Below are 72,089 nucleotides of genomic sequence, written 5' to 3'. Positions count from 1 at the left end.
TTAAGGTAAATATTTATCAATTCGATATTCCAACAATCCATCATTCTGTTTAGTAGTTAGTTAATTAAAAAGAAATTCCACACCCAGTCTGCAATCTGCACCCAAGCTCAAATTAACATACAAATTAGCTGAGAATGTTGGCTAAGACATTAAGACGTCTCAGATCAAATATCCTTGCAGACCTTCATTAATCAAGAAGGGTTGCGTCTTTATCAGTCTTCTTATCAGTCACCCTCGTCCCAGCCACTCCATTATATCTGTCCAGAATTTGTCTTGTGCGATTTCTCTTGGTTCAATCTAATGTATAAGTGTTTTAATGTTTATTAATTTTATGTTTGATGCTTATGTTAGTTAAATTACTTTGAAACAATGCAATTATTACTTTTCACTAAAAGAACCACGTTTATTTCAGAAGTTTCTTATCAGGTTTTTGTAGGAGGCTTATTATGAACTATTTTTGGTATTTGCTCAATTTAACCCATTTTTTATAAGGACTGTGGGTTTTCGTTGGATGTGGAGGATTCTTTTGAACTTTATCCCCTGCTATATATTTTGTTATAAAAATTATCCTATATATATGAGCAAATAAAAAATATCGTCCTGTAAATATTTTAGCTAGTAATGAAAAACTAAGATTACATTACCTGGATCAAAAATTAAAAATTATCAGAGGTAAATTATCATCCAGTTGTGTGTAATCCTAAAAAGTTATCCCATAATGTTATGAATTTATAAAAACTTTGGAGATATCATCCTCGATATTGTCTTATTTATAAACCTTCTTAGCTTACAATTAGTTTTGTAAACGAAATACCACGGAAAGGAAAAGAAACTCTGAAGGTTCTGACTTACTTAAGATTGCAAGTAGACTTTCTCATCCTATTGGAAATACTTTATATAGATTTTTGGTTTGTTTTTGTTTTTGACCAGTCACCTTTGAGTGTTCAAATGTGGACTAAATATCGCTCTAAGAATTTTAGGGCGAATGTTACAGTGTACACTTTTGGTTGTTCCACAATACAGCTATAGTTTACAATAATATAATTTACTCCATTCCAAATGGATTTCAGTTGGAGAAATAACAATACACACTTTGCATTCAGCTGTGTTTACTCCATAGTTCTGTGGAGGTGAAGCCACTACTAGTCGGGGGGCAAACTGTATTCCGTGGGATTTTTTGTGAAGGGAATGTGTGACTATGTGGAATCTCTTTATTATATGTCACATAATGGTGTAGTACCGGGTGTTTACCCTCAAATTACGGGGTTTGGTTTTTATGACGTCGTAAATCCAAGATGGCCGCCATGTGTGACATCTATTCATTAAAGTAATAATAACTCTTTTCAGAGTAAAATAATCAAATTTTAATTTACACCATTGAATTCAGCTCAGAAAATCAAACAATTTGGTGTTTTGAATCATTGCTCTATGACCATTGGTTACCGAGATATTGAAGGCAGAAAACACAGAACATTGTCCCCATGTTATCCTTATGGGGAAAAAATAAAATTGTATATCTAGCTTATTACTCAGCATATCTTAATAATAATTGGTATGTGGCTTCATTTAGTAGAGATCTACTTGATTATGGCCAAAAATCCCCCATTTTTACATTTCCGTGGCAGCAAACCTGCATACTAACTTCCAATGTTATTCTTATGGACAATCTTTTGCATGCTTGTTCATGAACATACTTTGAGAAATGATGATGTGTGGCTCCATTTTAATTATTTATTGAAGCATTTGTAATTCCTTGAGTATACAGGTCTGCTGCTACGGGTAGGTCTGCTATAAACAAATTACAGGTATTAGAAAATAAAACAAATTATACTATAGTTGTGAGGCATATGTAGTTTTGTAGCATTTTGAATTAAGCAATTGTATGATTGTTGACGATTGATAGGTAATGACATGTAGAACCATGTACTACCGAGTATTTTGTCTGAATGTGTGGCCAAGCTGGTGTTTTCGGCCGCCATCTTGGATCCGCCATATTGGATGTTAATAACTTTTTATACAATGCTAGTGTTGTGACACATCATTATGAACTAAATTTTCACGCTGATTTCAATGCTGAAATATGTTTTTAAATATATTTTTTTCGTTTTGAAGATATATTTAAATAAAAACTCTCCCCCATACATTTCTTACGGACGTTTCATACTTTGAACATTTTTAAGATTATTTTTCTTATATCTCCAGTTCCTATTAACGCTTGCAGTTCGTTCTAGTCTTAAAATATTCAGTGATGTAAGAGCTTTCATTTGAGCTATTGATCTTTAAATTCGGTTGAGTTAGAGCGTTAGAGTCGAGCTACGAACCCTAACACAATATTAAATTTAACTTATTACAAATCTGTTTATTTTATTTTATTTATTTATTTGTTAACGGTTGCACCATTTTTACATGAATAATACAATAATCTTACATACGGAAGAAGCAGAAAAAAATTACAGGCCAGTACAAAAGTAGTGAAAAAAAAACTGGAAAACAAGACTTCAATACAAGACATAAAAAGATAAATAACAACTATAAATAACAAACTATAAATAACAAACTATGAATAACAAACTTTAATTAACAACTATAAATAACAAACTATCTGAACAAGTTGACAAAACGAGATATTCGAAAAACAAAACCAGTGTAAGAACAATAACAATGATGCAATGCAGTAGCCGTGTGAAACTTCAGTAAAGAGGCAGAACAAACGAAAAACAGATAAAACTTTCAGAAAAATAACAATATGATAAACTCTGTACAAGAACAAGATATAACAATGCAATAACAACAGGATAGACTATATTAACAAAAACAAATAACAATGCAATAATTAGAAAGTTTGGAAATATGCAAAGATTAATGCAGGAGTTCAGCAAAAAAAGAAAAAAAGTTCTGTTGTTATTAAAAGATGTATATCTCGGGTTATTAGTACGTCACTAAGTTCTTCCTGGTCTCAAATTACTTGGTTAGTGTTTGATTTTACATTTTATTAATCACTAAATGAAATCTGACTAAGTTATTTTAAAATGAGTCATGAACCATCATTTAACATTAAATTATTTTTATGTCCAAAACTTTCTTTGGTTAAAGACATACAGGGCTGGTCATCAGTGTTACAATTTTTAGACGTGGAACCTTTTAGTCTTATATGCCTCATCACACATCATTTACTTTGTACTTACACCAAACAAATGCTGTAACCCTGATGACCAGCCCTGTATGTCTGTAATTGCTTTAACCAAAGAAAAATTTCTAAATAAAAATAATTATTAATGTTAAATAAAGGCCAATGACTTATTTTCAATTAGTCAGATTTCATTTAGTGATTAATAACATTTTAAACCAGACATTTACTGAGTAATTTAAGACTAGAATGAACCTTTTGCCGTATTAACAAACCGAGATATAAATCTTTTAATAAAACTGATTTGGAAAAAGTTGAATTTAATATTGTGTTGTGGTTCATAGCTCAACTCTAACTCGTCCGATTTTAATGATCGATAGCTTAAATAAAAGCCCTTACATCACTGAATACTTTAAGACTATAACGAATTGCAAGCGATAATAAGAACTGGATATATGAGAAAAATAATCAAAGTACGAAACGTCCGTAAAAAATGTATGGGGGGGGGGGGAGTTTTCATTTCAATATATCTTCGAAACAAAAGACGATATTTACAAACGGTTTTCGGAATCGAAATTAGCGTAAACATCTATAGTTTATAATGATGAGTCACAACACCAGCATTACATTTAAAAAATTATATTAATATCCAATATGGTGGATCCAAGACGGCGGGCCAAAAACACCAGCTTGGCCACACTTTCAGACTAAACACCCGGTAGTACACGATTCTATAAGTCACTACCTATCTATCACCACCAATCATACAATCACACGAAATTACATATGACCCAGAACTATAGTCTATTATATTTTATTTTATACCAATAATTTGTGATATTTTTTATAGCTACAATACCCCCATAGCAGCTGACCTGTATACTCAACGAATTGCAAATGCTTCAATAAATAATTAAAATGGAGCCACACATCATCATTTCTCAAAGTATGTTCATGAACAAGCATGCAAAAAATTGTCCATAAGAATAACATTGGAAGTTAGTATGCAGGTTTGCTGCCACGGAAATGTAAAAATGGGGGATTTTTGACCATAATCAAGTAGATCTCTACTAAATGAAGCCACATACCAATTATTATTAAGATATGCTGAGTAATAAGCTAGATATACAATTTTATTTTTTCCCCATAAGGATAACATGGGGACAATGTTCTGTGTTTTCTGCCTTCAATATCTCGGTAACCAATGGTCATAGAGCAATGATTCAAAACACCAAATTGTTTGATTTTCTGAGCTGAATTTAATGGTGTAAATTAAAGTTCGATTATTTTACTCTGAAAAGAGTTATTATTACTTTAATGAATAGATGTCACACATGGCGGCCATCTTGGATTTACGACGTCATAAAAACCAAACCCCGCAATTTGAGGGTAAACACCCGGTACTACGCCATTATGTGACATATAATAAAGAGATTCCACATAGTCACACATTCCCTTCACAAAAAATCCCACGGAAGCTGGATATGTGCAGTTTGCTCCTGGACTATACTTGTGGCAATAAGCTTTCGAAGTAAAATATAAGTTTTTTTCGAGTACTCATGACTTTATGTCACAAAAAATTGCCACCAACTAAAAATTAATGCATCCTGCTTTGGAGAGCTCAGATCATAGTGTTCTTCAAACAAATCATTTAAATAATATAAATTATCAAAATATCAAACCCAAATGAAACCCTTGGGTCGAATACATTAACATATAAATGATTTAAGAGTTTTCGTTAGCACAAACATTAGCATTAACCCTTCACTCGAGTCGAATGTCTTTGTCATCACCATTAATCAGAGAAGGGTTGCTACCCTTATCAGTCATCGCTCACCCTCTGTCACCAAACCTACAAACTCCATTCAATTATATGAGACACCCAATTCATTTGTCTCTTTCTGGAATCAGTTCATATCATAAGATAAACTGAGACTGTAGGGAATGCCTTCTGTTACAAGTAATTTTCTTGAGTGTGTGTTGGAATGTTAGTTAGTTGGTTTATTAGGTTTTATATTTACAATATTTCGAAGAACATGTTCCCGTAAACAGTATGAACCGGAGATACTAGAACTAAACTAAACTGTGGAAAATACTCTTTACAAGACTAACGTTAGTGTATAAGAAACAATACTTAGAAACTGTATACAATGTTTCGTTCCTAATCACTGACAAACGTGTAAAAAAGTAAACAACGTATTAAGAAAACAAGTAAACAACCGTTGAAAAATTACCTTATTACTCAACCAAAATAATAGCGATACACTTAGGTAAAAAATGCATGTGCTTAATAGAAAGTATCTGGGCCATATATTGAAATTACACACATTTTGGAATATGCCAAAACAGTATACAATCAAGATTTTCTTTTTAAAAAACGTATTGTATTATTTCCCCAGAAAATTATTTTAGAAGTATTTTTATCATAAGACATACCAATTTGATATCACACTGATTTCGGTTTATTGGATTGTTCACTCTAGATAAGTGACCATCATTGTTCGATGTTACAAATAAAATTTTCCTAATCGTTGACGATGAGAAATCACTGTAATAACTAAATAAATACCCCACAAACCACGACTGACGAAAAAGGTCAACACAACCAAAGTAGGTTTTCAGCCTCCTTAAACATCACGACATCGCTGCGTTCTAAAATCTGAAAGAAGTGCCTTCAATCATTGAAATCCTCATAAATGGTTCCGACAAAATATTACCGACAAAGTCTCACCTTACCCAGACTGGCCGTAGAACGATCGGCACTCATTTTTAGCCGTTTTGGAATCGCACGACTGGCACAACCATTAGAGGGGATTAAGAAAGGTCAATCTGTAAGGTTCGGAAAGGCACGATTGGCACAACAGACCGGTAAAAAAGTAAAGCCAGGTAGCCAGAATGCGGGAGAATGGAAATTTATTTTGTCCTCACAAATTCCCCACTGTGGTGCTTATTGGAGTAAGCTAGGTTAATTGCACGACAAATCTGCAGCTACGGTCACTGCACTAGCTGGATTCAAACAAAACTACACTAACCTAACAACCTAACCTAACCTAACTTAACCTAACCTAACTTAACCTAACCTAACCTAACCTAACTTAACCAAACCTAACTTAACCTTTGAAAATACGCGATATTATCGGCAAATGATTGTGGTAGTAAGCTGACGGGGAATTTTAAACTTCCCGTTTTCCCTCGTTCGATGGCATCTGGTCGAGTGGTTTTGCCAATCGTGGCTTTTCCAAGCAGGCGAGTTGACCCTACTTATTCCGCCCAAATGATTGTGCCAATACTGTCATGGACAGAAGATCCAAAAATGTGTGCCAATCGTCCCGTTCCCCCCAGGGCCCATCTCAATCATCCCACTTAAAATGCACAAGTGTGCGTCACTGCCTAAAAGAATTGAATGCAATCCTAATAATATGTATATCACTTAAAACGTTATACACCAATCATCAATATTAACATTATGTAAATGTAACAAGTTTACAACTTCTTCCCGCACAAATTTAACCTAATGAGCTATAACAAATAAATTCACATTCTAGACTCAAATTGTGAGCGAACTTAGTACTAAAATTCCTCTCAGGAAATCCACTTAAAAACAAAATAAAACAAAGGAAAACAAGAGGGTCTAATGCAGCGATCCGTTGATTAATGGACTCAGCAGAGACATTTGATCCGTTGATCTTGACGCACAGTTGATGTCCCTGTAGTAAATCTTGGTTCATTTGTATGTAAATGTGCTCAAGACGGGGTGCTTCTTATCTGCTGCCACAGTTACCATGTTATTCTGGAAATCTGGGATGTTTAAGATGGATTAATGTAGTGAGATTTGTAAGTTTTATTCGGTTTGGATTTGTTTTCGGAAAATCGCTGGAGGAATTGTGGTGTTTTGCATGTTAGGTTGTAATGTATTAGTTTAGGGTTCAATATGACGTAGGTAAAATCATTTTAAGATTGTAGAATTATGCCAGTCTAATGAATACGGTTAAGTAATCAAAACTTTCAATTAAGGGTAAAATCTAAAAAAAAAACAACATATAAAACTATAGATATAGTATGGTTTATTAGGGCAGTTTAGTTCTCTAATATAACAAACCACCACATTGCTAGAGGTATCTATATTTTTTCCTTGACATATACACCTACAGGTAAAAGTAGACTCCGAACCAACAATTGAAGACACGCTGTAATTATATAAACGTTAGCTGGATTTGTACCCCCATATTTAGGGTTCTCACAGTCTAACCACTTATATAAATTCTCTTCTAAGACATTAGAGGAATAGCTTTGGACTACGATCACCTCCAATACGAAACAAAGATATTGTATTAATTGTTTGAGCTAATACGCTCAAATAATATCAAATAATTTAATATTTGACAAAACGGAAAACCATAATTTACCAGAATACATTTTTTAATAAATTATTGTAAACTAATTACTGACATACCCTTGACCCTGAGTGCGGTACATCGAGACTCAAGGTCCCAGGTATAAATCCCACCAATCACCAATGAACTTTATCTAAGTGATAATGCCGCAATTTTCTAGTACTAGTCTGAAGTAATATAGAAAACAATTCCGGGCTAGAAGAATTTGAAGAAAAAAAGACATACCTATCCAAAAAGGTATAGATAACCGAACATTATCAAACCACCAAAGCTCACCAGATCATTTTCAACAATGGACAAACCACCATCGTCTATTAGCCTTGCCATCAATTACGTTTGATACCACAATCGCTACGTCACTAGGGTAAGTTACTCCAGTCATTCAGCAGGTGTTCCACCCTTAGTCAGGTGGTTAGGTGGAGTAGGTGATCCCTTACGTAATTATCCATTATTAATTTGGTTAGCCGTGACTTTCGATTTGGGAGCTAAAAACTATAAGGGTAATGATAGCCCCCTCTTGTCTGCGTTTGGTCGCCCATGTGTAACCCTTGATTCATAATTAAGCCGTGCATTATAATTGGCCACCCCTTCTATTGTTGGTGACCAGGGCGTGAATACTTACAGGAGATTAATGTTACGGTTTCGTTGCAAGTGGTGAGTGTATTAAAAAATGACCTTTGAACTGGTTTATTAATTGTATCTGTAAATATGATCACAATATAGCTTAGTGCTCATTTTATGAACCACGATTTCGTAGTTTATGATTAACTAGCTGTTACCGACGGGCTTCACCCCGTTTGACATCATAAGTATTAATAAAACTATTGATTGGTAAAGTTAACCTGAAATAAACAAAATACAGTAAAAGAAACAAATAATCACACCTGATTTTAATAAGGTAATAAATTGAAAGAATAACAAACAAATAAGTACAACTGAGGTATTTTTAATATTAGGTATATGAAAAGTTCCCTTTAGAAAATAATTACGACTTAAAGGGGCAATTTATGAAATAATGGAAGTTTTGCGCAAGGTTTCTCGTCATGACGAACATTTTAAGTATATGGTTTGTGGGGGTGTGACTTTTAGTTTTCCCAAAAGTTCATGGGTACTTTTGGCTTTATATATAGATTAGTTAAAATATAAGGTTACTAAATGTATATAGTATATAGGTGGTAGCCATAAGCTTTATGTTTTATTTGAGAAAAAACGCTTAATTTCTCAACATAATTGCAAAAAATGCAATCTTCGAAGGTAATACACAGTACTCCGAGAATCATCATGTAACCTGCGTTGATACAAGTTAATACTTAAACTGTGATTTATAAGTTTACAGTCTAAAAATATTTACTATGGCTCTATAAATAATTAAATTAGAGGGCAAACATTTATTTTCTTCTTTATATATTCACTTATTCCAAAATTATAACAATAAATAATGAAATAATGAAAATTTCAAAATATGACCACAACTAGCAGAGTACCCGTCCTTCGTATGGGGTTTTATTCGTGGTTTTAGGTATTCGTATTTATATTCGTGGGGTTATAAAATTCTTATTGTATTAATACTCGTGCTTTACGTTAGCAATGGGAGAGGAAACGGTTTGAGAAAATTTGTGTTCATTTGAATTTTAATTTGGTTTATTATGAAAGATCCTTTTTCGGTACACCTGAAACAAATCAAAATAAGTCAGCATTAAAGAACGGGATAAATATTTTACAAAATCTGTTTGAACACCAGAAAAAGTACCGGAACATGGTAGTAAAAGATTTAATTTGATTTATTTTACTCCGGTTATGATTTTTTGCGGGTGTGTTCATTTGCATTCTTGAGTTGTTATCTTATATGGCAAGTTAGAAAGTTTTGATAATGACAAAAGATTCAAAATAGTTCACACGTTATGTATATTATATTTTTTAGATTACCTAACGTACACACACCAGTTAAGGTTTAGCAAAAGATCCAACTTTCATTTAATATTTACCAACTTCACCACACAATGTCTTAAAACCTGAAGATTGCTTTCACATAAAACACAATCCCCAAAAGAGGCGTAAAACGAAGAAACTTCTCTTTTATCAGTTGAGCCGACAATGCACCGCAATAATTAATCTTTTCCGCAAATACGTCGTCAGCGAAGATCAAAGAGATAAGAGATATTGGAAGTTTTGATCCTCAACACCTTTGTCCCGTGAGAACTGGGATTACTTTCATTTTTATTATCTCGCGTCGTGAAGAACGCCTCCATGTTTGTTGTGAGGGTCTTAACGATTCGAAAGAAATTATTAAGCTTAGGGTTCGGGGGTTTGGGGGTTGGAGATAAAAATTGGAAGAGCCTTAGCAAGAGTACTTACTTGGGTGGAGATTATAATTCTTTTTATAGTAAAACCCGTAGTATTAGTAGTAACAGTAAAACAGTAAAAGTAAAATTACCTATGAGTGATTAAAGGTTTAGTGAACCTGGCAATGCATTGTAAACTATTTTTTAAAATCACATAAGTTATTACAGACTTTTAAAAGGTGGCGCACTATTTTAGCTCATGAACTATGTTCTGTTTCAATACAAAACTGTTTACAGTATCTATGTCAACTATTTTGTCACCGAATTGATTAGAAATAGAAATATATAATGTTTTAGTATACGACTGAGTTTTATTAGGCCACGTATTTAGCTCATTTTTGATATAGTTGTTGTAGGATAGCTAACCATGTAATTTTATATATAAAATCCCTATTCCTTAAAAATTGCTGTTGTACCACATTCACAACCCCATTCTGAATAATAGTGCAAACTTATGATTTCCAAAGCACTTCCATATACCTCTACAACGCCAGTTGCATTCCAAATGTTATTTTGAATCCAAAATAGTTACTACATTGTTTAATCTACACAAAAGTATAATTTTAATTACATTATTTTGATTTCACTAAATTGACGTTGTCGTAGTTGTTATTACAATGGAAGAATTGTTGTCCCAATGTTGAGATCAAATACTAGTGAATATAATAAATTGTTTAGGTAATAATACGATAGATCACAAACATCTACATAATCACAACAATTTGTAATTGTATTTGATTTTTCAAAGATTGTATACTCGTAAAACTGCAGGTAATTAAATATTTAAGTAATGTAATTTTATTACATAACATTGTCTCTTCAGCCATAGTAGAAACGGTTGGCCTCTATTTGAAATTCAATTTGTTGCTAAGTGGCCTACGTTTAAACCACAAAACCACTGTGGTTTCGACTGCGGTTCTAAGTTTTTATATGCAGTTAGAACTAAACCACTGAATAATCCTCAGTGCTACGATAACTAGTAAATTCATCATCAGGTCCAGTTAACGTAGATTTTTGTAATATGGAAGAGTATGTTAGAGTTACTCTAATTAAGTTGTAATTCCAGCTATGTTTGCTACGAATAATTAGATTTTGCAGTTTACAAACTATTTTGAATTTTAAAATGATCTCAATAATATTAAATACGAAAAAATCTGTATTTAATCTGTATTATCTGCATATGAAGAAATCTAAAATTATAATTTATCAACGTATGACAAAGATTACAGACCACTAGGTCCAGGCGCTAAACGGGTTGAATATGCACTGAAAGTCTGACAAAATTTGACTTTTGATTATTGTTAGGGACATCTAGTAGATGAAAAAATCGATGATGTCGCATTTCTAGGGTGGTCACAACTCGGGGGGGAGGGGGGGAAGTTGCGCGGGTCATCGGTTTACGTTCCCGCGTCTAACTCTCAAACGGTTAATGATATAAAGGTGGTTTAAGCGTCTATCAACGCCTAAATATATTGTCCTTCAAAAAGATTATTACAACCTTTCTTCTATCTCTTATACTTTAGGCCTCAATCGACTTTTATTGCAAAAATTTAAATTTAAAATTACTTTAAAATCAAATATTGGAAATATTGTACGTGTTTAAGACATGTTACAGAAGATTTATGGTTAGAAAAACTAACAAATAGTACAAAAACACAAATTTTAAGCAAATCTGTGCAGAAACAACACAGCTACGTTTAATTACGTAAGAGTAAACGTGGAAAATTCGTGGTAGTATCGAGGCGCGCATGGATGGTACGTAGCCCACAGTCAATATAAGTTTGATGTTGTAAGTAACTATGGGAAAGCTGAATTTTTCTATGCTGTTAGACCATGTTGAGATGAGCATTTTCCCAAAAGTCCCCACTCCTACGCCCTTGTGCTTTACCTCCCACTACCCCCCCCCCCCCCCCCCAGTCCTTTTTAGATAAATTTACAGTCTCTTAAAAATTAAGCTATAACTTTAAAACGGGTAAGGATAATAACGCAATCTTTTATTAATCATTTTGCGTTACGATATCCTACAAAAAGTGTATTTACCATGGTATCCTAAATATTCATAGTTAAAAAATATCATAAACATAAAAATTATTTTTACGGATTAATTTATAAAACTTTTCCTTGTAGATTTTTTATACGAGGTCGCACAACTAAATGTTTGATATAAAATTTGGGGTGAATAGTTTACTCTTTAAAATTATACATAGTTATTAACAGTTTGTTTGCATATAGTGGTTATGGATAGTACAGTATATTGATTTTACAGGACTCTGGCTTTTTTGTGCACCGCAACATTGAAAAAAATACGTATACAGGATGATTGATATAAGTGTGCCAGCCGTTTTATTCGACAACTATAAGAGATATAAAAAAAAGTTAAATGGAAAGTGTCTTGGATTTTTTATTTAAAAATTTGTAGTCAAGTTGAAAAACTTATTTTAGCGCCATTTTTCCAATATGGCCACCAACTTTGATTTTTCTTACAAGACAAATTTTATTCTTGTGATTTTTTTCATAAACCTAACCGTTTCAATGATAATAATGGTGAAAGTTTTGAAATTTCGGCATGAAAAAGAGTTCGAGTTTCGAAGAGCCACCATCTGCATTAGCCACCTTTTAATTAGCCACCATCTAAATTAGCCACTTTTTAATTAGACACCATCTAAATCAGCCACTTTTAAATTTGTCACCTTTTAATTAGCCACCATCTGAATAAGCCACTTTTTAATTAGCCACCATCTAAATTAGCCACTTTTGAATTAGTAACCTTTTAATTAGCCACCATCTGAATTAGTCACTTTTAAATTAGTCACCATCTAAATTAGCCACTTTTTAATTAGTCACCTTTTATTTAGCCGCCATCTGAATTAGTCAGTTTTAAATTAGTCACCATCTGAATTAGCCACCTTTTAATTAGCCACCATCTAAATTAGCCACTTTTGAATTAGTCACCCTTTAATTAGCCACCATCTAAATTAGCCACTTTTGAATTAGTCACCTTTTAATTAGCCACCATCTGAATTAGTCACTTTTAAATTAGTCACCATCTGAATTAGCCACCATCTGAATTAGCCACCTTTCAATTAGCCACCTTTTAATTAGCCACCATCTAAATTAGCCACTTTTTTATTTGTGACCTTTTAATTAGCCACCGTCTGATTTAGCCACCTTTTAATTAGTCACCTTTAAATTAGCCACCATCTGAATTAGCCACTTTTTAATTAGTCACCTTTAAATTAGCCACCGTCTGAATTAGTCACTTTTTAATTAGCCACCACCTAAATTAGCCACTTTTTAATTAGCCACCATTTAATTAGCCACTTTTTAATTAGACACCTTTAAATTAGCCACCATCTGAATTAGCCACTTTTTAATTAGTCACCTTTTAATTAGCCACCGTCTGAATTAGCCACTTTTTAATTAGTCACCTTTAAATTAGCCACCATCTGAATTAGCCACCTTTTAATTAGCCACTTTTTAATTAGCCACCATCAAAATTATCCACTTTTTAATTAGTCAACCTTTAATTCAGATGGTGGCTAATTAAAAGGCGACTAATTAAAAAGTGGCTAATTTAGATGGTGGCTAATTAAAAAAGTGGCTAATTCAGATTGTGGTTATGTTTATAGTGGCTTATTCAGATATTGGCTAATTAAAAGATGACTAATTAAAAAGTGGCTATTTTAGATAGTTGCTAATTAAAAGGTGACTAATTAAAAAGTGGCTAATTAAGATGCTGACTTATTTAAAAGTGGCTAATTCAGATGGTGGCTAATTAAAAGATGACTAATTAAAAAGTCGCTAATTTAGATAGTTGCTAATTAAAAGGTGACTAATTAAAAAGTGGCTAATTAAGATGCTGACTTTTTTAAAAGTGGCTAATTCAGATGGTGGCTAATTAAAAGATGACTAATTAAAAAGTGGCTAATTTAGATAGTTGCTAATTAAAAGATGACTAATTAAAAAGTGGCTAATTTAGATGGTGGTTAATTAAAAAGTGACTAATTCAGATGGTGGCTAATTTGAAGGTGATTTATTAGGTAAGTAACTATGGGAAAGCTGAATTTTTCTATGCTGTTAGACCATGTTGAGATGAGCATTTTCCCAAAAGTCCCCACTCCTACGCCCTTGTGCTTTACCTCCCTCTACCCCCCCCCCCCCCAGTCCTTTTTAGATAAATTTACAGTCTCTTAAAAATTAAGCTATAACTTTAAAACGGGTAAGGATAATAACGCAATATTTTATTAATCATTTTGCTTTACGATATCCTACAAAAAGTGTATTTACCATGGTATCCTAAATATTCATAGTTAAAAAATATCATAAACATAAAAATTATTTTTACGGATTAATTTATGAAACTTTTCCTTGTAGATTTTTTATACGAGGTCGCACAACTAAATGTTTGATATAAAATTTGGGGTGAATAGTTTACTCTTTAAAATTATACATAGTTATTAACAGTTTGTTTGCATATAGTGGTTATGGATAGTACAGTATATTGATTTCACAGGACTCTGGCTTTTTTGTGCACCGCAACATTGAAAAAAATACGTATACAGGATGATTGATATAAGTGTGCAAGCCGTTTTATTCGACAACTATAAGAGATATAAAAAAAAGTTAAATGGAAAGTGTCTTGGATTTTTTATTTAAAAATTTGTAGTCAAGTTGAAAAACTTATTTTAGCGCCATTTTTCCAATATGGCCACCAACTTTGATTTTTCTTACAAGACAAATTTTATTCTTGTGATTTTTTTCATAAACCTAACCGTTTCAATGATAATAATGGTTAAAGTTTTAAAATTTCGGCATGAAAAAGAGTTCGAAGAGCCACCATCTGAATTCTGAATTAGCCACCTTTTAATTAGCCACCATCTAAATTAGCCACTTTTTAATTAGCCACCATCTAAAATAACCACTTTTGAATTAGTCACCTTTTAATTAGCCACCATCTGAATTAGTCACTTTTAAATTAGTCACCATCTAAATTAGCCCCTTTTTAATTAGTCACCTTTTATTTAGCCGCCATCTGAATTAGTCACTTTTAAATTAGTCACCATCTGAATTAGCCACCATCTGAATTAGCCACCTTTCAATTAGCCACCTTTTAATTAGCCACCATCTAAATTAGCCACTTTTTTATTTGTGACCTTTTAATTAGCCACCGTCTGAATTAGCCACCTTTTAATTAGTCACCTTTAAATTAGCCACCATCTGAATTAGCAACTTTTTAATTAGCCACCATCTAAATTAGCCACTTTTTAATTAGACACCTTTAAATTAGCCACCATCTGAATTAGCCACTTTTTAATTAGTCACCTTTTAATTAGCCACCGTCTGAATTAGCCACTTTTTAATTAGTCACCTTTAAATTAGCCACCATCTGAATTAGCCACCTTTTAATTAGCCACCTTTTAATAAGCACTCATCTAAATTAGCCACTTTTTTATTAGTGACCTTTTAATTAGCCACCGTCTGAATTAGCCACCTTTTAATTAGTCACCTTTAAATTAGCCATTATCTGAATTAGCCACTTTTTAATTAGTCACCTTTTAATTAGCCACCGTCTGAATTAGCCTCTTTTTAATTAGTCACCTTTAAATTAGCCACCATCTAAATTAGCCACCTTTTAATTAGCCACCATCTAAATTAGCCACTTTTTAATTAGCAACCATCAAAATTAGCCACTTTTTAATTGGTCACGTTTTAATTAGCCACCGTCTGAATTAGCCACCACCTTAATTAGCCACTTTTTAATTAGCAACCATCTAAATTAGCCACTTTTTAATTAGTCACCTTTAAATTAGCCACCATCTGAATTAGCCACTTTTTAATTAGCCACCATCAAAATTATCCACTTTTTAATTAGTCAACCTTTAATTCAGATGGTGGCTAATTGAAAGGCGACTAATTAAAAAGTGGCTAATTTAGATGGTGGCTAATTAAAAAGTGGCTAATTCAGATGGTGGCTAATTTAATAGTGGCTTATTCAGATAGTGGCTAATTAAAAGATGACTAATTAAAAAGTGGCTATTTTAGATAGTTGCTAATTAAAAGTTGACTAATTAAAAAGTGGCTAATTAAGATGCTGACTTATTTAAAAGTGGCTAATTCAGATTGTGGCTAATTAAAAGATGACTAATTAAAAAGTCGCTAATTTAGATAGTTGCTAATTAAAAGGTGACTAATTAAAAAGTGGCTAATTAAGATGCTGACTTTTTTAAAAGTGGCTAATTCAGATGGTGGCTAATTAAAAGATGACTAATTAAAAAGTGGCTAATTTAGATAGTTGCTAATTAAAAGATGACTAATTAAAAAGTGGCTAATTTAGATAGTTGCTAATTAAAAGATGACTAATTAAAAAGTGGCTAATTTAGATGGTGGTTAATTAAAAAGTGACTAATTCAGATGGTGGCTAATTTGAAGGTGATTTATTAGGTAAGTAACTATGGGAAAGCTGAATTTTTCTATGCTGTTAGACCATGTTGAGATGAGCATTTTCCCAAAAGTCCCCACTCCTACGCCCTTGTGCTTTACCTCCCTCTACCCCCCCCCCCCCAGTCCTTTTTAGATAAATTTACAGTCTCTTAAAAATTAAGCTATAACTTTAAAACGGGTAAGGATAATAACGCAATATTTTATTAATCATTTTGCTTTACGATATCCTACAAAAAGTGTATTTACCATGGTATCCTAAATATTCATAGTTAAAAAATATCATAAACATAAAAATTATTTTTACGGATTAATTTATGAAACTTTTCCTTGTAGATTATTTATACGAGGTCGCACAACTAAATGTTTGATATAAAATTTGGGGTGAATAGTTTACTCTTTAAAATTATACATAGTTATTAACAGTTTGTTTGCATATAGTGGTTATGGATAGTACAGTATATTGATTTCACAGGACTCAGGCTTTTTTGTGCACCGCAACATTGAAAAAAATACGTATACAGGATGATTGATATAAGTGTGCCAGCCGTTTTATTCGACAACTATAAGAGATATAAAAAAAAGTTAAATGGAAAGTGTCTTGGATTTTTTATTTAAAAATTTGTAGTCAAGTTGAAAAACTTATTTTAGCGCCATTTTTCCAATATGGCCACCAACTTTGATTTTTCTTACAAGACAAATTTTATTCTTGTGATTTTTTTAATAAACCTAACCGTTTCAATGATAATAATGGTTAAAGTTTTAAAATTTCGGCATGAAAAAGAGTTCGAAGAGCCACCATCTGAATTAGCCACCTTTTAATTAGCCACCATCTAAATTAGCCACTTTTTAATTAGACACCATCTAAATTAGCCAATTTTTAATTAGACACCATCTAAATTAGCCACTTTTTAATTTGTCACCTTTTAATTAGCCACCATCTGAATAAGCCACTTTTTAATTAGCCAGCATCTAAATTAGCCACTTTTGAATTAGTAACGTTTTAATTAGCCACCATCTGAATTAGTCACTTTTAAATTAGTCACCATCTAAATTAGCCACTTTTTAATTAGTCACCTTTTATTTAGCCGCTATCTGAATTAGTCACTTTTAAATTAGTCACCATCTGAATTAGCCACCTTTTAATTAGCCACCATCTAAATTAGCCACTTTTGAATTAGTCACCCTTTAATTAGCCACCATATAAAATAACCACTTTTGAATTAGTCACCTTTTAATTAGCCACCATCTGAATTAGTCACTTTTAAATTAGTCACCATCTAAAATAGCCCCTTTTTAATTAGTCACCTTTTATTTAGCCGCCATCTTAATTAGTCACTTTTAAATTAGTCACCATCTGAATTAGCCACCATCTGAATTAGCCGCCTTTCAATTAGCCACCTTTTAATTAGCCACCATCTAAATTAGCCACTTTTTATTTGTGACCTTTTAATTAGCCACCGTCTGAATTAGCCACCTTTTAATTAGTCACCTTTAAATTAGCCACCATCTGAATTAGCAACTTTTTAATAAGTCACCACCTAAATTAGCCACTTTTTAATTAGCCACCATCTTAATTAGCCACTTTTTAATTAGACACCTTTAAATTAGCCACCATCTGAATTAGCCACTTTTTAATTAGTCACCTTTTAATTAGCCACCGTCTGAATTAGCCACTTTTTAATTAGTCACCTTTAAATTAGCCACCATCTGAATTAGCCACCTTTTAATTAGCCACCTTTTAATAAGCACTCATCTAAATTAGCCACTTTTTTATTAGTGACCTTTTAATTAGCCACCGTCTGAATTAGCCACCTTTTAATTAGTCACCTTTAAATTAGCCACCATCTGAATTAGCCACTTTTTAATTAGTCACCTTTTAATTAGCCACCGTCTGAATTAGCCACTTTTTAATTAGCAACCATCAAAATTAGCCACTTTTTAATTAGTCACCTTTTAATTAGCCACCGTCTGAATTAGCCACCACCTTAATTAGCCACTTTTTAATTAGCAACCATCTAAATTAGCCACTTTTTAATTAGTCACCTTTAAATTAGCCACCATCTGAATTAGCCACTTTTTAATTAGCCGCCATCAAAATTATCCACTTTTTAATTAGTCAACCTTTAATTCAGATGGTGGCTAATTAAAAGGCGACTAATTAAAAAAGTGGCTAATTTAGATGGTGGCTAATTAAAAAGTGGCTAATTCAGATGGTGGCTAATTTAATAGTGGCTTATTCAGATAGTGGCTAATTAAAAGATGACTAATTAAAAAGTGGCTATTTTAGATAGTTGCTAATTAAAAGTTGACTAATTAAAAAGTGGCTAATTAAGATGCTGACTTATTTAAAAGTGGCTAATTCAGATGGTGGCTAATTAAAAGATGACTAATTAAAAAGTCGCTAATTTAGATAGTTGCTAATTAAAAGGTGACTAATTAAAAAGTGGCTAATTAAGATGCTGACTTTTTTAAAAGTGGCTAATTCAGATGGTGGCTAATTAAAAGATGACTAATTAAAAAGTGGCTAATTTAGATAGTTGCTAATTAAAAGATGACTAATTAAAAAGTGGCTAATTTAGATGGTGGTTAATTAAAAAGTGACTAAATTCAGATGGTGGCTAATTTGAAGGTGATTTATTAGGTAAGTAACTATGGGAAAGCTGAATTTTTCTATGCTGTTAGACCATGTTGAGATGAGCATTTTCCCAAAAGTCCCCACTCCTACGCCCTTGTGCTTTACCTCCCTCTACCCCCCCCCCCCAGTCCTTTTTAGATAAATTTACAGTCTCTTAAAAATTAAGCTATAACTTTAAAACGGGTAAGGATAATAACGCAATATTTTATTAATCATTTTGCGTTACGATATCCTACAAAAAGTGTATTTACCATGGTATCCTAAATATTCATAGTTAAAAAATATCATAAACATAAAAATTATTTTTACGGATTAATTTATAAAACTTTTCCTTGTAGATTTTTTATACGAGGTCGCACAACTAAATGTTTGATATAAAATTTGGGGTGAATAGTTTACTCTTTAAAATTATACATAGTTATTAACAGTTTGTTTGCATATAGTGGTTATGGATAGTACAGTATATTGATTTTACAGGACTCTGGCTTTTTTGTGCACCGCAACATTGAAAAAAATACGTATACAGGATGATTGATATAAGTGTGCCAGCCGTTTTATTCGACAACTATAAGAGATATAAAAAAAAAATTAAATGGAAAGTGTCTTGGATTTTTTATTTAAAAATTTGTAGTCAAGTTGAAAAACTTATTTTAGCGCCATTTTTCCAATATGGCCACCAACTTTGATTTTTCTTACAAGACAAATGTTATTCTTGTGATTTTTTTCATAAACCTAACCGTTTCAATGATAATAATGGTTAAAGTTTTGAAATTTCGGCATGAAAAAGAGTTCGAGTTTCGAAGAGCCACCATCTGCATTAGCCACCTTTTAATTAGCCACCATCTAAATTAGCATCTGAATAAGCCACTTTCTAATTAGCCAGCATCTAAATTAGCCACTTTTGAATTAGTAACCTTTTAATTAGCCGCCATCTGAATTAGTTACTTTTAAATTAGTCACCATCTGAATTAGCCACCTTTTAATTAGCCACCATCTAAATTAGCCACTTTTGAATTAGTCACCTTTTAATTAGCCACCATCTGAATTAGTCACTTTTAAATTAGTCACCATCTAAATTAGCCCCTTTTTAATTAGTCACCTTTTATTTAGCCGCCATCTGAATTAGTCACTTTTAAATAGTCACCATCTGAATTAGCCCCCATCTGAATTAGCCACCTTTCAATTAGCCACCTTTTAATTAGCCACCATCTAAATTAGCCACTTTTTTATTTGTGACCTTTTAATTAGCCACCGTCTGAATTAGCCACCTTTTAATTAGTCACCTTTAAATTAGCCACCATCTGAATTAGCCACTTTTTAATTAGCCACTTTTTATTTAGTCACCTTTAAATTAGCCACCGTCTGAATTAGTCACTTTTTAATTATCCACCACCTAAATTAGCCACTTTTTAATTAGCCACCATCTTAATTAGCCACTTTTTAATTAGACACCTTTAAATTAGCCACCATCTGAATTAGCCACTTTTTAATTAGTCACCTTTTAATTAGCCACCGTCTGAATTAGCCACTTTTTAATTATTCACCTTTAAATTAGCCACCATCTTAATTAGCAACCTTTTAATTAGCCACCGTCTGAATTAGCCACCTTTTAATTAGTCACCTTTAAATTAGCCACCATCTGAATTAGCCACTTTTTAATTAGCCACCATCTGAATTAGCCACTTTTTAATTAGCCACCATCTGAATTAGCCACCTTTAAATTAGTCACCATCTGAATTAGCCACTTTTTAATTAGCCACCATCTGAATTAGCCACTTTTTAATTAGCCACCATCTGAATTAGCCACTTTTTAATTAGCCACCATCTGAATTAGCCACCTTTTAATTAGTCACCTTTAAATTAGCCACCATCTGAATTAGCCACTTTTAAATTAGCCACCATCTGAATTAGCCACTTTTTAATTAGCCACCATCTGAATTAGCCACCTTTTAATTAGTCACCATCAAAATTATCCACTTTTTAATTAGTCAACCTTTAATTCAGATGGTGGCTAATTAAAAAGTGGCAAATTCAGATGGTGGCTATTTTAATAGTGGCTTATTCAGATAGTGGCTTATTAAAAGATGACTAATTAAAAAGTGGCTATTTTAGATAGTTGCTAATTAAAAGGTGACTAATTAAAAAGTGGCTAATTAAGATGCTGACTTATTTAAAAGTGGCTAATTCAGATGGTGGCTAATTAAAAGATGACTTATTAAACAGTCGCTAATTTAGATAGTTGCTAATTAAAAGGTGACTAATTAAAAAGTTGCTAATTAAGATGCTGACTTATTTAAAAGTGGTCAATTCAGATGGTGGCTAATAAAAGATGACTAATTAAAAAGTCGCTAATTTAGATAGTTGCTAATTAAAAGGTGACTAATTAAAAAGTGGCTAATTAAGATGCTGACTTTTTTAAAAGTGGCTAATTCAGATGGTGGCTAATTAAAAGATGACTAATTAAAAAGTGGCTAATTTAGATAGTTGCTAATTAAAAGATGACTAATTAAAAAGTGGCTAATTTAGATGGTGGTTAATTAAAAAGTGACTAATTCAGATGGTGGCTAATTTGAAGGTGATTTATTAGGTAAGTAACTATGGGAAAGCTGAATTTTTCTATGCTGTTAGACCATGTTGAGATGAGCATTTTCCCAAAAGTCCCCACTCCTACGCCCTTGTGCTTTACCTCCCTCTACCCCCCCTCCCCAGTCCTTTTTAGATAAATTTACAGTCTCTTAAAAATTAAGCTATAACTTTAAAACGGGTAAGGATAATAAGGCAATATTTTATTAATCATTTTGCTTTACGATATCCTACAAGAAGTGTATTTACCATGGTATCCTAAATATTCATAGTTAAAAAATATCATAAACATAAAAATTATTTTTACGGATTAATTTATGAAACTTTTCCTTGTAGATTTTTTATACGAGGTCGCACAACTAAATGTTTGATATAAAATTTGGGGTGAATAGTTTACTCTTTAAAATTATACGTAGTTATTAACAGTTTGTTTGCATGTAGTGGTTATGGATAGTACAGTATATTGATTTCACAGGACTCTGGCTTTTTTGTGCACCGCAACATTGAAAAAAATACGTATACAGGATGATTGATATAAGTGTGCCAGCCGTTTTATTCGACAACTATAAGAGATATAAAAAAAAGTTAAATGGAAAGTGTCTTGGATTTTTTATTTAAAAATTTGTAGTCAAGTTGAAAAACTTATTTTAGCGCCATTTTTCCAATATGGCCACCAACTTTGATTTTTCTTACAAGACAAATTTTATTCTTGTGATTTTTTTCATAAACCTAACCGTTTCAATGATAATAATGGTTAAAGTTTTGAAATTTCGGCATGAAAAAGAGTACGAAGAGCCACCATCTGAATTAGCCACCTTTTAATTAGCCACCATCTAAATTAGCCACTTTTTAATTAGACACCATCTAAATTAGCCACTTTTTAATTTGTCACCTTTTAATTAGCCACCATCTGAATAAGCCACTTTTTAATTAGCCACCATCTAAATCAGCCACTTTTGAATTAGTAACCTTTTAATTAGCCACCATCTGAATTAGTCACTTTTAAATTAGTCACCATCTAAATTAGCCACTTTTTAATTAGTCACCTTTTATTTAGCCGCCATCTGAATTAGTCACTTTTAAATTAGTCACCATCTGAATTAGCCACCTTTTAATTAGCCACCATCTAAATTAGCCACGTTTTCATTAGTCACCTTTTAATTAACCACCATCTGAATTAGCCATTTTTTAATTAGTCACCGTTTAATTAACCACCATCTGAATTAGCCACTTTTTAATTATTCACCTTTTAATTAACCACCATCTGAATTAGCCACTTTTTAATTAGCTACCATCTAAATTAGCCACCATCTGAATTAGCCACCTTTCAATTAGCCACCTTTTAATAAGCCACCATCTTAATTAGCCATTTTTTTATTTGTGACCTTTTAATTAGCCACCGTCTGAATTAGCCACATTTTAATTAGTCACCTTTAAATTAGCCACCATCTGAATTAGCCACTTTTTAATTAGCCACCATCTAAATTAGCCACTTTTTAATTAGTCACCTTTAAATTAGCCACCGTCTGAATTAGCCACTTTTTAATTAGTCACCTTAAAATTAGCCACCGTCTGAATTAGCCACCTTTTAATTAGTCACCTTTAAGTTAGCCACCATCTGAATTAGCCACTTTTTAATGAGCCACCATCTGAATTAGCCACTTTTTAATAAGTCACCTTTTAATTAGCCAACGTCTGAATTAGCCACTTTTTAATTAGTCACCTTTAAATTATCCACCATCTGAATTAGCCACCTTTTAATTAGCCACCATCTAAATTAGCCACTTTTTAATTAGTCACCTTTTAATTAGCCACCGTCTGAATTAGCCACTTTTTAATTAGCCACCATCTGAATTAGCCACTTTTTAATTAGCTACCATCTAAATTAGCCACCATCTGAATTAGCCACCTTTCAATTAGCTAATTTAATTAATTAGTGGCTAATTCAGATGGTGACTAATTCAAAAGTGGCTAGTTTAGATGGTGACTAATTAAAAAGTGGCTAATTTAGATGGTTGCTAATTAAAAAGTGGCTAATTTAGATGGTGGCTAATTCAGATGGTGGCTTTTCGAAACTCGAACTCTTTTTCATGTCGAAATTTCAAATTAATTAATTAGCCACCATCTAAATTAGCCACTTTTTAATTAGCAACCATCAAAATTAGCCACTTTTTAATTAGTCACCTTTAAGTTAGCCACCATCTGAATTAGCCACTTTTTAATTAGTCACCTTTTAATTAGCCTACGACTGAATTAGCCACCAACTAAATTAGCCACTTTTTAATTAGCCACCATCTAAATTAGCCACTTTTTAATTAGTCACCTTTAAATTAGCCACCATCTGAATTAGCCATTTTTTAATTAGCCACCATCAAAATTAGCCACTTTTTAAATAGTAATCTTTTAATTAGCCACCATCTAAATTAGCCACTTTTTAATTAGTCAACTTTTAATTCAGATGGTGGCTAATTAAAAGGCGACTAATTAAAAAGTGGCTAATTTAGATGGTGGCTAATTAAAAAGTGGCTAATTTAGATGGTGGCTAATTAAAAGGTGACTAATTAAAAAGTGGCTAATTTAGATGGTGGATAATTAAAAGGTGGCTAATTCAGAGGGTGACTAATTGAGATGGCGGCTAATTAAAAGGTGACTTATTCAAAAGTGGCTAATTTAGATGGTGACTAATTAAAAAGTGGCTAATTTAGATGGTTGCTAATTAAAAAGTGGCTAATTTAGATGTTGACTAATTAAAAGTGACTAATTCAGATGGTGGCTAATTAAAAGGTGACTAATTCAAAAGTGGCTAATTTAGATGGTGACTAATTAAAAAGTGGCTAATTTAGATGGTTGCTAATAAAAAAGTGGCTAATTTAGATGGTGGCTAATTCAGATGGTGGCTCTTTGAAACTCGAACTCTTTTTCATGCCGAAATTTCAAAACTTTAACCATTATTATCATTGAAACGATTAGGTTTATGAAAAAAATCACAAGAATAAAATTTGTCTTGTAAGAAAAATCAAAGTTGGTGGCCATATTGGAAAAATGGCGCTAAAATAAGTTTTTCAACTTGACTACAAATTTTTAAATAAAAAATCCAAGACACTTTCCATTTAACTTTTTTTTATATCTCTTATAGTTGTCGAATAAAACGGCTGGCACACTTATATCAATCACCCTGTATACGTATTTTTTTTTCAATGTTGCGGTGCACAAAAAAGCCAGAGTCCTGTAAAATCAATATACTGTACTATCCATAACCACTATTTGCAAACAAACTGTTAATAACTATGTATAATTTTAAAGAGTAAACTATTCACCCCAAATTTTATATCAAACATTTAGTTGTGCGACCTCGTATAAAAAATCTACAAGGAAAAGTTTCATAAATCAATCCGTAAAAATAATTTCTATGTTTATGATATTTTTTACTATGAATATTTAGGATACCATGGTAAGGAGTAAAGATTAGCTGTTGTAAAAAGTTGTAAATTTTTATTGTGGCAATCGTATCAATCGAAATTATTTATTGATTGATTTATTATGTAAGGTCCCTATTGATAAGGGCCAATTTTTGTTGATCGCTCGACATATCGATGGTATAATAACACAATCGTAGACCTAATAGACGAAATAATCGAATCGCTTACTAAACAACAACTTATTTGCATTAGCAGAATTTAAAACAAGCTGGAAGTCGTTTTGAGAGGTTATCTTTAAAAAATGTATTCCCTTTTCTAGCTTTGTTTTTATTAATTAATGATGCAATATGACCTTTTAACCCTCGCTCCCTATGTGGTGAACTATATTTTTTGTTATGAAATATACTATTTTTACTTAGGCTGAGTTCTTGCCAATCTTTTTATGTTTAAGATACTTTAACCCCTGAGGACGAGCAGATTTCAGGTCCCACTGTGTCGTTAACACCTTTTTACCAATCGTAATAGAAAAATGCTGTTATCATCCTGTGGTGTTATTAATTAACCATAATACATATACACACTATTATTAAGATATTTACGTATTACGATTTTTTGTTGTAAAATGGGGTGGAATAAGGCAGAAGCTAAGGGATCAGGTCTCCACTAAAAATCGTAATATTTCAGTTATTTCTTATTCTATCTTTTTGAACTTGGTATCGTTTGATAGGGAATTAAAAATACTAAATGAAAGTGTTCTAGACGTTTTTTCATAAAGTCAGCCGTTTTTGAGTAATTTAAGCTTAAAAAAATTAAACGGCCGCCATTTTAAATTAAATTAAACTTAAAATTTTTAAGTTGAATCAAGATGATTTTTTTTCTAACATGGGTCTCTTTTACCTTATCATACTTACCAAGCTGTATAAAGATTTGTTTAAAAAGTCTAAAGATAAAAACGTTTATGTAAAAAATCCCAAATGGTCGATATCTGGTTAACGAATCGATTTTGGAAAAAATGTTATACGTAATTTTAATTTCACCAAAGAAATTACTTGGTAAAATATGTCCCAACCTTTTTTGAACACCCTGTATAAATAGGGGTCTGTATCCATTGCCTATGGGTGCTGCTGGTGTAGTGTATACTGTAGATTGCAAGACTTCTCCCTTGAAGGCTTAGATTCAATTTATCTCAGTCAACATTAGATTTCAGCGATACATACCTTTACCTGGTGGTTCCAAACCCACCTTAATCTGTAACTCCAATAATCCAGAAAAAATATCTCTCAGGAGGGAGAAATGTCTCTGTATTGAAGATCTCCCTCGAAACCATAAAATCATCCTTGACTTTATAATTAATTTATCAAACTACGAAACATACAATAGCGATACGATACGACTATTCGATTATTCGATTACTCGATAATTACCAGCACATTAATCACCAGAGGCATTTCCATATTGACGTCGTTCCCTAACCCTTCCCATCCATCACTGAGCCGGTGGCTGACCTCCCCTGGGACCCTGGGTGGATCATCCGATGACGCGGGTGTACATGGGGATGACAGGGTAAGCGGCGTGAGAAGTCGACGGTCTTAGATTACCGTGGTGAGTGAAATGTGATTAATTGTTGACGACTTTTTAGCATTATGGATGGTGTTAAAGGGAGTTTGTTGGTAAGTGATATGTGGTTGTTTAGTGGAAATCTGCGTTGTTTTTGTTTGTTTGTATTTTTATGGCAATGAAAAGTTTAATTGTGGATCCATGTTTTAATGTATTTTACGTACAATTATTTTGTATAATTGTGGTAAAATTGAAGCGTAGAATACCAAGTGAATCCAAATATTTTAACTCCATGTTTTTATTATCCACAAACGAGTGTAAGGCGTGACTTTATCTGTAAAATATCACCATCTTGTAAAGCTTTCATCAGGCTAGGCCTAGTACAAGTTGCGGAAATGCATTGGTGATTCAAGGTATTTGAACCAGCTGATATTGGTGGTTTATTAGCCTATATTTGAAGCAAAATAGAGGAGTTTGGTTCGCCTGTAAAACGTTAACAGTTTCCCGCCGCCGTACAGAGCTGCTTGGCGGGTAGCGTTGGATAGTCGACAGGCACAGCTACCAGAATTTTTACTCATGGAAGAAAGTGAAATAACTGTCATTGTGTAAAGATAAAGTGCACATCAAACTATTAAAAGTTAATGCGAGAGTTCATTATAATTGAACATATTCCAAATTATATTTTAGAATAGTTTTCATTGATATATGGGTTCTTTTCAAAGAATAATTAATACGAATTTTTACTGTTAAAATTTGTTACTTTAGTCGTAGTTTGTTTGTGACTTACTTTTAATTATTTAATTTACTTAACTGTACTTGTATAAATTGTCCATTATTATGTAGAATACAAACCATCGATGTAATAATAATAGAGATCGATGATACAAACCCATGAGATTTAAAATTACCTATAAGGTAGATTTGTTTATGATAGTTTGCTTCTCTTTTTACTAGTCTAAATTGTTATCTCAAGAACAGCAACGGTTTTTTTATTCATGATTTTTCTGGAACAGAGTAAGCAATCTTTCACAGATTGATGGTAGGTAAAATAAACATAATATATGTTCACTATTATTTATTCAATTAAGCTATACAACAATAAAAGATTCATAATTTATCTTAGAGGATGTCTATGAGTCATATATTTTTTGTCACAAAGTGTGGACCAACTGCTCTATCCAAGGCATTGCCAAATAGCCAAAACCCTTTGGTATCGCCTGGATTCAAAAAAGCTTGCAAAATCGAAGCATCATCCTCTTTAGACCAGCTATAAAACTAACCTATCTAATTTAACCCGCAACTAAATAAATAAACGTCATTTTTTGTAAACATGTAAAAATTGTAATAACATTGGGCTGAATTTGTTTTTGTATGTTGTTGAAATTTAAATTCAGACTTGAGCCAAGAGTTCTATCAGTCCTCAAAAAGCCTAACTTGAGGCCATCTCAAAGGAAATATTAAAAACATCACCATATTAGTGTGGCAATTTATTAGCATATGCATGACAACTCAATTCCCAAAATTGCGAATTTAAATTGGAATATTCGTCAAAAGGAGAGGCGCCGGTGGGACTAGGATCATTTACTGTTTTCATTTACATAATCGTTTGGTTAATAACCTCGTACATTGTACACGAGGTAAAACTGATCATTTAGGTCACACGCTTTGTCTTTGGTTGACATTGAGATAACGTAGTAACGTAGCTTTTGTAACGTTATTGTAAGATAGTTTACAAGATTGTTGCAATTGATCAATAGTTTACAGCTTGTTCGAATATATTCTCTTAATGTTAGCGTCTTGGACCAAAGTATGCTGGTTCGAAACCAGTCGTCTCTACTATTTTATAACTGGAGTCGCCATTGGACCCCATGCAACTTATACCTACAGTATATCACTGTCTTTATATCATCATGTAGATGAATTAGTCATATTAGGCACATATTGCTATATTGTGACAGGCATTTGAGTTAGAGAAAACGAGCATTTAAAATTAAAATAGAACATCAACGAAAAAATCCGTTACCTAATGTGTATGCACCTTAAAATTGCCTTCGATCATTCCAAAGTATTATAGATCTTAGGACGTGTGTTAATCATGTTAATCCCTATGGATCTTCATTTCCTATTTTTAATGTTTATAATTGTGACATTAATGGTCATTTTTCTAATGGAGATACTAATATTTACATTCTATTGTGGCTGTCCCTCTTTCACTATTTGATATAATCTGGAAAGGCCCTGACGATTAGCTTTACTGGATACCAGACCTGTGGCGTCTGGAATTAGGTTACTGATTTCCAATCGCTTCAACTGATTACTGACACATGTTTCTATATTTGAGATGTATTAGGTAATGAGATGTTAAGGGCATGGTCAAATCAGATTCCTAGAATAGCCATTTAGGATATTTACGGTAAATGTCTAGCAATGGTTGTTTGTCTATTATTTTTTGTTGTTGTGTTTTTTTGCCATTTGGATTGAAGTTTTTTTTAGGGAGACGTCAAGTCTCTGGCTTTGTAATTAGTATCCATAAATGGAACATGGGTTGATAATCTTATTTGGGATCAAATCAAGAATATACCGAATTGAAGGCGATTACTATTTCTATTTGGCTACCTAGAAAACACTGCCCAAACTGTATGGAGAGAAAACACATGTAGCCAACGGCTGATAATTTAATTATCTATCACTATCTTTTAAACAGAACATTACTTCTCAACATACAACAGAGATGTGTTTTCTATCCTGGATGTCCTTGTGATGGACAAAATTGATCTTAATCATACTGAATCTTTGGGAAACAATATTGTCATGTTCATCATACCAATACTAATATTACATACAAATGTAAATGTAAGTTGATGATAAATTTATAACCTTCACGGAACGGATTTCTGGACTGGATAAAATTTCAAATACTAATATGTTTAACATATTAGATTTAATGTTAAGTTAAATATAACTCTTTGACTGTAGATGCAGTCAGTGATATCATTAGGCCTACACTTTTATTGCATATTTTATATATTTTTAATGGGAATGTACATTTTACTTAGTTTGACTAGATTCACCTCTTAAGACTACATAGGTAAACACATAAATAGACAGTTATGAAATAAATCAGCATTTATTTTTACACATATTGAAATAATGCAAAATGTCATCATTCATAATCGTTGTAATAATAATAACTTTTACTACATACAAAAGTGAAAAACTGTACAAAATTGAAAGACCTGTGGTAGCAAAGATAGCAAGCACTTGGGGCTTAACTGATGATATCTATAGTAGAAAAAACAAGCGACAACTGTCAAATGATCAAAATGTTGAGGTTATGTTTCACAAAACCAAGGCCACCATTTTGTACAATCAAAATCTTCCAGAACAAAACATAACCTCAAAATGATTACATATATTGTGTAGCAAATAAATTACAATAAAATAAATGTACAAAATTCAAATTTTCTGAGCCGAATTCTCATCACAATTCTTATAGGCCTTCAAATATGATTGTGCAAACGATATAAAAATACATGAACACGCTTAAAATCCTATCCTCTAGTCTACGAACACTACTGACTAGGGGTAGGTTGAGATCATACTTATGTCACCAGATAACATCACAGTAACGCTTTGACGGAGTCGTCCCATTGGCGGGACGACCGAACCACAATACAGCTCAATATACACAACAAGCGCTATATACACTGCTATACATATACAATCAACGGTCATCACCAGTACGCTTGCCTTGGACCCTTTACAAAAATAATCGTAACAAAATCTGTTAGAAATCAACACCAAAAAATCATTTTTGTATATAAAAATCGCTAAAATATGTCATGTCTTTATAAATTGTAACATTTAAAAATGGCAACAACGTGTATATTGAAAGACGACGGGAATTGAACTGTAAGACACGTACACTGGTGCTTTTGAAACTACAATTGGACAATGGAATACAAAACTATCGAAACACATCGCAAACAATGATATATGAACACGATAAAATATTCTTACAAAATTATCAACTTTCATATTGCATCTTAGCGTAAACTAACCTAGATTAAACTACAGGTTCGAACTGAACCTTTTGAAAGACAAGAATCCACATTGGGCAGCTTTTTAAGCTAACAATATTTATATAATTACAATTACATAACCATCTCGATGTAAACACTCAATGCTATGTACAGCCCAGTGGACTATCAGCCTTTAGGCCGTGTCCACTCTACTTCCAGAGATCATGTGAAAACTATCAGAGTAACCCTTGGGCCTCTACAAAACAAAAATAAAGAAAGAAAGAAACTAATTACAACTATACATATGAACAAAACTTTACATTACTACCCCTAGTCTGTGAGATCAGAGTTTGATTTAATGGTTTGGCCATCTTTGGAACAATTATTACATACTAGGACAGACGAGATTGTCTCAACGACTAAGTGTTCTAGTGAACTACTGTTTGGAACTTGGAGCTTGGTTGGTTGGTTGAGGAGTTATCGCGCCCGCACCAGCATCCGCCAGCCTACAAGTAGGATCACCGTGGTCAGCAGGGAGTGACGGAAGTGGGAAGGAACCAGGAGCGAGAACAACCCTGAAGTCTTCACTTCCAGCTGTAGATCCTGCCTCTCCTGCTTGGGATACTGAAACAGATACAGAAACTGTCAGACACATCAGACTGGAACACAAAAAAGAAAGAAACTGTCAATAGGACTAATATAATTTTGGAAATAATTAGAGAAAAGAACTGTCAATTTTTTTTTAATTATCAGTTATTTGAGTTATATGATTGTTTGCGATAAAATTTCATTCTGGATATACTCAGAGAAAGGTTTTAGGGGAACAGCCTGTCAATGTTTTCATTCCGGAAACACCTGATAAAAAATGTAACAATCAGTTTTAAAAACCGTCTCTTTAAAAACACTTCATGTATAGATTACTTGTATAACTACAGCCTAATGAGATCATAAGGGATATTTATTCTTTAAGGGCGTATGAATTACCAGAGTGTTGAATAACCAGAGTATTGTAAAACTCCGGTTACGAAATCATGTATCATTCTAAACTATAGAACTTGCTTCTTAGTTTCGGTAAAAATCTACTTCCATACAACACATTTTGAAAACAACACAACACATCATGTCTTAAAAGAATTACTATTCGTTTCTAAATTGAGACTCTATGCAAACCCTGTGATAAAAACCCAACAAGTGGTTTCTTTCACCAAACAGTTAAAGAAGTTATAAAAGTGGAAAACGCAAAAACTCAGCAAACAATCAACAAACAGAAAAACAAACTTGTTTTCTTTCCTAGCTCGTGGATACTGAATGGACTCGTAGGCAAAAAGGCGGATTGAACATTTAGTATGTAATTGTCCGTTTTACGAGATGAAACCAGAGGTTGTAAAACCCGACTTGCCATCTGGCGAGGCGTAGTTGTAGCCATTGTCCTAGCTCTTAGACCAATTGAAGGCAATGAGCCGAGCAAGAAAGCAAGTGGAGCTAACCAAATAGAAAGATAAGCTCTCGCGAATTGCCACGAGGTCGATCTCGAGTACCCAGAGTCAATTAGAGAAGACACTCGTGGCAGATAGGGTAAAACACGCATATGTTGTGACAACTTGACAACTTCCTTAAATACCCGTATCCTACTACATCCACGCAATTGGCTCCCCCAAGAATGCGCTCGAATCAGCACTTCCAGATTGGATTCGACAAAAGACGATGATGACACCAGCGGCTAAACGGAACAAAAAGGTAAAATAAAAGGGGCCAAATTGGGCGAGGGTGCGGGTGAAGGGATAAGAAAAGAAAGACAAAAGAATGGAGGGACTGTCAAACGTGACAGTTACGATTAAAACGAGAGCCGTTGTGAAAGGCCCACGGTGCCGGAACAAATTGGGAGCCCTTGGCCTGATTGGGTAGCTTTTAATGTGATTGCCCAGGGTGCAAACCACCCCGACATATGTGTTGACCCGCCAACTAAAACGTCTCGTGTCACCGATTGCATTAACTAATGCTCGTTTCGCAGTAAATACATCCACCCTCTCGCAAGTTGGTTCTCCGTTTTTTGCGGAAATTAGTTTTGAAGCCGTTTAGGGTGGGATTGCTCTATTGTATTCCTATAGGTTTGCAACGGAACGAATTTTAAATAGATTGTGATAGGTGATTTGTATTGTGTTTGTTGATTATGCAAGGCTGAAAACACTGTAATGCGTTGTTGTAGACAAATTACATGGTTAAAAGAATTAATAGTTTTTTTTTTTCAAATAGTGGATTCGCTGTTATGCATATTTCTGTAAACGGGACGAATCGGGAATACAACGTACAAACTACATATTTACGCTGATGAAGATTTATACTGTGCATTAGGATGAAAGCGCACAACACAACTCGGTTTTGTAAAAAAATTACTCCTACAAAAATTAAACTGCTTTATAGTTCTAATCGTCGCAAAAAAATACCAGGGCTAAGCATGAAAATGTAAAAATCCTATGGTTTTGGCAAGAGCAGTATTTTTCATCTAGAAACTACGTTCTTCAAGTAGTATTCCAAACTCACCTCTTCTTTCCTCAAAGACGCCGTCTTGAACTCCTCCGCGATCCTCCTCAGTTGCTCCCCCACCATCAGCCAGTCTTCCCGCCTGGACGACGCCAACCTCGTCGACACTTGAGCTTGAGCGAGAGACGTCGTGGAGTTCTGGCTCTGGTGACTTTGTTCTTGGTTCGGACAGCATCGTCGCCTACGCCGCTGTCGTCTCCTGGAGCTCTGACAGAGACATTGGCAGTCGAGGGTGCTCGACTCGGGCAGGTTGGAGTCTAGACGGTGGCGTCTAGGAGTGACGTCACCATCATGTCGAGACCTGCTCGGCGCCGTCTCCCCCTCTCGACCTTCGTCTGCAACAACAAAATGACCATTAGCAACCGTACCTCGTACCTGACTGGGGTTTAGATCAGATGATTTAGAATTTATGTGATAGGCGTAGGATTGTGTTTGATCTTAGTCAACCCTTAATTTCTCAGTGGAACTCAAAAGAATTTCTTCTATACCATTAAGCACAGCCTAAAGCTTTGTGAAAAGATTCTGGATCGTCTTGACTCTAGAATTAGCGACGTAAATGTTACTACCAAAATTGCAATTAATCATAGAACTCACTTGGTGACAAGATAAATGGCAAGCTATGTCGGCCAGGCCTATCTAATCAGAAACAGGACATCCTATAGCTGGCGCGTGTCTGAGTTATCTATACTATAGAGAACTCCTAGCACAAAACTTTCTGTGATTATTTTTTTAAGAGACACACGGATCAAGAGTTTTATAATTTTTCTCCTTGTTATGATTATTGAGTTAACGTTGTGTAAACGCAAAGCTTTCTGAATGGATGATATTGCACTATGCTGAACCCATAAGCCTCTTAAATATATACAAAATAATAGTCGTTTTTGTAAAAAATATATTGTAGCTCAGCATAACTCTCCATCAACGTAGAGAAATCAGTTAAAATCCACCAAAACAAAGCCCTTTCAAACCCCAAGAGAACACTTCAATACCCAATTCTGTCATAGGAAAAGAAAGACCATTAAGAAAAATCTGTTTCGACCGTAAGGTGAAACGGTGGAAGAGAGCACCCCGCTGGAGTTTTTGCTCGCTAAATCGCTTCGGGGCAGTCAGATGGTTGTTTTGACGGCGAAACACCTGTTGGACCCTTGCATGCTGCAACCTGTTCGAACAGGTAGAAGATACAGGTGTGCCCCAAGGATCGATCTTGGGACCAGACCTGTTCGTTTGCGTCACAATTGCCAACCTCAGAACAGGTGCTTCGTCCCTTTCACTGGCTCTCTTTCCACCCTTAGTGATTTACGACGTCTTTTGTGCCCTACTTGCTGACGTTTGTCAGGGTTTTTACAATGGAAACGGATTAAACACTTTTTAATTGATGTCTTTGAAATTCTACATGAAGTGATTTTAGAAATCAAAAAAACTTCCAAAAGTCAATTCAGTCATCCTACATCCTTGGACGTGTAGTACAGTATTTAATCCACATCCATGGAAGCAAGATAGTGACAGAATGTAAACAAGATGGCGTGGCAATGAAGTAACCATGAGGCCGTGACGCGATTCTTGCCCAACACCGACCTTGACGGACAAGGAAGTAGTTGCATTCTGTCCACACCGCGTTAACTCTTGCACAGGCTGCAATTACTGGAGCACGACCATGAGGGAAATCTTGGAAACACCGAGATCTGATCCGCAATCATCAGGAGAAATCCGATAAAACTTATAACCGCTCGGGAAGTTCGGTGCTTCTAGCGTTTCAAGAGGCTGCAATTGCTGAAGTAGGCCTTGGGGGAATCCTGGAAAATGATTAGATTGAAATCGGTATCTTTCAGGATACCCCGATCAGGATATTTTGGTGTTTCTAGCGTTTTAAAATTCATTATCGGACCAAAATGTGTTATCATCCAATTAAAAGCCTATCTTGACTGAAAGAACTATTCTCTTGTAGGCCTACTTGTGGCTAAGCGGTAGACATAAAACATAAACAAATCTACAAATCCATATAATACATTATATTATATTCAATCACGGCGCAGTATTACCCACTGCTGTCAACTGGGCCAGAAATATTCCCGAGCTTTTCACAAAGGTTGTGAGGTTGTGGCTTGTGGAGAATATGCAGCAAACGACCAAATTCGATACTCTATAGATTCAAGAGGCTTAAACATATTTTGTTTAGACTCTACTTTTTTTGATAATCTACAGTAGTAGTCGTAGATGAAGCAATTGCAATTAATTAAAGTGGTAGCAAAACGGGAGTGCCGATGGAGACCTGTGGGGGTGCGTGCGTTTAAAGGGACTTGACCTGGTCTCCATCGGCACTCCCGTTTTGCTACCACTATAAGCCCCTAACACGTAATTTTCTACAAACAATCAAGATGTATTACACAACAATCGCCTCACTAGCTATTCCACTTTATAAACATCCTCTGCATTTCTTTTAGTACGCCACAGCTGTGGTTTTATTTACTGCGAGGTTGGTAATTGGCAATCAGCTGATGCAGTTGGCGGGAACAGTAGCCGCTGGACGCGTGGCGGAGAGGTTATGTTTTGTTTATAGCTGGACTGGCCACGCGACGGGGTCAACGCTCGCCGCGCCGCGGGCGGGACAAGTACGAACCACTCCATCGCTTACACGCATCCACGCTTTTATTTTTCTTATTCCTGAACGGTTTACTATTTTAAAGCAGTTGGAAGCTATAATTATCTCAGTTTCTGGGACCGGTTCACTGTTTACTACCGACTGTTTATAGGATTCTGTCGGACTGTTTTGTTCAGCTGATTTGCATGTTTAGTTGAGTTGAACTTCTTCACGCAGTAAACTGAAAATGTTGTTTATAAATAGTAGCCTATATAATCAAAGTAATCTTCACACGACATTTAATCCAATATAGACAACATGTATTTTATTTTGTTTATTTCGTTTGATTTTATAGGCCTAATATTAATATTGTACGTTTCTTCTTTTTGTAGAGTTTACAGTATTATATTGTATGTGGTTTAACCTTGTATTTTACTAGCATTTTTATTGGAAGTCGTACATGTTATTTTCGTAGAAACCTTGCTTGCGCATATTCAATTTATATACCACTAAAATTGTGTTTTTGCAACTTTTAAAAGATTGGCCATACAGTTATACAGTACAAGTATCGTAAGTAGATGAGTCAATCGAAAACTTCTTCAAGCATAATGTTGCCTTCGTTATATAAAAAAAACATTAAAGTATACTGTTATGTCCAATATCAAGTGGTTTAAAGTTAATTATTTGTCACGCCTAAATCGCTATAGACCTAATGTTAAAATTTTTTTTATAATTTTCTTACAAATCTTCACAATGATTTCTCCTAACACTTACTAAAATATTACAACACAGTTTTTCATCGCGGTTACATAATAAGCATATTAAATCACGGAACCGTATTTCCCGCGCAATAGGCAGCTTTGGCGGGAGATATTCCCGGGTTTTCCACGGAGGTTGCAAGGTTGTTGATCCTCCAAGGTCAGATCCCTCACCTCACCGTCATCTTCCTTTATTTCCGGTCAATTTCGTCACCTTCCCACATCCGGTTAGGACTTTACCGCGTCATTCTATCTCAATATTTTTCCCAAATACGAGACCAATTTAGTACTTTTACAGCTTATTAGAGTGAAAATCACAATTAAATATTTTACAGACACAAGAGTTTAGTAAATTTGTTGTTCTTACTTATGTGACATAAAATTGTGTAATTCCGAAAAAAAACTCTCTGGATGTGTAGATGACGTGTAATTAAATTCGAAGGTATATTTAGTTGTCTCAAAAGTGTTATTTTTATTTTTCGTCTCTTAATATTGCACATTGATAATCATTACCCATATAACCTCATATATATTATTAAAGTTTGTCTAAGACCGTGTGGTGAGAGGAATAACGCATTAGGTAGTATACGCAGCGCACAAGAAATCGCACTGTATAATATCGTGTCTTCGTTTTGGTACACAAAATGTGATTATTGTTGATATTTTAACTCAATACTTACCGATCATTTTGTCAATTCACACACACAACAACAAAAAAACACCTTAAAAACTTACATTTTTATTTCCAACCAACAAATGTTTATTTACGAAAAATAATAAAGCATTTTTGAAAAATTATAATTTAGCCCCCACTAAATTTATAACTCAAACACGCGTCAAGAACCCAGTTTCTTCTGTTCAGTAAAAAATCTAACTACCAAAAAACCCTAGCCCGGGCGTGCATCCTACATCAAGAAGGCCATAAAAATGTAAATAGGCTGAGTATTTGGAGGACAGATGGGATTTGGCCTTGGGATAAAAAACTGCCACGAGAGCAACACGCTCAGCCACATGGTGAAGATGGTAAAAAGCTGACACGAGCGGGGACAACACATGGGTCTGTACTAACAAATATCTGGATGAGTTACTGATATGACTACTTTTTACTCATACTTCAAACCATGCCTAGAGAGTCAGGGTATCAGATATCATGTGGTGATTGGCGGGGTTTGAACCCGGGACTTAAGGACCGAAGCTTCGCGATTGCCACTAGACCATCTCGGTGTTGTAACTATACTGGAAATTGAGTTGATAATTTTGTATCTAATTTTTATTGTTTACAGATATTACTTAAATATAATTGTTAAAAAATTTTGAGGGTACCGGTAATTATTTTGATAAGAGATCAAATTTTAGAATATTTTGTCGTGTTAGTTAAATTTATTGAGATTTTATTCAAAAAGATCCAGCATGAGAAATATTTAATCCTACACTCAAAAGATAAACTATAAAAACTAAACTATAAAACTATAAACTAGTAAACTATAAAATATAAACCTTAAAAGGACATTGACTAATTTATTTTAAAACAACCTGCACTTATGAAATTCAAACAAGTTTAAGACCTAGTGACGGTTTTAATTTACATTCCTAAGTTAAATTTACGTTAATTACAAAACTTTTTGTGACAAACGAACTGGCCGATACCACTTGATAAAAACAAAACTATATAGCATTAAAACAATAATTTCGTAAGTTTTATGATAAAAGGAAATCCATTGCAGGTCCATAAAAGAGGGACCGGAACTAATTTGTTGCAAAATTTTAGATCCAACTTAAAATCACCATAATTACTTGCTCATCACCTATATGTACATCTATTTATATTCTTAATCCCAGTTATTCTATCAATGAAATATCTCCAAAATTTTAATATAGGCTACCAAAAATTATTTTAAACCCGCAAACCAAGGTAAAAAAGTTGAAAAAATTCTCAATAATTGTGTGCGTATAGAAATACAACCGATAAATTTACAATAAAATATATTATAAAATTCATATCGCCAGCATATATTGTACGAATGACGAAACATGTTCTATATATTACATGAGCAATACAACCTCGAGCCCCTTTCACTGTACTGTATTTCAATTTATGGAAACAGACATTATTGCAAATCGTGTGTGTCGTAAATAAAATTTAACAACTTACTTTTTTACGAAATATTGCATTTTCATATTTTATTTATTTATTGGCACACTATAATTTTTATTCACGTAATACTATGATATGGGTGCTACCTCGATGTAAATGTAAATTGCAACATGATTTTGTAAATATTAGCCTATAAAATTATTATAATTATACATTATTATCTTAGTATAATATATAATGTTTAATAGGTACTTACAACTTAATAGGGAGCCTACTTATGGATTTAATATGTGGTACTTTTATGAAATTACGTAAGTTTTAGTTATTAAGTCCTAATTGGAGTATTTATCACTGCTGTAATACACCACGCCTAACGTCTCTCTTAAATAATATTAAATATCAATAGGCCTACTAAATTTTGAATTAATATCATGTATGATATTAGGTAAATTTTTAGTCAATATTTTGAATTTAATGATCTCGTTTGTTTATTTTACTGAATAAATGCAATCAGTGTTAATTTCAACACTTTTGGCCAACTAATCTAATCTCGGTATTTCAAATATTGGTAAAAAAACTAAACAAAATGAAAAAAAAGTCCAAAAACTGATGACTGCCTTAACGATAACAAACCATGAGTTTTTAATTAATGTAAAATTCGTTCAATAAAATATGTGATTTTAATCAAGGCATTTTAAAATTATCAATGTTACTGTCACTAACCAAAGCTCAAAAAATATTATTAATTTGTTTAGGAATTTACAAACAAAATTAAACAGACCAAGTTAAACCTAACTTTTTATAAATTATTTTTCTTTTTTCAAATTTTCAAAGACCGATATCCAATATCGTATGGTGCAACAAGTGACGTCACGGAGAGATGAAGTGATCGACAGCAAGAGTCAAGGCGAAGGACGAAGAGAAAGTTTGTTGACTTGAGATGTTAACGTACGTGAATCACGACGTGCGTCACGCTCAACGTCGCGTGAAGTGGACAGAAGGAATGCGTGTCGTGGGATACGTGTTTTTGTGTTGCCGCTCGTCGGAACCGGGGAATACTGGAAATGAAATTCCGTACAAAGGACCGACTACCTGTTGCGCAAGACGTAATTTAAGTTTTTGTTAATTGTTTTGAGATATTATTGTGGATAAGATATTTCAATCAATTTTAGGGAAATTTATTAAAAATAATATTATATTTTAGGAATAAGTTTAGTGTTGAGGGGATGGTATCTCGGATTAAGTGTTGTAATATTGTTAATTGTTTTTGGGTATGGACATTTGTTGAGAAGTTTCACTAGTTGAGGTAAATTAAGAAAACTTATCCGTAATTAAATGTTGAAGTTTAATATTAAGTGTTAAATAAAGTTTTGGTACCTATTACCTACAAATTGTACATCTTTTATGTAAAAATTTAAATATTTTTTTTAATACCAAGAGAAATTGAACACCGTATTGGTTTCCTATTCGATGAATGATAAGTAAAAATTACGTTTTTTAATTAATTTGGAACAATTGATTTGATAATCAGTTAACGTCGGATAGTTATCTCTACAATAAATTTAGTTCCAAAGTTTACATAAAAATGTTTTTTTTTAGTTATAGCCTAATTACGTTTACGTAAACAAATAATTTGTCAACTTTATAAATTAAAAAAATATATCGACAACGCTACGCACTTTTCCTAAAAAATATTATTTGTTTAAAATATACAATAATAACTAATTAAACCTTATCTCAACACACTTGACCACAAAATTTCTAAAACCTAAAAAAACAACACACTGAACCCACCTGTATTCCTCAACAATATCTGCCTCAGCACATGATACAAGTCCAGCAACAGCTGATCCAATCTCCGCTCCTCTGGTTCGTCCACGGGCAAGTTGAAAGGGATAGCCATGTCACTCGCCACAATGCACTGCGCGCACTACAACCTCTCCCGTCGACGTTCGCACCGCTTCTGATTCCGTTTGTTGCCGTCCCAGCGGCCCGCGCGCGCCAAACTGCCAGCTACTGGGGTTACGCGGTCACATGACCCGCCGCAGCCAATCGCGGCGCGCCTCCCCCCACCACCGCGCTACAACTCCGACAGGTTTTCAAAAAGATCCAATAACAATTTTATCCGGACCTGTTACACACTCGGGCGTCTTCGTGGATGTTCGGGTCACTTTCACACCTGTGGTGTTTACTGGTTTTGTCTGTAGTTTCGATGACTATGTATCTTTTTTGTTATATTTACACACAAAAATATATCAACGCTATTGATTTCTTAAGTTGGATTTGCATTATGACCATTTTGTATTCGTTTGGCATTTATACATACGTTGTAGAAAACCTGCAGTGGGCCTATGAGTACAAATGCTGTATTAACTTTTTTTTAGAACTTCAAAACAGTTATAAATGTAAAAAGATTTCTAATACTAATTCAGTGAGTTCAAATAACATTATGTCCAATACAATCTTAAGGATATCATTTTCAGCATACAATCTAATTTATTTACTTATGCATAAATACCCCCGTTGCAACAAACCTGCATAATCGATAAAAATACAAATAATTCTGCATTAATAATATTTCCGAAAAGTTTCCGAACAGTTATACATTTGTAATTTAGTCCACGTATATTCTAATATAAACACACTATGCCCAAAGAGTTCTTACTTGGGTGGATACAAAAATTAATACATAAGAGTGTAAACTAATTTGTAAAGTCGTTAACTTACACAGGTAAACTGACCTTCGAAGCAATTAAGTTGTTTTCAAAGATTTGTCACCATATCTGTATCACTACATAACAGGATATTGATTGTAATTTTTAAACTCAAAAACTTTCTTTCGACCTACTTACTATTACTTTATCAACTAAGTTCAATATATTTTCTATACAATGTGTTGTAAACAATAATCAAAATACTGTATCCATATTTTATGCACCACAAACACAATTCACGGACGACAGAAACCGTTGAACCATGAAAATCTAATATGAATTCAGAATAACCGCAAACCACAACGGTATTCTCCGAACTACTCGAAGCGTTCAACAAGTTCCGTGATTTTACTCTGGTACGCAGAACCCAATCTTATCGGTCGGAAGTTTGAGAGGTGTCTTATCAGACAAAGACTGGACACGCGCCAGGGTGTCGAAACCTTAACTGATAAGACGACCTTGCGATCCACTGAATCACCGGCTAATGATGCAGGTAATTGGGGTTCTTCTTATCAACGACCTTTGTGATAAGAAGCGGCCATCTGGCGACCCTCATTAGAGGAGCCTTGGTTGTCAATGTCTCTGAATTCGGAACATTTCGAAACATCGAGACATCCTGATAAGGCGACCTTAATTAAAGGTGGGATTTCGGAAGGTCTGAAAGGTTGAATGATGTAAGTGAAGAACATGGTACGGTATTGCAAGAATATGCTTAAAAGAATTTTGATTCATTATATGATGTAGAAAAAAAAATTAGTGGACCAATGTTGCTACCTCGAGGTATACCAAGTATTTACATTGAGATATGCAAACAATGGTCATTATTTAAACCATAATATGATTGAAGATTGTACAATTTCTGAAGAATGGATGGTGAAGAACACAATATCACAAAACTTTAAGACATAGAAGTTTATGTATGAAGTTGGAAAAAATAAGAGGAGTTATGTTGTTACCTTGAGGTGCACCAATTTCTCCGTTTAGTCTTTATATTGAGACAACACAAATTTTCATTTTTGAACTAGAAAAGAGTGAACGATGAGTGCAAAGTGGAGTGAAATACCTTCATTATTGCAAATTCGAGAACTCAACTCCAACTAAATGCCATTCATCTCATCCAATTTTGAACCCACTCAACTCAGATCACACAGATTGATTACCCTCGAATTTCATTAAATTCCAATGTTTCCACCACGGATGGACGGAAGCCACATTTTAATCGTCTAATGTGATTGCTAGGAGACTACCAATCTATTAGCCCGTTAATCAAGAGATCGCGGTGGTATTTAGCCACCGCTATTAAGTGATGAAATTATCAGAAGGGGTTGCACCCCTACGAACTTCCCCTGGCATTTCGACTCAAAATGTCACCGACGGGACGCGAAGACCAATTTGTTTTACAATACCAACTCTTTTAACACTTTTATCCGGGTTCCAAAGGCGCCCCTTTTGCTCCGTAGGGCGGAACGAGTTCTTTTTAATTAATATTTATCCCCCCGCTCTTACCCATCAACATGGGTCCGGTGGTTATTGTTTAAAAGAAATCTTTGATCTTTGGTGGAGATATTTCGAGCAATTTTAGGAACAAATTGTTGTAGGTTTTGTTTGAAAAAAATGAGGTAAAATCCTTAAGGTTATTTTAACTGTGGACGGACTTCGATTTGCGTCTCAATTCTTGAATTTCGAATGGTATTGTGAAAAAATCTACCAATGTGATTTGTTGCTATTTTAACAATAACTTGTATTATATAAACATCCTCTTGGCTATAACACTCTATATTGGCTATAACATCCAATATTTCTCTTCACCAACAATTACTCTTTTTTCATTAAAATTCAAACACAGTCGATGATAGAAGCTTCTTATGGTTGCAGTAAAGTTCTTAATTAATTCTGTATGTTATGTTTTAGTTCAATATTTTTTATGTAAACTGTTTAAAAAAAAAAATTACAATATAGGCCTACGACTACATTTAAAAAAATAGGAAATATACCTATAGGCCTGCCATTTTTTCAAACTACATCACGTTTTTGTACAGTGTCTAATAGAACACTTGTTTACTAATGGCACTTTAGCATTAATTCAACCCGTCATATAATCAAAATATAATTTAGAACATTTTGAAAAAATCTTTAACCCTACCTTCATCACTTTCTGCACCTAGATCAGCACACCTATTACCTACTCTACTTAGTACTAAATTAAAACATAACCTATTTCAAAACTTGTCCCTGGGCTCGCTGAAATCATAAACAAGACACGAGCACAACTTATAAATCAGCTGACTACAAGACAGTACAACGATCAGCTGGTAGCTAATATAAGATAGTTTAGCCTCTGGCTAGCTCGTGCTGGTATATGTTAACGCGTTACCAGTTACCGTCCAGTTACCAGCCCCGGGCGCACTGATATGGCGTTATGGGTTGATATAGCCTTGAACATTGACCCGAGCTACTTGGCAAATTTCCAGTGTCTTTGTGTTTGAGTGTCTATTACGTTATTAAATGTAATGTGTTAAAGTGAACATAGGATTTGTGATTGAATACATACTTCGCTGGTTTAAGAAGTTTATTTACGTAAGTTTTTGTGGAAACGTAGGTTAGTTTTAGTAGATTTTTTTGCAAGAGTTTTTTTCATGAGTTTTTGTATGACTTATATAGTATATGAAGCTCAGTAAGGTTGAGAGATTTCTTTTCTCCTGAGATATTATATATATTTTGTTTGTATAGGATTGAACCTGCTTACGGTGAGCTCTGAACCATGTGGTTATGGCATTATTATTTGGAAATCAAAATAAAACTATTGCTTATTATCTAGTCCTAAAAGCGACGAGTAACCAAATACACAACAAATTAAACCGTATTTTTGATATTCATAGTTTTGATTGTGATTAACACTTAAAAATAGTTTGTCGGTATTAGCGATTTCAAAATATATAATCGTACACGAAAAGGAAGAGGAAACAAGATTTTAAATTATAGTATAGTACAAAAAATCTACTAATAGTATCAAAAGTCAACAATTCTGTGCTAAATTTATTAACTTATCAATATACTCCATTCATAAATCATATAGGACCCTATCTTTAAAAAAGTGTTTCAGCTATTTAGTTGAGTTTTTAATTCATTGTAACCAAAACTTTACATTTAACAATGTATACAGTCAACTGTGTTGAATATGAAGGTAAACAAAAAAGATAACAATCAATAAAACTTCGTGATCAATTTACCCAAGAAGGCAACACAATTGGCAATCTCACATTAATGTTTGTCGTAGATTCGTGATTGAACGACAGAAGTAGTTAATTGTACAAGTTTAATGCAGTTCTGAATGCATAAAACATAATCATCATGACGTTGAGAATGAAGTCATTTTGTAGAATTAACTTCTGACCAGTCTATTATACGAAGGTAGTTGCTCGTTTGTTTACTGTGATAGCCAATTAAAACTGCGAAGTTATGTTGAGTAATAATTATTTTAGTTTACTGTAATCGTGTAGGTAAGATGGCTATAGTATTTGTGACAAGTATTATAAATAATGTTCTATTAGTAAGGTATCTATGAAACTTATAAACTTTGAACATTACAATTATTCAGGATTTTTAATTATATAGTACAGTAGTGTAAATAAATATTGTTGAAAAAATTATTAGATATTGATTTTAAAAAAGAAAAGTCTTAGAAAATGTTACCTTATTTTCTTCTTTTTCTCTTTAATACATTTAAAAACAAGTATTGTTTACGAACTGAATCAATTTTTAAGTTTGGTAATAGTTGTGACAAAAATTTATATCTAATATTTATACACTTTAAACAATTGATGAAGGTTATTTAAGTATCAATTTGTTTGATTATTCATAATATTCAAAAAATGTGATATTCAGTTCTTAGATTATTTGAGAATCAATACAAAAAAATATGTCAATAATTGGTTTTGAAAGGTTTTGGTTTATTATGAAGAATTTGTCCTCTATGAATAGTGAATAAAAATACCAATCTCTAGTTTTAAAATTAATTTAACTGCAATATAAAACAAATTAAATTAATGTCTTGACAAAACCGCCAACTATACAATAGCAGTTTATTTTATTAACTCCATACATATTATCATAACAATAAACTGAACTATTTTACGACTCTTTCTTGTTATGTTTGATAAATATAATACAATAAAAACTTGTCCAATAAACACCACCATTTCCAAAAAAACTTCTAAATGCCTGTGTTTATTCAATAAATCACCCGGGTTATTTAACAGCCTCTCTGGAGTTGACAAGAATACAAGAGTTTCTCATCAGCGATAGATTAGAATCGATAAGAGGGGAACAGAATACGGAACTGGGGCAGTGGTGGACCATCCACACACACGCACATGTACGCACATCGCTGTCAGAGTAGTAGTAGGAGGGGTAGCACCCCTCGTAGAGGCGAAGTTGTATATCTCTCCGCTAGGGGCAGCACTTGCTGGCGACAAGAGTTATGTAGATTTTCGATTGGAATTGAGGATGTTTGTACACATCCCAATCCTTTTTGGTTTTTGTTCATAAGTTCAGAGACTTAATTGTTGTGTAAGGATGTTTGTTAGCGTAAAGAAAATACGATTTTTTCGCGGAATAAGAAAACCTAATTCAAACACGAGACACAAACTGATAATTTTAGGTTATTATCTGTATAACTACAAAATAATTTTCAATGATGGATATTATAAATATGAAAATACGCTCTGTTATATCATTGGATAGGCCAAACACGAAAACGTAATTAAACCCAAATACAATGAATAGTATTTTACTGGTTGGTTTTAGTATGACTTGTTTTCAGGGAGAACACAGATTATATACAAAAAATACATTACCACTAACAATGAAAAGCCCTATTCCACGATTTTTCTCCACGCGCCACCCAAAGACATAATCACCAATCACCACATTATATCATTTTATTCTGATGTCCATCACGAATCCAACAGTTCGGTCTGTCCATATGAACAGATGTGGGTCGCGGGGTCGTATTAACCTCTTGGTGATGTCCACTAATTCACTAACCACTAACCACAGATCTTCAATTAGTTAAGAGCGCAGCTGCTCAGTGCGGCGTAGGCGCTCACACACATACATGTCTTGTTAGTCTATTACGATAATTGAAATCAATTAGTGAGTTGGGGCACGAGTCCTCTCAATTTTGGGACAGATTTGGGTCAATTTGTAAAGTTTTGGGGAATTTTTGCTGAATTGGTTTTGATCAATGAGGCTAATTCTGGGCGTTTTTAATGGTACTGTATATAAATTACTCATACTACCGTACACATTTTTTAAAGAAAGGACGACTAAATTGGTAGTAAATAGACAGGGTTACGTTTGTTCTCTTAAAAATAGGTAAAAATGCCTTTGACGTAGGAACACACATACAAAACAAAAAATAAATACTTTTACCTGTACAAATTTTGCAAACTCGAGCCAAAGCACTGATTTTTTAATATTGTTTGCTCACATTATTGACCGTCCAATTTTGTTACTTGAAAAGTTACATCCATCGATCTATTATTGCGAAATAGTGTTTGTGTAGTCGTGTTATCTTGCGTAACTACTGTAGATACCTATAAAGCATTTCGATAGGCATGAAGACAAATGTTTGCCATTCAAAGCTTTCCGAGATTCAGCCCAAGGCCTGGTGAAGGGAATACGCAGAGAAGATTCATGAGCAAAGCAGCAAAGCGATTTGTAAATTGCAAAAGATCCTAAGTTGAATAGACACTGTAGAAGGAATCGAATCTTTGACTAATGTATCCGAACGAAGATCTTCAAAGTGACAAACTTACTTTCCCATCTACAACACAAGTGATTCATTGTTTTGAAAATTACACGCAATACTATCAAATGCTAATACGCATTTAGCGTCTCAATCCGTGCACTATCTCGCAACCGAGTGGTGGGGACAGCGCAGCTACATGGTAGACAGCCTGTCGCCGGCGAGCCTGCCTTATCAGCTGTAGATAGCGTTGCAACAGCTGAGAGCTGACCTTCACGGCCCCCACAGCTGTTCGTTGCGCGTTTCACTCTACTATTATCATTATAAGGTCGTAAAGATATCGAGATTGCTGCGTTGCATTGCATTGTTGCACTGATGGAATCCTTCTATTGTAGCAGAAGTATCTTTGTTCCGGAACAGCCTTGACAGTTAGCGGATGTGATGGCAGAGGATTGCCTAGGTGCAAATGTGAAGTGACGAGGTTTAAACGCTACACACCTGTTTGTAACTGGCTACAAATTGTAACCTGTTACAGAAAGGTGGTTGTAACTGAGAAACAGGTGTGTGACGTTCTTCGTAACCTCGTCACTTAATGTTTGCACCTAGACAATCATCGACAATTTCATCACATCTGCCGAAGTTGCCACAACCACAACAGACAGTAAATAGCTGTGATAAGGTGGTGACGTTGTGATATTGTCCAACTGTGTTTTCACAGTAATTCTTGTATATCCTGGTCCTTCTTAGTACCACCTGTTTGTTATCTGAAAACCACTGTGAAAATCACTACATATCCACCAGTGCTTCGTCCAGTGATAAAATACATTTATGATCATGTTAAGTTTATGTTCTTAAAGGACCACCGCAGACTTTATAACTGAAAACAGATTTTCATGACGGTTTGGATCTAGAATCAAGTTCCCATCTTTAGGTGGTTTGGTTTGTGACCAATAGATCATTGTATCATTGCATACATTGGAGGGGCCGGGAAACAATAGCTGGGTGCTATCAAGTTTATATAGTTGGAAGCTATAAATGTTTAGAGAAGTCAGATGTTGAAAGGCGAAAAAGAACAAAATAGAAGATAACTCTTCCCTTCCAACAGACCTGCGATCACAATCACGCGGTAATAATAACATGTTATACCTATGCAAATGTTTTTTTAAGAACCTGATTTTATGAAATCATCTGATTTGGCGATGGGGAATGAATAAAATCTAAACGAGTTATTTTGCGTACTGTTGACAAACTTGACAGGTGTGGCAATGTGATAATTTCCATGCATTGGTAGAAAAACATTTTCATACTTCATCTATTAAGATGTTAACAGTACAATGTAATATTTTAAAAATCACTATTTGTCTCTACTTCTCTAAGGCTGAAGTTTCAAATCCCCCAATGCTCAAAAAATTTTACTAAGGTCAACCTTACTCATCAACCTTTACTTTTGAGTGAGAAGAAACATGTACATACACTCACATGTTGCAATTCCAACATAAAACTTATCTTTTGAAATTGAAAAAAAAACGACAAGGCAACAGCTGAACAAACAAATCTGAAACAGGTTATTGGACCCGAGATAGGAAGGTGAAGACGAAGGCGAAGACACGATGGTTGCGATGGCGAGAGGGAGAGGGAGAGAGGGGAGGAGAGAGAGAGAGGGAGGGAGAGAGAGATCAGCTGAGCGGTTGACCTTGGAGCAAGTTCAGTGGCTCTGGATCACAGCTGACGCTGCAACAATGACCGTGCTAATGATGGAGTTGCAGCACAAACTAACCTATAAATCTGTATTTATTAGCCAACCCGTTGTTGTCCAACCGTAACGCCAACTGTTCCATTCTCTCAACGGAACTGTCATAGGAAAAGACATCAAGAATGACCTTAAGGTTTTAAAGAGGATCATAAAGGTTTTGTTACTCTTGGCCTAGTTGCAAGAGGCTGGTGGTGCATCCACAAACGGTGGCATCTTGGAAAAGTTTTAGAAAATCAATCTGTACTGTATAGACAAGGGTACGTACAGTACTCTTGTAAAGAACTGAAACAATTTCAAAATTCATAGAAGGAACCAGAGCACAAAAACAAATCACATAGGCATAGAAGGAACCAGAGCACAAAAACAAATCACATAGGCATAGAAGGAACCAGAGCACAAAAACGAATCCCAAAGGCATAGAAGGAACCAGAACACAAAAACCAATCCCAAAGGCATAGAAGAAACCAGAGCACAAAAACAAATCCCAAAGGCACAGAAGGAACCAGAGCACCAAAACAAATCTCAAAGGCATAGAAGGAACCAGAGCACAAAAACAAATACCAAAGTCATAGAAGGAACCAGAGCACAAAAACAAATCCTAAAGACATAGAAGGAACCAGAGCACAAACGCAAATCCCAAGGGCATAGAAGTAGAGCGCAGAAACAAATCCCAAAGGCTTAAAGGAACCACAGCACCAAAACCTAATAAAACAATATCAGGCAAGAATTAGCATGTATGTGATTTGCACAGCCAAAACTGAAAATGTATATACGTTGAACATATTCTAGGAATCCCCTAAGATCCTTGGTGAGAATAGAGTTTTCCAACCAAGAAGTTTTATTACAGAAGTTTGTTGGGAAATGTTTGGGTAGCCGATCATAAAACTATGCTTAGTATAAACACTGATTTGGCGAGGTCTCTTTGAATTGTTTCACCAAATAAGTTAAATGTTTAAGAATGGGAGACGAGAGTTTCATGTGCAGATAGTTTTAGCTTAGTGGTTAGCTGAAGGCAAGTGAGCGCAGCGAACGAGCTCCAACCTAAAGGTGAGTGAGCGTAGCGAACGAGCTACAACCTAAAGGTGAGTGAGCGTAGCGAACGAACTTCAATCAGGACGTGATTGAGCCATGCCAACGAGATTATCTTGAAAATTAAGAAGTTAAACGGGGCAAAGCCCGCGGGTTACAGCTAGTTCTGTCTAAAAATGTTGACTTTTGATAGCAATGAAACCTGAGTTTGAATCGTTCCTTCAACAAAAACCTTTAAAGTACCAATGAAATTGAATGACGCTGATAAATCAAACTACGCCAAGAATAAATTATCAAAAACCAATGTAAAAAATACAGTACAGATAAAAGCAAAGCTAAAAATATTACTTTTATTTACAATGCATGATGAAATATCAACACCGATTTTTAGAGTGCATCAATCGTTGAAAAGTCAAAATCCAATTCAAATGACAAATTTTATATAACAACCTACAACCCCAAAAACCTCAACATTAAAAACACTCATTAGTAAAACAATCCAACAATTCAAACTCTTAACCGTCGACAGTGTAAATAATAATTAATAGCCGAGTCATTAAAGATGGCGGGAAGCGTAGAGGCGTAGGAGCAGCGAGGTCAGAAGAAACAAAGAGCCTACAAAAAGTCGACCGGGCCTATAACCAGACCTGCAATCAGGCGACATCACTTCGATTACATCTACATTATAATGCGATCCCGTTGTGGCTGGGTCCTAAATCATGGCTACTGGCACAAGCAGTCCTAATGATATCGTACTGTACCTTATCTGGCCTGAAAATACATAATGGTGTGCAGCACCATGGGACAACCACTTCATAATGTGGTTTCTAATCATCTCAAATAAATAACAGCATCGTACAGTGACCAACTCAAGTACGTAGGCCTTAGTAGTATTGGCAATATATATATATATATATATATATTAGGCAATAGTATACAGTAGGCCTACCTATATAATGTGACCGACTGATAGTCTATTTATACAGATGGTATCAGAATGACATGAAGCAAATTATCTGACCAACTAAAATACAAAAGTACATTATCTGACAATCTAAAATACATAATCATATTAAACAGCACCTTATCTGACAAAAAATAATATACAATGATATCATACAGTGCATTATCTGACCAACTGTGTAACATAATTATAATATGATAAAGTACCTCATAAATGCAAATTAAAAATTATATACAGTACCTTATCAGGCCAACTGGAGTACATAATTTATCGTACAGTAACTTATCTGACCAAATTAGATACGAAATAGAGTTATTTTCGTCTTTGCTGCGTAAAACTTAGAATTGGCTTTGATTTTTTTCTGAAAGATTGTGTGTTTTATGAAAAGTTAATTAGGATTTGCAGCTTTCAGAGTGATTAAAGGCTGGACGTTCTTTAATCTTCTAGTCAGTATAGTCACTCTAGTTAATCGCAGTGTCAAAATTAAATTTGCAAGATAAACAAAATTTCTACAGTATTCTAAGACATCAATTTCTACCCAACCAGAAACTTACGGAAACCCACCATGCATAGACCTACAGAAGATTCGTTGTCTAAATCTTTTCCAAACAAGCCAGTAATGAGTACACCTCTTGACCAGAGATAGTCCTAAGCTCACTTACAACCACCATATGCAACTCTGTGGGAACGGTTCTAGTGTTTCTATTTTTACCTATCAACTCAGTTCCCACATCGCTGAGTACTTGATACCTCTTCAGCACCCACTATCATCACAGAGGTCAGGGTGAACAGATACTGATAATACGAAAATAGAAATATTCTTTGAGAGGCAAATGTGTTCTTGATGAATGTTATAGAATGGTTGTCTTCAGTTTTGAGCAAAGGATGCATTGATGGACTAAAAATGATTGTATTGAATCTTGAACAGATGTTCAGAAGATTGATTTTAAAAGAATATTAGTGATGAGATGTTGTCTTCAGGTTTGAACAGGGGTTCGGTAGATCAGACTTTTATATTCTATATGTATATGTTATTTTAAGCTTTTTTTAAGAGGGCTTTGAAATTGAAAACTTTTGACGAATAAAATAGTATGTTTGTATTGAGTTTTAAAACAGTGAATCATGAATTAGTTAGATTTAAAATTTTGATCCGCAATTAATACACATTATTGAAGAGCAAACATAGGGAATCAAATTATAAATACATGGTAGGATAGGGATTAGGGATAATTTATAGCTAAGCCATGTAGTATGATTTTAAAGCAAGCTAAGTCAAAATAAAGTGCTTTAAAACCCTTAAAACTTTATACGGCTCGATGGACCAAAAACGTAAAGCACATAAAAACAATACTGAATGTGTCACAAAATTTACAACACTAGTATTTACAATGGAACAAACTACAGCCATGACTATTGGTTAAGGCAAGCTGGATTTAATTAATGTTCTTTTGCTAAAAGCTACCTGTTTCAAAATGATGCTCATAACGAACCATAAAATTGCATCCGGCTCGAAGGACCAAAAAAATAAAACAGAAAACAAGTACCCACACAATATTGTTTAAAAAAAAAAGAGAATTATTGAAAACCGTTTGATAGTTTTCAAAGAGTAATCTTAACAGACTGAATTATTCGATCCATAATGTCGCATCGAGGTATATTCCAATGTTGCACGCATGTGATGATGACACACGACGCGTGACACACGGGATCGCTACGTGCGGTATGACACTTGACACTTGTGACAACTGACAGCTGAGTATGTACACTGGTCATGTACAAAGCTGTCACTGAGCTATCTTACACCTCGTAAATTGTGGTCTGTTAATTGAATTTGGTTTTTGTGATTGAAATTTTGAAGGTAATGATGATTGAGTTTACGGTTATTATGACATCAACAATAAAATACGTTTCAATCACTGAATACCATTTAGTACTCAAATTCTTAACAAATATTAGGACGATAGTCTACTTGCAGTATCCTAAGTCGATTGTTTTACTCAACATAAATAAAACAAAAAATCGCGATAAAGCTAATTTCAAATTCGACAACTGTAAATATTGTGGACAGCGGCGGACACAAAGTATCTGTTGAGCGGGTTGTGTTACAATGCTGGACACGTTCTTTGTGTGCGTGTGTGTGAGTGTGTGTGTAGCCACATGTAAACACCACACTTTTACACTCACACATTTGTATGCAACAGGCATATCTCACTGTGGGAAACCTAATGAATAGTTTGTGTTATTTCGGATAGTTCGTTAATACACGAGGGTGGGGTTGTGATTTGATTGGGGGTGTTATTTTTATTGAACAGTTTCGTGCTATGGTTGCAAAGTAATTTATTTCATTTAAATGAAGTGAAAATCATTATTTATTGAGGTGAACTTAGGACCTCACTGTGCTATTTCATTGCGCTTCGTAAAAGATATATTTTCTGAAATGAGGTTATTGTACTTTTTTGTCCTAGGACGCTAGGCACGACCCCGGAATTGTTTTCCACATTACTTCAGGCTACACCCAGGGGTTACAGCATTATCACTTAGATAAAATCCATTGGTGATTTGGCGGGATTCGAACCCGGGACCCCAGGAACCGGAGTCCCGCACTCTAACCATTAGACCAGCTCGCTCCCCTAATTGCTAGATAATCCAAAGAGAAATTAAAAAAAATCTAAGACTGCGCAGTTCTCTTCTAGCGTAAGAGGTAATTTATTTTTGCATAAACGGCCGATCTTGAAAGTAAGATCGGTAAAATACCTAAAAATTTAAAAATATCAAGGCGTTAAATCAGAAGAATTTGTAAAAAAGATTTAAGAAGGAAATCACATGCACTGGGGTTATTAACATTTGTGGTAACTTAAACTTGTTATAACCAGTAATGTACAAATTAAATTAATAAAACACAACCTGTAAACAAGAAATAATGTCTTTCAGCTGTTCAAATGTCCTGGTAAATGGTTCTAGGGTGTAGATGAAACTCCACTAAACCTCTCCCAAGTGGCTATTTACTTTTACTTATCCCAAAACGAAGGTTTTGAAAGCACCTGAAGATCATTTTACAGTGGTTGAATTTATTCAATACACTACACTTAGCACCACTCCATGTCATTGCCTGTATTTTATCTGTAAATTAAGACGCAAGCCCTGCATGTAAATATTAACAGGCAATGAAGGAATATTTAATTTAGTTTGATTTTATTTGATTCCCTACAGGTTTTATCCATACCAAAACTATCGTTGCAGTGTTTATTCACTAGATTCTCCTTATGGATATTTATTTTAATTTTACTCCATAATGAATAGTTTTTGGACTAATGGTTTTTATAATGCGTTGATTTATTCCTGGTATTCCTTCTTTGTGAACATTTTCGTTTATTTTTCTCTGAACATAAACACAGATCGGACAGATTGTTCTAATTCAATTTCACTGAATTTTCCTCATATAAATAAAATTTTTACTTTCGTATAAGAACTAATGCATTGATTGAATTTGCAAAACTCCTCAAAATCAAATAGTAAACAATCGTACAGATTATTTTCTTTTCTTTTGGCTTACCTAACTATTTACTTATTTTCTAACTATATTTTTACTTTTCACCCTAACACTAATTACTGTATATATGTTGCAATCGGAAAAGTTTGAGCGGAAGCACCGAAATCAGCTGATATAATCGACGAGACGAGTAGTCAACTCTGTCAGCTGGTCACAAATCACTCCTTTGTCTCTATAAATATCAGCTGATACACTGCAACTCTGACCTACTTTCCGCGGGTATTTTCATAACACATCGTTAATATCTGTTAGGCTGTGGAGGGATATTTTGGGCCAAAATTATCGCCAGGGGACAGCGATTATGTAAATACAAGATATAAGAGAAAGTAAGTCGAACCTAAATCGTTTCCGAAATTGGCTATAGTAAGTGCCAATCTGTGTTAATTGAATGGTATTTTAATAATAGAATGTGTTTAATCGATGTGTTTTAGATACATATGGAAGTTGAGTTAATAGAAAATTCAAATTAGTTTAACTATCGTATGACTTAATTATTGGGATACAACTGAGAAAGTTGTCAGACCTAGAAAACTACCTTTCTGATTTCTAGATATATTTGCCATAAAGCTTACAAGCACAAATTAGTCTCCGAACCTCCATATAATGGCTTGATCTCATCACATTACTAATTGGTGATTAGTGGGGATTGAACCCGCACCTCTAAAACCGAAGTCACGTGCTCTTCAACCAGCGCACTCAGAATAACAATTTATTCTGTGTGCGCTGTCTTCAACTCCTGGTAAAATCGACGATCCTTCATAACCAATGGAATTTTTAAGAGCAAAGTTTTATGCAGTTTTATCTGTTGTCTTGACATAGTAAAACAAAAAACGTATTTAATCATGAAAGTATTGCCAATTTCGATGATATTAGTGATTTCGACTCTTAACTACGTAAGAACAACGAGGAAACCTTTGAAAAGGAAACAAAACACGGAAAATACACCGGGGACTTACACAATGCCCGAAATAGTGCCTCTGCGTCGTAGAATGTTTGTTTTTAATTTTAATCAATATTTTGAAAGAACCGCAACCGCTTCCGCGGCGGTCTTTGAAATGTTACTAGAAATGATAAGAGACACAGGTGATAAGACAGCGTACTTCCTTGGCTTATCGTGACGTCACCGGTCTTATCGTTGTATACAGGAAAATCAATACTGTACTTTCATCAAATGTACCTATAGGAGAAAAGCTTGGTGCCTAAAACTTGTTTGAGACGATTCCAGTATCTCGTGTTCTGCTAGGAAGCAATACGAAAAACTTGTTGCTTATAACTAGAATCTAACGAGTAGTTTTACAAAATTGGATAAGTTAAATTCCTAAATGAACAATTAATACGACTAATATCAAATCTGTTGAGATGTTTTTAGCAGTTTCAACAAGAGGCTGTCTAAAGGTGTCTCCATTGGGTATTGGATACTAAAGTAGACTTCCCATCTATATGGACCATATGTAACTATTTTTTTATTAAAAAAGAACGTAGTTGTGTGAGCCAGTCACAGAATGCGCTGGTGTAAAAAATTATATTTTATACCTTATTTTTTGTTGCTGTGACCAGGTAGATGGGTCATAACAGTTGCTATAACTCATCTTAAGCCATTCCCTAAGTTTGACTTGGTTTGTGTATTTGACAGAATTTGGTAATTTAGATCAGCGCAATCTGTAGGTGGCTCACATCAACTACGACGATTTTTATAAACAAATCTGGCCTCAAATTTAACACAGGGATGGAATGTTAAAAGTGTCTCACTCACTTTTCATCCGTATATAAATATTCTAATCTTTTGACTGTAATGTGAATATGAATGCCTACAACAATATAAATAAGAGCTTTGAACATATTGTTAAACATCATGTCGCTTCTGAAGATATTACTGTGAGTGCCAATTCTTGCTCCTGTGGAGAAAAGAGGTTTAAGTATATTGTAAAGCAAAGTGGACTCCAGATACATAACCATCTCAATTCTTTTCAGAGGAAAATCCTACTTTGACATCATCTGTCATCCTCCCCATCGTCTCGTTATAAATCAAGGTTTCCGGAATTCTTTAGTTATAATTTTTACAGTAATATTAGGGTTCAAAATAGAAAACTATGCGTTTAAAAAGAAACATATATCTGTGAATGTCCCTAATAACTACCTATACAATAAAACCATTCAAAACAAATATGTTTTGACTCACAACATCATATTGAATAGGTTGATGAGTATAAGGGGAAGATACTGAAAACAGAGATTTTCATTCACCTTCCCGTGAATCTATTTTTCACTGCCAAAAATGTTTAAATAGACTCATACTGTATTATAATTTAATTATAACTTTTAGTTTTAATCTTTCGTATACAAGGAGCTTAATCCTCATACCATGGCACATTTTGAGGATAATCGTAATGAAATAAAGCTCTTGCGAAATAGCTTATGGCCATACAGTAGACTGTACCCTCTAGGCGTTTTCTCCGAATTTATCATTGGATAAAATTCTTCCCATAATTTTATGTTTGTTTAGTCATTCTTGTACACATCATCCTACTAATATTATAAATGATAAAGTTTGGATGTATGGATGGATGGATTCTTATCTTAAAAGTCCTTTCGGGCTCCGCCCCAGTGGCTCTGGAGTTTCCCATGTTAACCTTATGAGTAATCGTATTTAAAAGGAAAAAAAGAATTTTGTCAGCTGTTTTTTTTAACCATACAAGATGGTTCTATGATATTGAATAGCATTAAAAAGTTACAAGGTTTACCAACAGGGTGCAGTACTATTATTTTTTTATTAATGACAACAGCTATCCTATTAAGGCCATAAAGGTAAAATTTTGTTTTTAAAAGGTTTATGTGTAACTATTTTATCAACAGGTGTAAAGATCAAAATGTTTCTATTTCGTGTTCTCTTCCCGTTGCAAAGCACGGGTACAACAGCTAGTAAAATAGTATTTTGTAATATAAGTTTGATTTGCTATGTTCTCACCCAACGTTTACTATTGTCATACAACTGACTGTATTAATTTGTCGTACGCAGCTGTCCATAGAGTAATGTGGACAAGTTCCATAGAGCAATACGACCGGCTTCCCTCGTAAACCGCGGCTTCTCCACACGCGCGGGAAATTACACTTATCCAGGTAATGCAATCTGACATCTTTATGCTACGATTATGTCGACGTAATTAAAATATCATTGCAATCCGACCAGTGTGGTTGGAGTTTTTGCCTTTGCGACTTCGAAGATTGTTAATGCTGCTTGATGTATGTGGGGGGTAGAGTTGAGGTATTTCCTTCGAGGTTAATTGTTTTCTAGTGTTTACGTCACTGGAATATTGTATGTAAGAAATATAAACAACTGTAAGAAAAACATTCCAAACCTCCAAATTTTGGTAGATATGTAGAATATTGAACCCGTTACACCGAAGCTTTATTAGGTAAGAAAATTTCCAACCACGATGGCTTACACCTTCTTTTCAATTTTAATTTTATTAAAATTATTTATCAGATATAGTAATACCATTATATTAAGACCGCCGATGTAACAGACCAGAGATGACACCTTTTGAGACCAAAACAGTGTTTTACCCTCAAACCATCGCCTTTTAGTGCCAATCACGAAATACCTACATTCAAAACATTTCAATGTGCAACAAATTGATCTCATTCTCCGTTTTCCCACATTTAAGTTCGCAGAATCTCCGATTCTTGTCTCCCATGTCACTCGGAAATCACAAGTGCATCAGGGCTTGATGTCGTGACCGTGAGACTTCTCTGATGTTTCGGATTCAGCTCAGCCTCACCAAATAACAGGTTGGAGCATATTAATGGGTCTGTAATTGGTGGACCGGTCTCCAAGGCGCCTAGCCCCAGGCAGCTGACTCATTTACCCTAGATGCCTAACCGCGTGTAGACTTCCGGCCGATTCGCGGAGTCTCCATCTCCAGCCGGTTTTGTGATTTCTGCGACGAATTTAAAATCCCGGTCACAATAGGTCTGCTGAAATAGGACGGTAGATGAGATTTCAAAGACTGTTATAGGTAACAGATTGCAATTAGATGGGGAACTTTTTTGTTTGAACAACCATTACTAAATCCCTTCACCAAGTCAGCGAGGGTTGGAAGCTAAAAAAGAATGCGGTAAGGGTATAGATCCGTTGGATTTTCGATACTCAAATAGACATCTTTTTGGACTAATTCATTAATCCTTGTGTTTAATTAGAAAATAGTTGAAAGATAATCTCACAGATTCCTGGAGTTTCCGAGCAGGTTATTTCGTACGTTACCTAATGTACAAATCCGCATGATGAAAGTGATGCAAAGGGAAAACCCCTCAGCCATTACAATTAGAAAATCCTTACTCAAGCACATCAATGCACATCTATCAAACATTTTGAGACCAATTTGGTCCCGGCTATGATCCAGCAAATAAAGATTTTTCTACTGCTATTTCCAATTTTCTTTTTCTACTACTATTACTACTTCAGACATGAACACTACTTGGTGTATTGTAACATAAATGAATAAAAGAATGGGTGTAGAATTGAGTGATCCCTTTTCTAGTTTTGTCATTGGACCTGTTTTCCCCTATACAACAACATTTTCAAGGTGGTGTGACAACAGGACTGAATTTGACCTGGTCCGTTCTGGGTCCGCAGGCGCAGCCATGCGGATAATTTCAGGGGTGCGACATTAGGACTGAGGGAGATCTCCCTCACCGCGTCGGTTTCTTCCCGTTCTCCCGCGGCCAGCACCCTTCTTCCTACCCTCACAGACACAGGCAAGAGAACTAATCACCTAATGGAGTCGTTCACTAGGTCGCTGAGAACCATCACCTCATGGAATCGTTCACCTAATTGCTGCGTCGTGTTTTTGAGAGAACTCGACAGTGCAGCATATTCTTTCCAGTTCAAAACTAAAATGTTTAATCACTCTAACAGTTGTTATATCCATTAAATAATGAATAAAATATAGGCTCTATTATTTAGTAAGTTACATAATGTATAGTGAATGGAAAAACGAGGAGTAAATTAAAAAAGACTGTTTAGTTGTACACTGTCTTAAATATTTAAAAAAAATTGGCTATTATTTTCCGAATTCGTTTAGCTCTTCTACCCGACCGATTTTCATGATTGAGGTCTCAAATTGAAGGTATGCACGCACAGATTTGCCATCAAGCATTGGCATATAATTATCTATAGTCTCACTCGGTCTATACGTAAACGAAATTTGCTCTCCATGTATTTCTTATAGGAGTAAAATTTGGGTTCTCTTTGCCGAGTTCTAGCTCTTCTACCCGACCGATTTTCATGATTGAGGTATCAAACTGAAGAAATGCACGCACAGATTTGCCATCAAGCATCGGCATATCATTATCTATTATCCCACTCGGCCTACACGTAAACAAAATTGCTTCCCTTATATTTTTTATGGGAGTTAATTTAGGGTTTTCTTTTCCGAGTTCGTTTGGCTCTTCTACACGACCGATTTTCATGATTGAGGTCTCAAAATGAAGGCATGCTCGCCAATAATTGACAAATATTTACCTACTGTATTACTCGACAAAAAACATAATTTGATATATTTTTGAGTTCTTACTACAATTTATGATGTATTTCACGAGTTACTATACAATCCTATATATATTAGTCTGAGAACCTCCAGTGAAATACCGCCTTTCATTTAAGCTATTATTTATTCAAATCGGACGAGTTTAAAGCAAACGTAAGGTGAACAACCAACAGAAATATTATTTTCCAAAAGGGTTTTCTATGATTAAAATCAATAGCTCCAGTATTGTGCATGTTTTGTACATGTTTAAAACTAAAAATAATTAGTATATTATAAGCTTTAATTTGAGCTATTGATCGTTTGAATCAGTTAAGCTCAAGATACTGTGTTAATCAATCAAAAATCATAAATTTGATTATATCTCGGATATTATATCTATCTTAACGCTGCGGAGCAGCATGGGTCCTCTAGTTTACTATTATTTATAAAATCGTTACTTGCATTAAAACCAGCTCAGTTTGAACAAACAAATACATTTAAATAGGGTATACAGTTTACCCAAAGACACTTTAAACTTTCACTTTACACTTTTTAGCCGGGGTATTTTGCATGTAGACCTAATGTGAATTTAGGCTTTTCATATTAGTAAATTTATGAAAATTTAATGTTCGTCATGGGCAATATATACGTTTAAAAATAGTTAAAGATATGAAAGTAAAACCTAAAATTAAACTAAAGTAATTATTAGGTTGTTAGTTAATTTTGTAGTACAGTGTTAAATTGTACTACTGTATTGATATAAGGAGTAAAGATGTTGTTGACGTTAAGTCGTATTAACTGGGTTTATTTATTTAAATAATGCCAACTTTAAATATTTGGTACAACTTTCAAGCATAGAACTCACTACTGTGGACATACACCAACAACGCTCTGATTTTCGTTTCAGTGCAGTGTGGTATTGTTAGTTTGTGGAACGCATCTCACGAACTCCCTGGATTGCGGCAAATGCAGCTCATAGAATTAAAATTTGATGTCATAGGGTTTGTTGTGGACGGATACTGATCTGTTATTTTCTGTGAACATATTTCAGAAAGTTCATTGGCATTTGGTGTTGTAGTACATAAATTATTTCTCAGTAATCCATTACATACGACCTAATAGCTGGAAGGTCCAGATTACAGAACATTGGGAACTATGAACAGAGGAAAGGGAATGTGTGACCCTTCCTGGAATTCCTAGCTCGACGCAGACGTTTCTCTTTGTTAACTATGCATCAGGTGAACGGGATGTTGGTAAATAATAGAAAATCTCAATAACTAACGGTACCAAATGTTGTCATGGCGAAGTGTTGTTTAAGAAATAAAACATTTCTTTACTGACACTAATATATTTCAATCCTCCAGCAGTGCTTGCTAAACAGAGGATGAGGATACTGTCCATCACATTGCTAGAACTTAAGTAAAAAAATATTTATACTACTTGAATTTACATGCTACATCAGTGACACACTTTTGATTGTCATTTATATATATAGATAAAAAGATAAATTTATGATAATATACGTTCCAAACAAATTAAAATATTGTAATTTTAAATTTCATGTAGTTTCCTGCTTCAACGCGAGGTCCGATATAAATTGTCGTTTTCATTCGTTTATGGTTTTCAATTTCGATAACTTGAGTGGAGTGATTGATTACATCATCTTTGAGTTGACTCTTTCAAGTCATCGGAAATTATTACTGTTATTCATTTTGAAATAATGCCTGAAATACTTTGCAATGCTCGAATACGAGCAACAGAAGCACTAGTTTAAAATAATAGTTGTTAGCGCTGCAACGCGCACCCGTAGAGTATTATAGGCCTACATCGATGCGCGCACCGGGTAACTGCTAGTAATACATAAATATTTAAACAAAAACTGTATGGATCATAAACATAAATAAATGGTGTCGCTTGCCGAAATGTAATAGTAATTTTCATTACCCTACACACGAAAGTACCTACACTTTTTGAGGTCGATTCACACATAACAGTTACGACACGTCACAGTTCAGATATATCAGTCACGTCACAGTTAGCCAAAATATTCTTTAATGGATTTTCTATTGCTTTATATACACTCATCCGGCGCAAATCCGTCAGTCGCTCTCTCGGCGTCCGTCAGTCAATTCCAGATTTCGTTCTACCGACATTTTTGGTTTTCGGCCTCCTGTCGGACGTGTTTGAGTTGAGATTAGAAAAATAGTGGGGTTTTTCATTTAAATTACCGAGTTTGTATTTTAAGTACTGTTTGTAACAATGGACAAGATTTAGGATGAGATTTTGATAGAATATTAAGTTTTAATTTACCATTTTTCACTGTAACATCACTGTAAATATAGTAACGCAAGTCCGACTGAAACCAAATGAATGACCCTGACAATCCACAACACATTAATTTATGTTACAGTCGATGGTAAAATTACTCGTTCCTATACTCTATACTTATATAATTTGACTGAGAAATTTTGGATTCAACTGAGACTGAACTGTGACTGGTCTGTGGTGGAACTGTGACGGAACTGATATAAATGAACTAAGAAAATACAGTAGGTTATTTCCGCTACTGCAGCAAAATTACATAACGTTAACTTTCTGTGCATTTGTGGTGCACGGAACGTAACCGGTATGGGATTTTGCTGTGCAGACCCCATATTGAATAAACAAAGGTATTCGTATTGTTTACAAGTTTTTCGATATCGTAATGAAAAATAATGTAAAATACTCATCTGAAAAGTGCCATTGCGGGTTCGAAAGCTTTTTCCAAACAAATAAATCTGGCTAATAATTATCATAAAATTTGGTAACTTATGGATGATAAGCATAAACAAATGACGGAACTGAACGAATCTTATACTAACTAGCAACACCGGGGGTGTTAGAAACTCTTTGCCATATTCTCATAATTGCTTGTTTCCTCTATGACATTTGTATTTGGAATGATTTAACTAACATCTGTTATATTCTTTGTTTTTTTAAATATACACAATTACAGTCTACTTAAAGCCCTTTAATTATTTTACCCACGACCGTTTTTTAAAAGTAACCATTTCAGTTTAGTTCTCAGAATTGAAAAGTTTCACTTAACAGCTGTTTACTTTCATAACAGCATATTTCATTTCATAACAGCATAGTTTTTCTCATAACAACACGGGTAACGGACCAATGAGATTCAAGGATTGAGAGAAAAGAAGTAAAATTGTAATGTTTCGAACGTCAACTAATCAGCTGATCAGGATTTTATTCGTTGTAACAATTGACGTACAACACTTTGTTTTAGTAAATACACTTGTTAGTAAGCGTATTTTTAAACATAAAATCATAAAGGTCTCAATGTAATATTTCAATGAGTGCATCGTCATTACTTTTACACCATCCTAGGTAGCCTAAATAAGTGTTTACAATCTGAGTTAACAAAGCGGACTTTTGAATCAAGTCAAGTGGTACGGTTGAATTTCGTATCTAAATAAAATGGGTGATCAAACAACCATTTTACGGCATTTTAAAGGAACCAAAATTGTCTCTTCTGAATCTTGATCTCGTTGCGAGGCACTGGAATAGCGGCTAAATTATATTAATAAAGACGAATGCTAACAAGTGAACGATTCCATGAGCCGATCCGTTCACTATCCCACTAGTTCACTATGTGTCCGGGGGTAGGGTGATGGGAATAAGGCAGGGAGAACGGGGAGATTCCATTCAGTCCTAATGTCGCACCCTCGCATTATGCCGCACGACTGCCCCAGAGGGCTCTGGCTGGCCCAGGTCAAATTCAGTCCTGTTGTCGCTTTACCCATTTTCAAAAGCCCAATGATTAGAAATGTCTTGGTCCATTTTTGGACCATCAAGAAGCTACTGTTTATTTTTAGGATTGAACCGGCGATCTGATCTCTAGTTAAGTACTTAGGCCTATACTACTAAAATATGTATGCCATTAATGTGGTCATTGGCTTCCTCGCAATAATATGTTTTCAATTCCAGTAGCAGCGCAGACAGCAGACAGAATGCACGGCGTGCTCCACGCAGTCGCTGTGACCGCGCATGCACTGACGAGCTGCCGCTGACATAAGTAATGTTTAGCATGGAAATGTCAGGGCCAATCAGGCGGCAGGTTGCAGAATGGCGGGAACTGGTTTTCCAGCTGACTCGCACTAGATCTGATCCTTGATTGTCTCCGTCTGGGAACAATGCCCTTACCCGCCATCCCAGCTACGTTGTCACAGGGCACAGAGATTGTAACATCTCTATTGAGAGGATTTACTGGCAGTTTTTTTAGATGAGTACAATTCAACTCAAAAAGTAGAAGGTAGTGTATCTAAAATCACTTTCCTTATCCCTATTTTCTAGCGGATAAAATGTCTAACAATCTTTGGCATGAGTGGATGCTGAACAAACTCTTGATTGGACTGACGGTTGTAGAATAGTGTGTATCATTTGGTAAGGATTTAGGAAAAATTGTTTGGACAAAACTTAATTTCTTGTCCATGTAGATTCAATCAGATTCACGCTTATGGTACTGATTTCGGGGCTAAGATAAAAGCCTCTGAAAAAATTCAAAGTTGTGTTCAGACCGTGTTTTCCAACGGACATACAAACAACTTGAATTATATTTAAAAATTTTTTTGAAAACCCTAACTATATTTTATATGATTAATTCCAATACTCAAACTGTATCATAGCAAACATGCATTTCATTATTAGACTTATTCCAAAGTGTCCCTCGTCTACAGCATTTATTGTGGGACAATGACACCGCAGTTGCTAAATAGCTGTTTTCAAATCAACGGAACAGTAGATTTGTTGTTAGTTTCAATCATTCAATGGGTCAATGTTGTGATTATGTTACCATGTGCTATGTCATCATCACCCTTACATTTGAAGAAAAACTGTCTAGAAAATGAACTACTGAACTTTCAACAATTAAGTACTCATTATGATAATTTAGAGATAAACATTGAAAAGGAAATGCCGTAAAACATCTTCCTAGAAGCTGACAACATTTCCCATAGCAGATGTCTCGTCATTAAATGTACAAGCAATTCATTACTCTCAAATGCACCACACCATAAATTTAAATATAAATCTTTCATCGGGGCTACCATTTGGTCGAACCAGTCTTTGAAATTGGCAGGGAAAATTCATAGGCCGAGTTTGTCTGGCTATCAACATAATCAGTGTTGCGGTGGCAACAAAGATATGGAGGAACAAGTGGTTCTACCGGTCCTGAAGAGGGGATGAAACCTGTTGAGAGTGACTCATGGTGGTGACTCATCTTCTGACCCATTTCCGACAGACGGGCAACAAAGTCGGCAAAAACCTTCACGGCCAACAATAAGCCCCTACAATAGAAAGTGCTTTTTGTGAGCCCTCGGTAATTGCGTCTACCTGTTGATACTCTTGGTCTTGATGGTGCAAACAAATACTGCATAGGATGTTGAAAATGGAAAGAAGTCTCTATAAACGTTAAACTAGTGGTTGTGTGCTTGGGAAAGGGCTGATTTGATGTATTCTAGAACTTGTAAAAGTTCAAAATCTTATTATGTTTAAATGCATATACGGATTATCAATGCAACATTAATTAGACTGGGTAGTCTTTGCAATCACCAATAACTTGGCAAAGGGCTTATAATTATTGCAGTGATTCAACAAGTTTTGGATCAGATCTGAATAGAGTACATTTACACTTGTGTGTTTATAGTGGTTTACAATGACAAATGGAATTGGATGAATAAATCATAATGTGCTTTTTAACTTATGGGCCGACATTATTTATAAGCTCATTTTGTCATGTCTGGTACAAGATGGTAAACGCTTCAGTTGTCAAGATGCGTAACATCGGTAATAGCATTGAATCTTATCGGTACCTGAAAAATGTCAATACCTTACTTGAGCTAACAAAGATAGGGCACACGAATAAGTAAACGAATGAAAAAAATAGGATAAAGATGAAAGGTTTGGTAAAATCGTTTACTTCATCTTTGTTAAGAGTCCTTGGAGGCTAGTGACCATCTGGGAAAATTTCAAACAGCTTCTGAAGAGTTATTTATCGTCAAAAAATATTTTTTCAAACACCAAAGTGATTGCAGTTTAAATATCTAGTAAACTGTGAGATTAAACATTTGCTTTGTAGATCTTTAATTGTTATATGAGTTAGAACAACTAGGCTCCAAGGACTCTTAAGAGAAAGACGCAGGCCATTCAAAATCAAAGGTAGATCGAAGAATCTCCTCACCTAAGACATGCTAAACCAGATGCCATGCAGAAGAGTTAAATTGTACCAGTTGCGTGAATAATTAAATTGAACCGAGCTTGACTTGGTAAATGAAATGGTAAGTCGATAAAGCAATTATATTTTAACATATTTAAGACAAAAGAAGCTGAAAAGCGCAAAATCGCCGATTGAACTGTGCACGTGAAGCCAAATCTCACAATGATCAGAATAAGACATGTTTCTCGAGCCCAAAATAGCCATAATTTCGAAACGTATTAAATCAATAATCTCGTCCTAGAAAACTCACACATCTCAAAATAATGGTAAACTGATTCCACAACTGGACCTATTTGTGATCCTTAGAGCGTTTGAAAATTCAAATTGCAACACGGCAACTCCCGCTGAGGACTTTGAAGTGTTGTTTGCTAGTGCCTAGGCCAGTGATACTTGTTAGGCGCTCGCTAAACATACGAATGTGTTGGGATTTACATTTTGACAAGGTCAGTGGTGTAATAGCTGTGATGTGAGCCAGAGATCTAGTAATTTACAAACTAGATCAAATTATCGTTTTACCGTGATTACCAGTTAGAATCACTTAGTCGGGTCAAACTTGGAGGAAGTTGGCATGAGTTTAAAACTCAGGAGATAGAGCTATGTTTACGTAGTTACGAGTTAAAATTGACTGGTTGCGATATGTTTTGGGAGAGAATGCAGTCTCTGCATGTTTAAATTAGTCAAAATCTCATAAAGTTGGCTGATATAGTACCACATTTGAATTTAACTTAGATTAACCATCATACCAAAAATCTGGAGTGTACCGTGGGGAACCATTTGAAAAGTGGGATTGATAATGTCTTACCTGTTAGCACAGACAATATAATACTTTAATGGTTTATTCCATTGTCTGTGCTGTTAGTGTATGATACCGTACATACAAATCAACAATACATCTTTGGACATAAGTCATGAATATCTTAAGGTGTATGTATTCAATAACTGTATGCTGACACTTACATCAATCGTTCCATTTTACTTTGATTTGGATTGAATACTACAGGTTGTATTCTTCTTAATGCTGCCATGCTGACACTTATAAAATGTCATTTAACTGAAATATTTTAATTGAATTGATATATTTGTATTGTTAGGAATTCGATCCTAGTCTTACAGACGTATACAAAGTGTTCAATGAAGAGTTTGATTTAACAATACTTGCCCATTGAAGCTCAAAAAATTTAAAACACTGTAAAATTTATGAAATAAGTATTACAACAAAATCTTTAAAAAATTCAGCTCTTTGTACGTATAAAACACATTTGTTTAACACCCACATTTATATAACAAATTGGGGACGAAAATTTAAGCAATTTGGTCATTCGAGCCGGATTTGTGTTTATGAAAGGACCAAAAATCCCAGTGAACCCTGGGGAACCTGGAAAGGCGAACTTATCACTCACTTATCACCAAATCCTCAGGTCATTAGCCTAAATACAAACGCCTGAGGCTTGTCCACGCATTGACTTGCAAATGCTTGTATATGGCAATTACCTTAGCGCGGGCGGTTGCCGAACTGACTGGACTAATTGCCTGCCTATTGTGCGTCTCTCAATATTGTTTAATTGAAAATGGTAATAGAGGCGTGAATCACTTGGGCTATCAGGTGGCCTTTGTCACCTCTTGAATAGTGATTAGCCTCGGAGAGCGGAGGGTGTTTGTAACTTTTATGGGAATTGCTGTTTTGCATATGAGTTTGGACAATGGCTAGCGGAGTTCTTTGTATAGGGGAGATTCTAAAAGTTGGTATATAGCAAAATTTATGGTGGTATTGAATACTGATTTCTAAAGCATTGCAATCTGTTTAATAGTTTTGGAACGAGTTATATCTCAAGTGTTCGTTTTAGCAGGGGTAATGATTATGATCATGAGTGTTAATCAATATGGGCAAGGGGAGCCCAAGCCACCCAATGAGACCAAACGTTAAAGAATTGTTCAAATTTTGTAAATTATTCAAAAACTTCAATCAACTATTTTGTACCTACATTTCAATCATTTTCCGGGGGAGAACCCCTGAGCCTCCTTTTTACCGGGGGATTATTCCTTCCTCTCAAGTCCCCCAGATTCCCTTATGGAACAGTTAGATGGACTTCCATGACCATTATATGACGCTGATTAATCTATTTAAATTATGTATCATCATTTGTATTGAAAATATAATCCTGATTCCTTAATTTCTTATGACTCAAAAAACACTGCAACTATGCAATTTTGAATAAGCTTATGCTAATGGTGGTAATCGAACAACCTGTATAAGCTAATTTTACTATTCCTTTTTACACTATACGAAGAATTCAATGTTTATTTATTCTATGACATCCATTTTATTCAATGTCTTCGACCTTCGAGCCTTCTTAGTACATATTTCATCTTTTGCAGTCTCATCAAGAAATTGAGCGCGATTGGAAAAGTAAAACTAAGAGTGTGGGGCTTCCATCTTTCAAGACCAGGTTCAAAGTTCACCAATCAATGATAATTTGTGTGACGTTGGTTCGAAGATTGCCTTATAAACCAACAATCTAGAAAACATAGGCCTCTCAAGTGAGGAAGTCAGGAAGTGAGGTTGCCTTTCCACGAAGCAACCCCTGATCCTTACGGTAGCTATTTGATAATTTTCCTAAACAGTATACAATTTATGGGTACCTATCTTTATGACAAATCAGAGATCCAAAATCTCAAACATAAAAAGCCATTTAGAATTACTAACATTTTTGTATTGCTTTCACTGGAGAGCACGGACGGAAAGATGGTGCAGAAAGGTGATCCTACCGCGCAACTACTGTCCTGAATGCAGAAGAACTATCAAAGTAAATTTAAGGGTTCTTCACCTCGACTTTAATGTTTTCTTATTATTTACAGGTCATCGTACCTACACACCTCTAGTACTACTACACCTGAAGAGCGACGTGTTTCGGCAGGTTTGTGAAGTCAGTGGTTCTGCTTCCGGCCCAGATGCCTACCCGCATCTCACTTCCGTCTCCGCTTCTTCCGCATTTGCACAAACCCCTCCATGTCACGGCACGCGTGGAGGGCAGCCGTGGACAAGATGACGTCAGCGCACCTGCTAAACAACGGTTAACGTCCCGTTTTAACGGTAAATTGTGTAACGGATAAAAAAGTGTAAAACCGCAATAGTTTGAGTGGCAAAAATAACGGACATAAGTCTTAAGTGGGGTAAGACCATTGTGTTTAGCAGGTGGTGGATTATTTTTTGTTTGCTTGGAAGTTTTGTCAGGTATATTAAATGTACTACCGTAAGACAGAATTAAATTAATTTTTAGTTATGAATGAATCAGGAGTATAGCAGATTATATAATCTTAAACTAGCCTTTTCAATTCAGTTATTAGAATTGAAAATATTCACTTTACAGCATTGTTTACATACTTTACAGCAACTTTGTCTTTACTTTACAACACTAGTGATGGACCAATGAGGCTTACAAATTGAGAGAAGAGAAGAAAAATTGTATTTCTTCGAACGTCAACTTATCAGCTGTTAAGACCAATTTAATTGATAATGAGTGGTTGGTAGCCTACAATAAGTCGTTGCATCACTATCAGTGGCAAGGAGATGTTAAAAAGAAAACATAACCTCTTTTAGAAACTATGAGTAGTGATTGTTGTACAAAAAAACTGTTGTAGGTAAAGTATTGTACGCAACTCGCGTACATAGTCTTTACGCGATCGTTGCGCAAACTATGTAAAGCCAATTTGTCAGAAGCAACTGTGTGAATTTCTGTTTATTTAATTTAAACGCAAAATTTAAATATCATCGATTAAATACTTTGATTGATGATTGATGAAATTCACTCAAAGGCCAAACAAACAAAACAAGCTGCGCTAACAATTTTTCATTTTCAATTTTTAGTTTTCCAATTTCTTTCTTCTATCATTGTACTTTTTCAAAAGCTGTAAACTCTTTAATGGCTTGTAAAACCATTACATATGACACGGATTGTCACCACAATGGCTATTAAATCGATTGACATTCGCCATTCGCACACCATTACCCATTATATTACCACAAGGCTATAATCAGCTGTTGAGTGCGTTACTGGTTGTAAAACAGCTGTTACTTGGGAATAACAGCTGATTATGGATATGAGTGTGATGGATACAATATAAAGGTGAGTTAATAACGACTGAGGTGTTTTGTAACATGTGATAAATGTTATAATGATTACTAATTTATATTAATGTAGAAATTATGATGTATTATTATTGTTATTATTATTGATGTAGAAAAGTAGTCAAATAAATATTTACGAATAAAGAATTTAATTTTATAAATTGTTGCAGAAACAATTAGGTGTTCAAATCCCAGGCTTGGTGGTTCTATGATTAATTTCCGGCAAGAAATAAGATAGACACCAAAGAGAGGAGCTGTTGTGTTGGGGATCTCAGAGAATGTGGAAATAATGTCAAAATTTTCTAGACAGTTCAATCAAAGTAACGTATTTAATTAGTAACGTTAATTTAATTTAATAAGTATAAATCTGCTAAGTATTAAGACTTAAATACTTACCCCCCCCCCCCAACCTAAACAATTTAAATTGTCTGTTTAATTTTATTATTTCAATTTTGTAATTTGCAGGAACGAGTTCTTTAGCAACAACAATTTTGTTGAAATTTTAAATAATAAAAGTACTTACAATAATTAACCTTTTAAGCATGATTTTTTGGTAGTGTTAGTTTTATTTTTCCTTTTTTATAATTCCTTAGGTATTTAATATTTCCTATTTATTAAAAAAACACGTTAAATATTTATTTACAAAAGACAAACAAATAAATATGTGTCAAAATTTAAACAACTGTTAAAAAAACAAAAAGGTATAAAAAGGTTTGGTTACTTTTACCATTGTATCCTCATGTAGTTTTCCGATGATCAGCTATCATCATGGGCTATAACCCATAATAAATATTATATTGCAGTTACAATGTTTTGGCTGCCTTATTAATACACCGTTAGTCTCTTATTCGATAGGAACGGTAGATGTAAAATTATATATTTATTTTGTATCGATTTTACATTCAGAATGCGAATATTATAGGCTAAATACACTATAAAAGAATATTTTATATTCTGTAAAAAATCTGGCTTTGTAAAATCTCAGGCTTTTTAACAACAAAATTCTTAATTTTCCTCTAAACCATCAATTAACCAATAATTACAAAAACCTATACCGTGAAACACGTATTCCAAGACACCCCAACTTATCCCGTAATTAAAACCAGATTCCGTGCATGACCTAGGTCTCGCGTCACGTTGTACCGTGGGTATTTTTTGCAACCACGGTGAACGTCCGATTTCGCGACCCATACGTAGTAATTAATCAAAATGGGAATCTAAACGGTGTTTAAGACGAAGTTTGGAGTACAAAAGGCCCATGGAGTGTAGTCGTGAATTAGCCAATGATTACAACCTGTAGTACCGCATTAGTTTAATCACTGTTTTGCCACCGTGGGAAGACGCAACTGTCGTCGATTTCGAGCATTAGAACCATTCGCCTAATAAGTAGTTTTCTTGTGGATCGATTTCGAGTGATTATTTTATAGACCGATTTGTAGAATGACTAGTTCTCAGTGTTTATTTGGGTTGATTACATATTAGGAAGGCGTGTTCATGCTCATATAACCTGTTATTTTGCGCACAGTTAATATTTTATATGTGCGAAATACGTGTGATTTTCCAAGTCGTAATTTAGGTTTAGGAGTTATTTTAGCTATGTAATTTTATTTTTTAGTGTGATTCATCTATAAAATAAATTAAGTATTTATTATTGAACCTGTATTAAGATTGTTCGATTCTAGTTTAACCAAATGTTAAATTGCTGATGAGTCTTTTATTATCTACTATTCACAAATCTTTAACAAAGATAAGAGGGTTAAAATATTGATCATTTGTAAGTATATTTTAAATTTATACATATATATTTTCTGATGTTCAGAAACAGGTTTCGATCTACAAGCCTTGTTAAAGAAATTTATAGCATTTTAGAATCTTCTTTCAATTTTGATCCACAGTGTTCGATTAAGATGAAAAATTCC

General features: G+C 34.4%; 1 protein-coding gene across 1 annotated transcript; it reads right to left on the bottom strand.

Moving 5' to 3' along the window:
• Positions 1–29,606: 29,606 nt before the first annotated feature.
• LOC128992161 (uncharacterized) lies at positions 29,607–40,452 on the bottom strand. Its single transcript, XM_054415601.1, has 3 exons — positions 40,287–40,452; positions 33,062–33,396; positions 29,607–31,144 (listed from the first exon to the last, which is right to left on the bottom strand). Exons 1-3 carry the CDS (start codon positions 40,393–40,395, stop codon positions 30,998–31,000), a joined length of 591 nt encoding a protein of 196 aa, XP_054271576.1. The 5' UTR covers positions 40,396–40,452; the 3' UTR covers positions 29,607–30,997.
• Between the last annotated feature and the right edge of the window lie 31,637 nt (positions 40,453–72,089).

This window comes from Macrosteles quadrilineatus, unplaced genomic scaffold (assembly GCF_028750875.1).
Source record: "Macrosteles quadrilineatus isolate MER2022 unplaced genomic scaffold, UCM_ALF_1.0 Scaffold_4__1_contigs__length_99947679, whole genome shotgun sequence".
Classification (NCBI taxonomy): domain Eukaryota; kingdom Metazoa; phylum Arthropoda; class Insecta; order Hemiptera; family Cicadellidae; genus Macrosteles; species Macrosteles quadrilineatus.
Note: the sequence above shows the minus strand (reverse complement) of the source record. Positions and strands in the feature narration are given on the sequence as shown.

Coding starts and splice junctions, on each gene's coding strand:
- LOC128992161 (XM_054415601.1), bottom strand. CDS start 40,395: ATGGCTATCCCTTTCAACTTGCCCGTGGACGAACCAGAGGAGCGGAGA. Junction 33,397..40,286: donor GATATTGTTGAGGAATACAG/GTGGGTTCAGTG, acceptor TTGTTGTTGCAG/ACGAAGGTCGAGAGGGGGAG. Junction 31,145..33,061: donor CGTCTTTGAGGAAAGAAGAG/GTGAGTTTGGAA, acceptor TATCTGTTTCAG/TATCCCAAGCAGGAGAGGCA.